Source organism: Miscanthus floridulus, chromosome 11, assembly GCF_019320115.1.
Source record: "Miscanthus floridulus cultivar M001 chromosome 11, ASM1932011v1, whole genome shotgun sequence".
NCBI classification, from domain to species: domain Eukaryota; kingdom Viridiplantae; phylum Streptophyta; class Magnoliopsida; order Poales; family Poaceae; genus Miscanthus; species Miscanthus floridulus.
Window position 1 is genome coordinate 97,438,353 of NC_089590.1, and position 61,314 is coordinate 97,499,666.

At 45.4% G+C, this 61,314-nt stretch overlaps 3 protein-coding genes and 1 pseudogene across 3 annotated transcripts; 2 read left to right on the forward strand and 2 right to left on the reverse strand.

Moving 5' to 3' along the window:
• The first annotated feature begins 12,558 nt into the window (after positions 1-12,558).
• On the forward strand, positions 12,559-17,056 carry LOC136492765 (uncharacterized). Its single transcript, XM_066488774.1, has 7 exons — positions 12,559-14,401; positions 14,983-15,073; positions 15,279-15,436; positions 15,517-15,568; positions 15,724-15,806; positions 16,009-16,102; positions 16,273-17,056. Exons 1-7 carry the CDS (start codon positions 13,055-13,057, stop codon positions 16,857-16,859), a joined length of 2,412 nt encoding a protein of 803 aa, XP_066344871.1. The 5' UTR covers positions 12,559-13,054; the 3' UTR covers positions 16,860-17,056.
• Positions 17,057-17,359: 303 nt separating this feature from the next.
• LOC136492766 (dof zinc finger protein DOF5.8-like) lies at positions 17,360-19,274 on the reverse strand. Its single transcript, XM_066488775.1, has 2 exons — positions 18,863-19,274; positions 17,360-18,738 (listed from the first exon to the last, which is right to left on the reverse strand). The coding sequence occupies exons 1-2, from the start codon at positions 18,974-18,976 to the stop codon at positions 18,178-18,180; spliced, it is 675 nt and encodes a 224-aa protein (XP_066344872.1). The 5' UTR covers positions 18,977-19,274; the 3' UTR covers positions 17,360-18,177.
• An 8,623-nt stretch (positions 19,275-27,897) lies between these two features.
• LOC136492516 (UDP-glycosyltransferase 92A1-like) lies at positions 27,898-29,490 on the reverse strand (annotated as a pseudogene).
• A 12,973-nt stretch (positions 29,491-42,463) lies between these two features.
• Positions 42,464-44,134, forward strand: LOC136494121 (protochlorophyllide reductase). Its single transcript, XM_066490271.1, has 2 exons — positions 42,464-42,695; positions 42,798-44,134. Exons 1-2 carry the CDS (start codon positions 42,588-42,590, stop codon positions 43,851-43,853), a joined length of 1,164 nt encoding a protein of 387 aa, XP_066346368.1. The 5' UTR covers positions 42,464-42,587; the 3' UTR covers positions 43,854-44,134.
• Positions 44,135-61,314: the final 17,180 nt, after the last annotated feature.

Below are 61,314 nucleotides of genomic sequence, written 5' to 3' on the forward strand. Positions count from 1 at the left end.
AAGGTTTTTTTCCTGCTCCTGTGCTTCACGCACCGCTTCCTCCAACCTCTAGAGCCGCTGTGCCTCTTCTTCCTTCTTTCTCTGGCGACTTTTGTAGGAAGGTCTGTCCTGAGGGAATCCATGCTCCCACGAGACACTTCCTTTGCCTCTAGTTCGGCCACCATGTTCAATAGTCCCGATGGCGTATGTCAGCTCATCCTTCTCTCTGTTGGGCCTGAACGCACCACTAGCAGTAGCTCTCTGAGCATAAAACAATCTTTCTGCTGCTTCTTGCAGTCTTGCGCCATAAACGCACTTCCTTGTCTCCTGGTCTAGTGTTCCCCCATGAGCGAAAAACCAATTCTTTGCACGTTCTCCCCACTCGAGTGATTCTGGTCTGATACCCTTGGCAAGAAGGTCTGCTTCCATTTTGTTCCACTTCTTAATGGTAGTCGGGTAGCCACCTGATCCCAAGTTATGGTGGTATGTCTTCTGTTGGGCATTACGTTGGTTCTTTATCACCCGACTTACACCCTCTTCCGAAGTCTTGTACTGTACAAACTCATCTCAATAGGGCCTCTGCTTTGAGATCGGGCCTGGGACAGTAAAATCTGGTGCTATGTTCTTCTTGACATACGTCGTGTATAGGTGTTTCTTCCAAGTCTGAAACTAGGTGGCCATCTTCTTCATTGCCCAATCCCTAACTCGCTCCTTCAATTTATCACCATCTATTATATTATCATAACCATCTGTTTGGAGCGTGAAATGTACCAAGACATCTTTCCAAATTAACGCCTTGTCATGATCGGAGACAAAACTGATATGAGGAGCATTGGTCTTCTTCTTCCATTCACGGGTACTAATCAGGAGCCGGTCCCGTACAAGGTAACCACAGTGGTGCACAAATTTCATTTTATTCGCCCCCCCTGTTCTCCTGTATCCACATTGAACTCTGAGATGATGAAGCGGCCCTCCAATGGCTTTTTGGGACCTCGAATATTTTTACTCTTCGTTGTAGTTGTTGATGTCGATCCAGAGGGCTACAAAACATAAACATTATTTTTAATGTCATGAGCACACATAAGACATATGATAATATATATAGCTAATAATAAAAAAATATACTTGGCCAATATGTTGTTGCTCATTTTGTTCAAGAGCTAAGTACCGACTCCCATCATCTGCATCCTCTTGCACGTTATTTTTAGCACCATCATCGCCGGCAACTTGAGTGCCAGTGTTGATCAAATTCATCATCAACTCCTCCTCATCCATGTTTCTCGGGTCGGCCATCTAGCTTCAAAAAACAAAACCAATATATAGTACGTCAAATCTTTGCTTACATGCGTAAAATCTACGAACAATATGCATTATTAAATCTTGCCCCTCGGTCACGGACGCAATTCGCCACACTAGGGCGAACTGCGTCGGTACTAGGGTGAATTAGGGCTATACATAAATGTCCGAGGGCGAATTGCGTCGGTGACTAGGGCAAACCATGTCGGTGACATCAACAGCGTGGTTCGCCCTGGTGTGATTGTTTAGCATTAACGATAACGATAATACGAATGTTGATCAACTAGGCCACGAGAGAGGGTGGTGTGACAAGAGTGGCGGTGCTCCACTCCGCCGTATATATGTCTGTACACATGGGTGAACGAGGGCGGCGGTGCTTCGCCGTATACATAGAAACGCATGGGCGAACGAGGGCGGCGGTGCTCCGCGATGTATATATACATGCATATGAATACAAATGACGTATATATGCGTGTCGACGCGGTGGCCGGTGTGCTGACGACGATGATGTGAGGCAGGCCGGCGTGCTGACGACGACGACGACGTGAGGCGGGCCGGGGCGGTGTCGGTGCGTGATGTTGTGATCCTATGTACCATGTGAACCATGTAGTCATTCATCATATGAGAAAATTCTATGCTGATAATGTAAGTATAAGTCATTATGAAATGTAAGTATATGTGTCTTATTGCTAATATAACCATTACTATTTCTGAAATGATAAGAATTTATTTTCTTCTTCTACAGGCGATCTCTGATGCTATGATATAAAGTTTGAAGATAGTCTTTCCGGAAAAAATATGTAATGCTCATATTACTTTAGCAACATTAATATATTATATCTGTATATTCAAAGTTCACAAATGAAGAAACGTTGAAGTTTTCCTTCATTGTCTGTAGCCATGCATGCAAGTCCAACCAAAACTGCTTACATCATCACATGTGATATTTTTTATAAACTAAAAAACGCTAGTTTACAAACTGGGTATCCAAATTAAGTTCCTATTTGACCATTATATATCCTACAACAAATCCTTCAAAAAAAAAGACCCTACATGAATATATTTGGATAAAATTTTGTTAACAAACATTGATCTATGAAGATAGAAAAAAATTCTTCTATTGAGCAAAGGCAGTGTTCTAGATTCATCAAACAATGTTCTAGTTTCCGGCCACCGTCTGAGAATGTACAAAGAGATCGACGAACTGATCACCTCGAGCTCGGCAGTGGAGGGCCTCGGGCACGGTGGAGGGCCACGGGCGCAGTGGAGGGCCACAGGCGCGGTGGAGGGCCTCGGGCGCGGAGGAGGGCGCGGTGGAGGGCCACGGGCACGCGCGGAGGAGGGGCACGGGCGCGCGCGGTGGAGGCCGCACGAGGAAGAGGAGGGCGGCGGTGTCACGGAAGGCGAACGGACGGCGGTGCGAGGAAGAAGAGGGCGGCGGTGTTCGACAAGGAAGAAGACGAGCGGATCGATCTGCGCCAGGCGCTGGAGGTTATATATCAGAGAGAATTACTCCCGGTGCCAGTCACCAACCGGGAGTAAAGGTCCTTTACTCCCGGTGCGTGTTACCAACCGGGAGTAAAGGTCTATTTACTCCCGGTGCGTGTTACCAATCGGGAGTAAAGGTATACCTTTACTCCCGGTTGGTAACACGCACCAGGAGTAAAGAGTTTTTTTGGTGGGCCACGAAACTGCAGCCCACCTTTACTCCTGGGTGGGCTTCCCACCCAGGAGTAAAGGTGGCCTGCAGTTTCGTTTCCCGCCTGTTTTGAGCAGACTTTTTTAATAGAAATATGGATTTTCTTGTTAAATACATAGTAAATTAAATAAAAGGCATAAAATTATTTTGTTAAAAATATGGATTTTCTTTTTCTTTATTGCAGATAGGAAAAATCTATAACCTAACTTTTTTTATTTTTTGTTACAATTATAAAACATAATGTAACTAATATTTATTATTTCGTTAATGCAAAAATGTAGTGTTTAATTAAAATTATTAAAACTATTGGTTTTGGACAGGAAATTTGTTTTCACATCATTTTAACGTTAATATTTTAATTTTTCATCACTCAGTATCCTAATTTACCTTTTTGAGAGAGAAATCCCACCAAATCAAACATTGATTTAATTTGAAACATGACATAATAAACATCTGAATTCACAATTATTATATAATATCTCAAACACACACTACATTAAATCACTATATCATCAAGTGGGCACAACAGTGAACTTCTTCTTTACGTATGTCCCTTGGTTATGATCGCTTCGTAACCATGGAGTGTCCTCATCATTTACCAAGATGCTAGGGTCTTTGTTCACTTTGAAGGGCGGAATTCGGTCATCTTTTTCATAATCTTCTGACATGTCCAACTTGTCCTCAATTCCCACGATGACTCTTTTCCCTGAAAGAACTATGTGGCGCTTTGGCTCTTTGGTTGAGTCATTATCGTTTTTCCCTCTTTTTGGTTTGGTAGACATATCATTAACATAGAACACCTGATTCACATCTTTGGCAAGGACGAATGGTTCATCTTTGTATCCAATATTACTAAGGTCTACTGTTGTCATTCCATACTCGTTGTCTACTGTTACCCCGCCTCCGGTCACCTTGACCCATTGGCACTTGAACAATGGGATCTTCAAAGTAGGTGCATATTCTAGTTCCTATATTTCATCTATGCGTCCATAATATGTTTGCTTATTCCCATTCGGGTCTATGGCATCTATGCGGACACCACTGTTTTAGTTGGTACTCCTTTTATCTTGGGCTACTGTGTAGAATATGTTCCCATTTATCTCGTACCCTTTGTATATGACGATATGCCATGATGGTTGCATAGCCAATAAATACAGTTGCTCATGGATGCTCTCATCACCTTGACATTTTTTTCGCAACCAACCGCCGAAAGTTTCCATGTGCTTACGCGTAATCCAAGCTTCAGTCTTCCCTGGAAACTCGGATCGTAAGAGATCCTTGTGTGTCTCAATATATGAATCTACCAAAGAGAAGTTCTATAGAACTGTGTAGTGCGCTTTATTGAAATAATCATCATCTATACCAATATATATTTTCCTCCCTAGTGTCCCCTTTCCGATTAGTCTCCCCTCATGTCTCGATTCAGGAACACCAATCGAGTCAAGGTCGGGAATAAAATCAACACAGAACTCAATGACCTCTTCTGTTCCATAGCCCTTGGCGATGTTTCCTTCTGGGCGAGCACGGTTGTGAACATATTTCTTCAGGACTCCCATGAATCTCTCTAAGGGGAACATGTTGTGTAGGAACACAGGACCAAGAGTGAAAATCTCCTTGACTAGGTGAACTAGGAGGTGTGTCATAATATCAAAGAAGGAAGGAGGGAACACCAACTCAAAGCTGATGAGACATTGAACCACATCATTCTGTAGTTTAGCTAGATCAGTTGGATCAATTGCCTTCTGAGAAATTGCATTGAGGAATGCACATAGCTTCACGGTGGCTAGACGTACATTTGGAGGTAGAATTCCTCTTAATACATCTGGAAGTAATTGCGTCATGAGAACGTGACAGTCATGGGACTTTAAGTTACAGAATTTCTTCTCTGGCACATTTATAATACCCTTTATATTCAAGGAGAATCCAGATGGTACCTTGATGTTGTTTAAGCATTCAAACATGATTTCCTTCTCCTCTTTGCTTAGAGTGTAGCTAGCAGGACGTAAGTAATGGCGTCCATCATCTGTCTTCTCTGGATGCAGGTTGTCTCTTTCTCTCAAACAACGCAGGTCATGTCGTGCTTCAAATATGTCCTTAGGCTTTCCATACACACCCATAAAGCCTAGCAGGTTCACACAAAGATTCTTCGTTAGGTGCATCACGTCGATCGAGCTGCGGACCTCTAGGACTTGCCAATAGGGTAGGTCCCAAAATATGGACTTCTTCTTCCACATGGGTGCGTGACCGTTAGCGTCTTTCGGAACAGGTTGGCTTCCATGTCCTTTTCCAAAGACGACTTTCACATCATTGACCATATCGAGTACATCCTCACCGGTTCGGTTGCGAGGCTTGGTCAGGTGGTCTGTCTTCCCTTTAAAATGCTTGCCTTTCTTTCTTACGGGGTGATTTGCAGGAAGAAATCGACGATGGCCAAGGTACACGACCTTTTGACATTTTTTCAAGAATACACCTCTAATATCACCGAAGCAGTGTGTGCATGCATTATATCCCTTGTTTGACTGTCCTGAAAGATTACTTAGAGCAGGCCAATCATTGATTGTTACGAACAACAATGCTCGCAGATCGAAGTATTCCTATTTGTACTCATCCCATACACGTACACCTTCTTTATTCCACAAAATGAGAAGTTCGTCAATAAGTGGTCTTAGGTACACATCGATGGCATTGCCAGGTTGCTTCGGGCCTTGGATGAGCACAGGCATCATAATAAACTTCCGCTTCATGCATAACCAAGGAGGAATGTTGTAGATACTTAGAGTAACAGGCCAAGTGCTATGACTACTGTTCTGCTCTCCAAAAGGATTGATACCATCTGTACTTAAAGCAAACCTTAAGTTTCTTGCGTCATTTGCAAACTCCGGGAATTCTCTGTCGATTGCTCTCCACTGGGACCCATCAGCAGGGTGTCTCAACATATTGTCTACCTTACGGTCTTCTTTGTGCCATCGCAACAATTTTGCATGTTCTTTGTTTCTGAACAGACGTTTCAAGCGTGGTATTATAGGAGCATACCACATAACCTTGGCAGGGATTTTTTTACGCGGACGTTCGCCCTCAACATCACCAGGGTCATCTCGCCTGATCTTATACCGCAACGCATGGCATACCGGGCATGCATCCAATTTCTTGTACTCTTTGCCACGGTACAGGATGCAGTCATTAGGACATGCATGTATCTTCTCTATTTCTAGCCCCATAGGATAGACAACTTGTTTTGCTTCGTAGGTAGTGGCGGGCAATTCATTGTACTTCGGAAGTATCTTCTTTTGGATTTTTAGTAACTCTCCAAATCCCTTGTTAGATACACCATTCTTTGCCTTCTATTGCAACAATTCTAGTGTGGTTCCCAACTTTTTCTGCCCTGCATCACAAGTTGGGTACAACAATTTCTTGTGATCTTCTAGCATCCGCTCGAACTTGATCTTCTCCTTTTCACTTTCACATTCTCTTTGTGCGTCACGAATGACCTGAGAAAGATCATCAGCCGACTCATCTTCTGCGGCTACCTCTTCTTCAGCTTCTCCCATTGCAATATCATTGAAGCACGCACCATCGGGAATAATATCATTGTCGTCCCATTGTTCTTCTTCATCTTCTTCCATTACAACACCGGTTTCTCCGTGCTTTGTCCAACAAATATAGTTTGGCATAAAACCCGACTTGAACAAGTGTGAATGAAGGGTCCTTAAGCAAGGATATTCCACCGTATTCTTACATATGGCACATGGGCAGCACATGAAACCGTCACGTTTGTTTGCCTCGGCCGCACGTAACAAAGAATGTACGCCGTCAATGAACTCTTGGGAGCGGCGATCAGCATTATACATCCAATGACGGCTCATCTGCATTACATGACATAAATATCATATTAAAACCTAGATCATAATTAATTATTTATACAACATACGTGCCACCACAAAAGATACAAATTTATGAAAGCATCGCTATAATGTAGACAATCCCAACTACCACTAAAAGAACTAAAGCTAAAATACATTTCAGGAGCACAAGGATTTCGCGACCAATCTCAACTAAAACAGACAGATCCCCCGATTGTGCAACATTTTTGGGCTTCTTCGGCTGGATCACTGCCTCATTAGCCGCCGTATCTGCCTGTTGTGCAAGATATTTTTGCACGAGTTCAACATACTCTTCCTCACAGTAGAAGCCTGAACATCGTCCACTGCCATCCCACTGAAATTAAAACAAAAAATTAGAACTTTAATCACAACCATCATGAAAATAGGTATAAACTAACCATAATCATTAAATACGATAAAATAACTCACATTGCGATCCGGACACTTGTAGAAGATACGATCCTTGTTGGGACCCTCCTTCTTCACTCGGTACTCCATCACAATCTTCGTCTCATCACGACACTTGCCGCATGGAATAAGAGGGAGGCCCTGCCTAAGTCGCTTTGGAAACCCATGAGAGGCCGAGGACCCGGAAGCAGTTGCCATCTACTCTCTATACTCATTTTTTAATACACTATAAATTTCTCCTTTTATAAACAAATAAAATTAAGAAACTATAAAATTATCTAGATCTCTAAACAATGATATTTTTAATGGTCATTGTGTTCTCGTCTTTTACTGTGGCAGGTAAGTAATTCACATGATATTTCCGCAAATTAACAGAAGAATATGAGTGTACACACATAACAGACTACTGCGACGATATCGGGACGTGTGAATAAATAATCATCCGTACTAGTTGACCTTGCTTATGTGATCATCTCGGCGAGCATTTCTCCACCGGACGGCACCATACTTGGCCACGGAAGAGCTCCAATTCTACGAGGAAGGGAACACAGTCTTCCACGACCGTTGCCGCTCTCCCTCGTAGAATCAAAGCTCCTCCTTGACGTCCGTTACCGCTCCGCAGAGAACATACTCGCCGAAATGAACACGGTCCGCTAGTTCAACTAGTACGGATTTTCTATAATTTTTTAACTATTTTCTAAGTTTTTCATTTCATAAAAAGTTAAAATAAAAAGTACCGTGATTGACAGACTACTGCGACGATATCGGGACATATGAATAAATAACCATCCGTACTAGTTGAACTTGCTTACGTGATCATCTCGGCGAGCATTTCTCCACCGGACGACACCGTACTTGGTCAAGGAAGAGCTCCGATTCTACGAGGAAGGGAACACGGTCTCCCACGACCGTTGTCGCTCTCCCTCGTAGAATCAAAGCTCCTCCTTGACGTTCGTTACCGCTCGACAGAGAACATGCTCGCCGACATGAACACGGTCCGCTAGTTCAACTAGTACGGATTTTCTATAATTTTCTAACTATTTTCTAAGTTTTTTATTTCATAAAAAGTTAAAATAAAAAGTACGGTGATTGACAGACTACTGCGACGATATCGGGACATGTGAATAAATAACCATCCGTACTAGTTGAACTTGCTTACGTGATCATCTCGGCGAGCATTTCTCCACCAGACGGCACCGTACTTGCCACGGAAGAGCTCCGATTCTACGAGGAAGGGAACACGGTCTTTCACGACCGTTGCCGCTCTCCCTTGTAGAATCAAAGCTCCTCCTTGACGTCCGTTACCGCTCGGCAGAGAACATGGTCGCCGAGATAAACACGGTCCGCAAGTTCAACTAGCTACTTTAACTTTCTTTCATGTAAATATGCAAGCTTGAAGTGATTTTAAGCTCAAATTGCTTACAAATGAAAAAAACCACAATAAAGAACCATATATATATATAGTGAACAAAATGAGATAAGACAATGGTGAAAAATGAGAGTATGAGATTGGTAACCTTTACAATTGAAGAATCGACGGAGAAATCGAAGAAATCGACGGAGGAATCGAAGAATGGATGGAGGAACAATAGAGGGAGGGAGGAAGCAAGAACACTATTGCAGTGAGCTTCAAAATGTGCTGAGCTCGGACTCGGAGAGGAAGGAGACGGCCGGAATATAAAGGGGGGACCTTTAGTCCCGGTTGGTGGCTCTAACCGGGACTAAAGGTAACTTTCCAACCCCGGACGCAGCCACGGCCCGGGAGTAGACCTTTACTCCCGGTTGGAGCCACCAACCGGGAATAAAAGTATATCTTTAGTCCCGGTTGGTGGCTCCAACCGGAAGTAAAGATCCCTGCCACCTCTGTCTGGCGCAGTAGCCGTTGGGCAGGGACCTTTAGTCCCGGTTGAAGCCACCAACCGGGACTAAAGGTATTTCTAGTCCCGGGGGCAAAAAATTCTAGGACTAGAGCCCATTTTAACCAAGGATCAAAGGTCTGTTCTCTACTAGTGCTTGCAGTGCATTCCACGTCTGCTGCTCTTTATTTTTCTCCTTTTGTGGTAACGCGTAAACTAGGAATGAAGCCACTCTTTCTCATCGTCGTGCCGGGAGGCCAAGAAGCCTATAGACAAAGTCGCTGCACCGGCACTGCCAATCATTGGCACGCATTTGCTGCGCTGCCTAGTTTAGCGCGTGTTTAGTTCCCATCTAAATTTTCAAAAAAGTGCTACAGTACCTATCACATCGAATCTTACGATACGTGCATGGAGCATTAAATGTAGACGAAAAAAAACTAATTGCACAATTTGGTTGAAAATTGCGAGACGAACATTTTGAGCCTAATTAGTCCATGATTGAACACTAATTACTAAATAAAAACGAAAGTGCTACAGTAGCCCAAAATCCAAACTTCGCGCAACCAAACACGCGCTTAGGTCTCAGGATGCAAGCGGGCCGCTCTGCAGACGGCCCGCACGCCGCCGCTCTGGCCGCAACCCTGCTTAGCAGGATTAGCAGGCGTCCACTTGTTAAAGCACTTAAGCCCACGCAGGTTTGGCGGTGGAGCCTGCTAAGCCGGAGCCCGCATGCATCAGTAAGCTAAAGCAAGCAAGCCCGTCCACTTGCAGACACCTATGGCAACGTCAAGGCGAGGCATGCAGACAACGTCTCCACTCGCTGCTGCTACTCTCGTACTCGTACGTGCTTCAACGTTCGTCAGTCGTGACAATGGCATCCGGCCGGCCGTGCTTCTTCTCTTAATTTCTTATCCACCTGCAGATCTGTGCGCTGATGAGCGGCGCGGAGCTGTTCGTGCGCGACGACCTGGGGCTCACCGACGAGCACACGAGGTGCTGTCCGGGTCGTCCATGAACATGTTCATGCTTGCCTCCATCCTCGCCGCCGGCTGGACCGCGGACGCCGTCGGCCGCCGGGGCACCGTCGTGCTGGCCAACGCCTTCCTCCTGGTGGGCGCGCTCGCCATGTCGCTCGGCGGCAGCTTAGCATCGCTCATGCATGGCTGCGCGGTTCGTCACCAGCGTCGGCGTCGGAGACTCGGAGTCGCACGAGGAGGAGCCGAGTCGCAGCCTCGCAGGCCTGTGCGGGATTTTGCGGGTTTTGCAGGCTGCCCGCATATGCTAGCAGGTCGGACTGCCTCGACCCGCAACAGAAAAGCAAGGCGCTCGTGGTTGTCCAGCGGCCAGCGGGCCTGATTTGCGGGGCAGGCTAGCGGGCAGGCCCGCGCCGCTTGCATCCTTATTTAGGTCCTGCCGCAAACTAGCTCAGTTGGTTAGTGTTTTTTTTTGGTTAAACATGTCCTCCTGAATTCAATTTCTTAACTTGACACGGATGTTCGTATTTTCTCGGATCTATTCTTTGATTTAGCGGCGCTATTCCTTTACTAGTGACAATGTGTTCGTCGATAGTGAGACGTCTATGGTGACTGGTTAATCTCGAATCTTTTGGGCAATCTCGAGTCTTTCAGTGGTAGGAAACGTGCTCGTCGAAAGCAAAATATTTATGTTTACTTTATCAATCTCGAGATTTATCGGTCTTGTCTAGTTCAATCCTTCAAACGTGTTCATAGGGCTAAGGTATGCGTGTATGTTTTCACAGAGAGCGAGTGTACGCGTATATGTGAACGTCTGCATTTGTGATGTATTTAAAAAAACCCCTTAGAGTCGGCCACCTAGCAGGGCAGTTGTCCTATCCCAACTTTGTTGACCATGGTTGAAGCAACGAAGAACCAACCACAAAGTGCTACTCCCTCGTTCAAGAAATGATACAATTCTAAAATGTTATGTCAAACGACCTAAAGTTGAACTAAATTATGTAATATCTTGTTCGCTTGATCGTATCAGTCATGCTTATCAGCCATGATACAATATTTTTCTCACACAACAAAACAATATCAGTCGGCTTATAAGCCACAGAAACCATCAAGCGATCAGGGTGTAAAATGGTAGAAGTAGTAATATTGATTATACTCAATAGGTACAATTAAATCGAAATAGATTTTCATAATATATATTTGAAGTCATACATGTAAATATTCTTTTCTATAGCCTCAGCAAACCTAAGATGGTTTGTGACTGGATCTCGAATTGCATCTTTTTATGACACAAGTAGTAATAAACAAAGTGATCAGCACTATACACGTCCTAATCACACGTTATCAGAGATTAACTTGATTTCTCCGCGATAATCTAACAGAAAACACCTGCGCTGCGTCGCAATTAGAAGGGAAAAAAAACTGTTGTTCTATACTAGTATGGGAGTCGTCCAAGTCAACGTGATAAGCTTGCATATGAGCTGAAAACAGAGGGGAGAAACTTACTATTCACACCGGGTTTGACTTTCCTCTGACCACCTCGTTTTTTTACTGTACTCACCTTGACGTCAATTCTCTAATTTCCGTCTTTCTCTGACACAATCTGCTGATGCACTCTAACTGCTACATTTCTTTTAATCAGTACCCCGTCCCAAAAGAGTGGAACTAGAGGTTTTGTCAGTGAAATTGACTCAAGTTTGAAGAAATTTATAGAGAATAGTATTGACAGTTACGTCTTTAAATATGTTTATTATGATAATATATATCATAATTAATCTAATAATGCCCATTCTATATCATAAATATTATTGTCTTTTAATATAACTTTGGTCAAAATTTAAATTATTTGACTTCTCGAACAACAACGATAATTGCATTATTTTGGAGACCGAAGAGTAAAACAGAGCCGTTCGATGTGGTCTCAACTTCTCATAGCGGTCTCATTTCTAGGCCAGCTTCATTCGCCATGCCATCTGTTTTTGCCGTTGTATTGTACTACTGGCCACCGAACGTGCGTCTTCCTTGTATTGTGCCATGTAGATGTGGCAGGTCTCATCTCATGACTAACCCAAGTTTCACTTTAATTATAAAAAAAAACCCAAATTTCACTTTTACCTCAACCCACTTGGAAATATATGGACAATTCCTTGGCTAGCTGGGCCTATTCGGCTGGTATTAAAGCCGGCTGATAAGTCGGTCTTGACTGATTTATTGTGAGAGAAAAATACTATAGATTCTAGCTGATAAGCCGGCCGATAAGTTTAAGTGAACAGGCCCATAGATCACTTTGATTTTATCCCAAATCAAACTTCTCTAACAAAAGTTCACATAAAAATATTTTTTGGCCCATGCTGATATCGGAATAACATAACACATGATCTTTGTGTGTGCAGCACATTTTGCTTGCTGGTCCCCAAAGCTAGTTAGCGGTGCTCGTAGGAGAACCACTATTGTAACGAGATATTTGCCCCGGGCCCCACCCGTCATCGTCGGTCCCAGGAGATCCTCGGCCGGACACTAGGGATCAGCACCTGGCACGCCTCGACGTGCCGAGCAGCCCGTCCGCGAGAGGCCAAATGGCGCCGTGCGTGCTCAGCAGTCAGCACCCACCTCCATCTCCATGGCTCCGTTCCACGTTCCACTTCCACCCCGTCGCTGCTGAACCACCGTAGGCGTCGGCTCCCTCCGTCTCTCCCTTCCCTTTCCCTCCCCCAGCTGTAGTGCGAAGGAGAGTGACGACGCCCCGCGCACGCATCGCAGTCGCAGCAGCAGTAAGGCACAAGCCGAGCGGAAGCTGTAACAACGACACGAAACCAAAAACCTCGCGTATAAATCCGCTCGCCGTTTGGGCGCGCCCCCCCGCTCCGGTCCGCTCGCCGCCGACCGACCACAGCCCCGGCCCGCCGCGAGAGTGGGTGGGTGGGTAGGTGGGTGCGGGGTGCCGGTGTCGGTGGGACGGCAATGCTGGAGGCGGCGCGGGGCATGCTGGATCCGGCGGGCGAGGGGGAGGCGGAGCAGGAGGAGGAGTTCTACGAGTCGCTGGATCGGATCCTCTCCTCTTCCTGCTCCTCCACCTCCGCCTCCGCCTCCGACGACGACGCCGACCACCGCCGCCGCAGCAGCAGGCGCCACCACCTCCTCCACCAGCACCACCACAACCCGCCGCCGTCCTCGCGGCCGGACGCGTCCTCCGCGTACGGCGTCTGGATCTCCGAGCCCACATCCGTCGAGGAGCGCCGCCGCCTCCTGCTCCAGCGCCTCGGCCTCGCCTCCGCCCCGCCGCCGCCTTCTCCTCCTCGCCGCTCGCCGTCGCCTCCCGTGTCTCCCCCGGCCTCGCCTCCGGCGCCCGCGGAGGAGCCCAGATCCGGCGGCGTCGGGCTCAGGAGGCCTCCGCTGGCGCGGAATCCCAGCTCCAGCGGCGGGGAGCAGCAATGCCGGATCCGGAACCTGGACGACGGCACGGAGTTCGAGGTCGGGGAGGTGCACGAGGAGGAGGTGGTGCGGGAGGTGGGCACCGGCCGCCACCTCACCTTCGAGGAGTTCGAGCTCTGCGTTGGCCGCTCCCCGATCGTGCACGAGCTCATGAAGCGGACCACCACCGCGGCCTCCGCGTCCGCCTCTGACAACGCCGCCCCCGCGTCCAGCAGGCCCCGGAGGAAGGCCGGGGGCGGCTGGCTGCGCGGAATCAGGCAGCTGGCGGGCACCGTCGCGTACGGGCGCCGCAGCGCAGACGTAGGGGACAAGGAGAAGGAGAGGAAGGAAAGGGAGGCGCGGCGCCTCAGCTCTGCCACCGATGACAGCCTCGATGGCTCCGGCTCGCGCAATGTCGGGAGGGTCCGGGTGCGCCAGTACGGAAAGGCGTGCAAGGAGCTCACTGGGATGTTCATGACGCAGGAATTGGCTGCCCACTCAGGCTCCGTGTGGTGCATCAACTTCAGCCTGGATGGACGATACCTTGCCACTGCTGGAGAGGATCGTGTGATCCATGTGTGGGAGGTGTCGGAGGGAGACAGAAAGGGCGAGTTGCTCGGGGAAGCTTCGGTGGCGAAGGAGAGTGGTGGTGGCTGTAGCCCGTTTCTCGCGGTTGTTGGGAATGATTCACCGGAGATCGCTGCATTGTCATTGTCCTGTGCTGATGGGGGCTACGTGGAGAAGAAGAGAAGGTCGAGGAAACAGAGCAATCGGAAGTCTGTCGGGTCTGATCATCTAGTTGTTCCGGAGTGTGTATTTGGTTTCAGAGACAAGCCAGTTTGCTCGCTTCTGGGACATGCCGCCGACGTCCTTGATCTTTCATGGTCCAAATCTCAGGTACGAATTCGTGATCTTCATCTCAATGTCATTTTTGGGTATTTTTTGTATTATAATTCTGAAACATCTCATTCAATAATTGCACAGACCAATTTTCTTCAGACAGAAAAGAAACACTTAATGTCTGTTGTGATGAATTCTAGTATGGCTGTAAAGAATACTGTTGTCAAATGGCCATAAACCAAATGAATGTACAATGTTGCAAGCAAATCATTTTTGGCATTTTGCTACATGGGAAATTGGGCATATGTCTCAGCATGTAACAGGAGATCTTGTTGCTGAGAACTACACTAATTATGCAACAGTACCTGGTGAATTTTCTTGCCGTATGTAATAGTTTGCGCATTACTTATCTGTGCAAATCTGATATTATTGACATGTCTGTTCGATAAAGAAAAATACAACATATTTATGTTCATCGCGAACCTTCCACTGTTATAAGAAGGTTACTGCCCTGCTCTTTTTAGGCCTGCTTCTTTTTGGCACTTTAGGTCTTATTAATGTTCGATCAGGAAACAGTCAGTACAAGTTATTGGCCACTACTGTCAGAAAATTGTTATGATTTACACCTTCTCTTGCAGTACTTGGTCTCATCCTCCATGGACAAAACTGTTAAGCTCTGGGACATCACTACCAGTACCTGTTTGAAAACATTCGCACATACGGACTATGGTGAGTTTTGTCACATGATATATCTCTATCCATTTGTTACAGTCTCTTCTTTTTTAATCCTTAAAAAGAAAGATGCATTTTAAGGCTTTGTTGTTGTTGTTGTAAAAAGAAAGATGCATTCCCTTTTATTCCTCAGTACAAATTGTTTCAACTTTGGACCATCCTGACAGATAATTTTGCTTCTTTGCAATCAAACTTTTGGCAGTGACTTGCATCCAGTTCAATCCTGTAGATGATAACTTCTTCATTAGTGGATCACTGGATGAGAAAGTTCGCATTTGGAATGTCCGAGATCGTAAGATTGAGGATTGGAATGATCTTCATGAGATGGTTACCGCTGCTTGTTATTCCCCTGATGGACAGGTTGAAGCAGTTCCTTTCTAGTACATATTTCTTTTTACTATAAAAATGTGCTTTGATTTTAATCTCTGTTGCCTTTGAAGGTTGCAATGGTGGGCTCTCACAAGGGAAGCTGTCATATATTTGATACATCTGGTATGACAGCCTTGCTCTCGCACATTCTGACTCATGTGCAGTTGTGCAGTTATTCTTTTTTTTTTCTAGAGATTTATACACTGACGAGTGATAACCTTGAGAGCTCCAGTTCCTCATATGATGAACTCATATTCATATTGGTTTAATCGTTGCAGAGAGGAAGCTTCAGTACAAAAGTCAGATAGATTTAAGAATTAGGAAAAAGAAGTCTGGCCAGAAGAAGATAACTGGCTTCCAGGTAATACAGCACAGAGCATCCATTTCCCCGCCAACTTCTTTTTGTTTGTTAAGAAAGGCACATTCTTATTTCGGACCCCACAAGGAAAACATCAATCTGACACCTCCAGTCTCCGTTTTTTTTTTTTTGAAACGAAACCTCCAGTCTCTGGTGTGATACTGTTGTCTACCACTGAGTTAAATATCTGTGTTCCTTATGACAGTTTGCTCCTGGAAGCTCCTCGGAAGTTCTGATTACTTCTGCGGATTCAAGAATACGTGTTGTTAACGGCGATGAATTTGTTCACAAGTTTAAAGGTAATGCCTCATTCTCCTGCCAATCTGCCATGGTAAATTGGAGATCAGTTACATGTATTATTTTCATCTAATATAAAGGACATTCCCTTGCCTTATGGAGCTGTATGGGCTTGTGTGGTAGTTCTGGGTTTTTAAGTTTACTTGGCGTTTGACTTTAATCCTTTCACCAGGGTTTCGGAACACGAGTAGCCAAATCTCAGCTTCTGTAGCTCCGAATGGGAAATACGTCATCTGTGCCAGTGAGGATTCTCACGTCTATGTGTGGAGACATGACAACAGTTCCCACCCTAGCAGGAGCAGGAGTGCAGTTGATGTAACCAACTCATATGAACATTTCCACTGCCATGGTGTGACCGTGGCTGTCACATGGCCTGGTGTTGAAACCCGAGGTTCGTTTGGATCTCGAAGCAGCAGGCACAGTGATTCAGATGGAGCAGTGAACTCTGGTCGAGACCTCCCAGTTGAGAACACTCAGCACAATTCTGATGCAGCTGATATCAGATACAATGAGAGCCCAGTTTGCGAAGGAATGACAAGCAGAAGCACCAGTAGACATCAAGGTGATGGAGCATCCACATCCTGGCCTGACGAAAAATTATCGTCAGCCAAGAGCAGCCCTGGTCGCTGCTCGTCCGATCTTTGCATGGGAGCTATGGATGTCCAGCGCCGGTCTGCGTGGGGTTTGGTGATTGTCACGGCTGGGCGGGGAGGCGAGATCAGGGTGTTCCAGAATTTTGGCTTCCCAGTTCAAGTGTAAAGCTAGCGTGAGATCATGCAGATAGGGATTTGTTTGGTTCTTTACTGTATAGATATCGGTTGGTTGTCAACAGTTTTACTGAAAAGTTCTCTCTGTTGCCCTGTCTCGTTGGATGCTTCAAGATTGTACTCCCAGAACCACACTATCATATGGTTAACACTGTCTCATATGGCACACATTACCTTAATCTGTTCGTATCTAATTTTCATACAAGTAATATATGAAACGAAAATATTTTCCCAAATTCATGAATTTACATTTTCAATTTTACACTTCCATACTTTCTGCATTTTTCCTATATTTCTGGTGTCTGATTTTTTGTTGTTATTGAGCCAACATTGACTAAAAAAATGAATCTGTCTTCTGTGAGTTGCCCTTTTAATTGTATATTGTTTTTTTTTTTTTTGTCTTTTGTGAATTGTCCTTTTAAGTGCGTTCGTTTGTTGTCTAAGAGTGATACCTGTTGCTAGTGCCTGAGATTTTAGATTTGAGCTCTTCTCAGGCGATGTGCATAGGTTTAGGTTTAGAAATGATCTTGGGAAGGCAAGCCCGCTACGCGGAGGAGGCAAGCCTGGGGGCCGAGCAGCAAGGCAGCGTGGCCACCGCCGGTGTCTGGGCGGAGGTAGACGGTTGTTGAGTCAGGGAGGGGCAGGGGAGGCACGGAGATGGCCCGGCGACGGTGGGTTAGCACGGCTTGGGCTAGTGGGACTGGACGCGGTGGTCAGGAGGTCACCAAGGACAGGGCAGGCCGGCGGGAGACGGGGGCGAGCTCGCGAACTCGTAGTCGTAGCCACGCACACTGAAGATATGATGGGATGTTGAAGATGACCTACCAGCCACACGATTAAGATCCGATGGCTGTGATTCGTCGCCTGACTCATGAGAGAAATAAAAGAAAAATCAGGCACCTGATGTATAGCAACCATTCTCCTCTTCTGTGACCATGGTCTTTTTCTTGAACTAACAATAATGGTGTTTATCATTTGTATTGTCTAGCGACTAGAGTGTGCTAGTACTAAACGCTTTGACACAAACTTAATTTTATTGTCATGATAAATCACTGCACAGATGTTACATCCTCTCCCCAGCTACAGATCAAGATTCACTGATCTAACTAGCAGCCACCATTTCAGTTCGTAGTAAGGACGAGAAGAAACAGTGAAGGCAGGAAGAATTTTGAGCTGCTCACATTCCTAGCTGGATACCTCATCAAAACGGGACACACTGCATGCTAGGAACTTGGAACGAAGCACTACCTGAACCTGATGAGGCCGCACTGCTAAAACCGGAGCCCCTCAAGACGGCGACCGGCTGGCACTCAGTTCCCCGGTGGTGTCCAGCTGAGGTCGAGGCCAGCGATGTCGCCCCACGCGCCCGCGAAGCCCGCCGCGGCGTCGGCGCCAGCCGTTGCTCCGTCGTCCCACGGCGCGAGCCCGTCATAGAAGTCCGGGACCACCGACTGCCAGAAGGAGGAGAAGGCCGCCGGTGCAAGTGCAACGCCGCCGCCGAGGTCGAACTGCGGGAAGAAGCTGCCGTCGCTGAGGAACGGGAAGGCCGACGTGAGGTCCGGCAGGCACGCGTCAGCGAGCGACGCTGCCGGCATCGGTGGCGGCGACGACGACGCCGCGGACGAGGGCTCGGCGGAGACCCTGCGCCGCTTGCCGCCCCCGCCGCTGGCGCGGCGCGAGGCGCCGCCGACGGGGACATCCCGCAGCGTGCCGCCGTGCGTCCAGTAGCGGCGGCACGTGCGGCAGAAGTGCCGCGGCTGCGCCGTGCTGTAGTTGTTGTAGTAGCAGAACTTGGTGTTGGTGGAGCGGCAGCGCGGGCACTCCAGCTGCTGCTGCCTCGGCTGCTGGCCCTTGCGCACGGCCTCGTCGCCCTGCCATGCCACCCACAACCGCACGCATCAGTGATGATCGGCTACTGGGTACGCTGATTCGCAGACGCGGAAATGCCGTGCGTGCCGCCTTCGGTGGATCGAGATCGATCGCGCTGCAACTGACCTGCTGGTGGAGCGCGGAGGAGTCGAGCAGGAGCTCAGCGTCGGAATCGGCCGGACGCTTGGAAGCACCAGTGGCGGCGGCGGTGGCCGAGTGGATCGAAGCCGCAGGCGCCATCTCCCGGGCGAGCAGAACCGCGCATGCCGAGGGCGGACGACGGCGTCGGCGGCTTAATAGACGCCCAGCAGCGCAATCAGCTGCCTGGCTAGCGCTGGTCTGGTCTCACTCACCACCTCGCTAGCTCTGTGGGTGACCTGGGACGAGAAGGACTAAGGGAATACGATCGAGGGCTGCTAGTGCTAGCCGCCTAGCCGCCGGCCAGGCTATTTGTAGACGGTGGAGTGGAATGGAATGGGATGCCAGTGGCAGCGGCGAGAGAGACGTAAGCTAGCCGTCGCCGTCAAGTCCGACCTGGACGGCAATCAGCTCGCGCGGCGTTGGTTGGCTGGTCTGGTGTGTCTCGAGTCGACGGGTCGTTGGTTGCATTGCAGACATGGGGACTGGGGACTGGGGACTGGGGAGGGGGAGGCCGGCGCCGGACCGGACAGGCGGACACCGCGCGCAGTGCCGTGCGGCGTGGAGCCCGCGGCTGACGCAGCAGAGATGCTCTTCTTCGGCGTGAAGCTACCTCGCGTCCGCCCCGTCTAAGGTCTACAGTAGCACGCACGCGCCCGCCGTGGTCTACTGTGGTAGGAGCAGTCGTTGCGCTTGGCGCCGCGGCGTGCACGGGGACGGGAAGGCCGGACCGGGTCGTCGTGCGCACGCGACGGCGCGCCGCGTACACACGGGACATGGATACAGAACGGCTGCGGGTTTGTTTGCCGAGGAGAAACGGCCGCCGGGTCGAGAGAGTTCGCGCGCGTGGGCAGCCTAGTAGATGCGTGCGCCGAGGCACGGCGATTTGGCGCCTTGCGCCGCCATTGGCATTGGCGGCCAGCTCCATGACTGTCTGACATCACTGGAAACTTCTTCTCAAACGTACAGTACGTACGTTGCTGGGTCTACTCTGCAACATTGGCGTGCGACTCCTGTCGTGTTCATGCATCGCATCGCGTAGTATTCTCATCGCGGTGCTTCAGGAGCAAGCGTGCGTGCGTAGTACTCAACACAGGACGCGTATGGTTCCCCGGCAAGGCAACAGGCGCCGTGCTCGTGCCGGTGGCGGCCTTGATTCGTGCAAGCATGGGAGTGCGCCAGTGCGGTGATCGATCGATGCCGATGTGTGTGCCCCCTTCCATTCGATGGGCTGGGCTGTGGGCTGTGGGCTGTGGCGTAGGGCAACTGGACAAGAAGCGAAAACGGCAGCACTTTCGGCTGCCCAAAGCTGGGTAGCTGAGCTGTCAAGCGTCAGCTCGCTTTGACTCGCGAGAGGCGTGGAGCTTTCCAACTCCTAACCCCGAGTCCCAACCCACTCGCGGTCGTCGACTCGTCTGCACGAAGGATCCAGTTGCAACTACCGCACACGCCCCGTTTGTTGTTCGCACTCGCACGCACCAAAACAGTTGGTACAAAACCTGTACGCAACGCGTAGTGTGGCTGTTCCTCCGGATGAAAAATGGAGTCCTAATAAACCCCCGGTGAGGCCCAAAGTCAGGTCCCCCGGCAAGTTACTCATCACATGTCGACGAAACTGACGATTTATTTCCCAAATTGAGCGTGCCTACCAGTACGACTAAAAGGTACTCCCGCGGTTCCAAATTATAACTCGCTTTGATTTTTTTGATATATTTATTTTGCTATGTATCTAAATGTAATATATGTCTAGACACGTAGCAAAATAAATATACCAAAAAAATTTAAGCGACTTTATAATTTGGAACGGATAAAGTATATTTTTTTTCTGCCCTGGCAGGCAAATGACTGCTGGGTACTAAATTCTAGCAACCAGACATTTCAAAATCAATGATCTGGATTGTTACTTGACCGGGCCCAAAGTAAGGCATTGTTTAGTTGACGAAATTTTTTGGGGAATGGTACTGTAGCACTTTCGTTGTTATTTGGCAATTAGTGTCCAATCATAGTTTAATTAGGCTTAAAAGATTCGTCTCGTGAATTTCGTCTAAACTGTGTAATTAGTTTTATTTTTTATTTATATTTAATGCTTCATGCATGCGTCCAAAGATTCGATGTGACGGGGAATCTTGAAAAATTTTGCAAAATTTTGGGAACTAAACAGTCACTAACTGAGATGTACTGTTGATTTAGATACATGGTGTTACATGAATTGTATTGGAACGGTTAATCGTACTCAACCTATAAAGATAGATGTCATTATTTATTAGTTAGGCTCCGTTTAGAGCATAGGATGCTTATCTTATAAATAAATAAATTCATTGATTCTTATTCTTATAAAACTTATGTATGATTCTTGCGTTCAAAATGGAACTTAGTGAGAGGTGACATGGTGATTAATCAATCCACTCTATTTCATCATGTGTAAAAAGGTGAGTAGTCACATACTTCTGCTTCTCTGAATGAAACACATGCTGTGAGAACACGTTCGGAAATTAAAAAAGGCGACTAGTCAAAGAAACGATGGATTACTCTACTGATCAAATCCAAACACCCTCTATACGTTAGTCAATCATCTTTCAAGATAAACCATTATATGCCTTATGCTTCTAGTAATTTGCCCATGCCCTTCTTAAGTGCTAAGCTCTGTGTGCTTTGGCTCCCCAATCACCCGCAATATCCACTATGGTCCTCCACAATCTACATACTACGCGCGCGCTTGACCTCCACATTGCCCCTCCATTGGTCCGAGAGATCCATCTAGCCCTCTTCCTAAACTTGTGGCAGGCTGTCTTTGCTCGTGCACGCACGCCTCCCTACTTCTCGACCCCCTGACCTGTCCTGTGTCCTCCGATCCCTTTTGTGTTACAAATATATATACTATTATTACTAACATTCATCACAGGGCTTGCCAATGATTATGGTGCAGGATCAGGACGGTTGCTGGTCAAAGACGTGCAGGTTAAGCGTCCAGTTAAATAGCTACGAATCGTACGACGAAACGAATGCGATGCGCATGTCATGCCAAAGCCAAAAGATGACGCCCCCCGCCCCCACGCAAATCTTGAATCGGAAGATTAGAATCCCAGGGTCCGCAAAACCATGCAACTTATTCTTTGTTTGCTTTAGATTAAATTAAGATAGCTTTGGTTAGTTAGGTGCTCATTTTTTGCTAATTAGTATTTTTTAGTGACGACCCAACTAGCGTCCGGACGTTCGGCTTTAGGGGCGCGTCGGACGCACCTAGTCCACATAACGTATCGATCCCGACCGCAGCTCGTCCTCTTGCCGCGCCCCACAGGACCATCTATCCGTTGCGAATAGAACGAGCGAGCCCCCACGCCTGAAAACGAGCGCGCCCCTGCGTGCGGCCCGTCCACTGCTGTGCTGCCGTGCCTCGTCGCGTCGCCATCTCCCGCCGTGCCGCCATCCCCTACACGCCCGTTGCCCTCCACGCCCCATCTCCAACGTGCTCCATCACCTTGCAACACGGAGCAATGCGAGATGCAAACATCAGAAGTATTACTTGTCTGCAACATCAGAACAAGTCTACTGCAACATCAGAACAAGACGACTGCAACAACGGAACAGAAGCTACTGCAATGCGGATGCAAAATCAGAAAAAAGACTAATGCAACAAAGAAATATGACTTGTTGTAGCATCAGAACAAGGCTACTGCAACAACAGAACAAAGCGCAATGTGAGAAAGCAACATCAGGAAAAAAAGACAAATGCAACAAAGAAATATTACTTGTTGCAACATCAGAACAAGGCTACTGCAATGCGAGATGCAACATCAGAAACAAAAAAGACTAATGCAATAAAGAAATATTACTTGTTGCAACAGCAAAACAAGGCTACTGTAACGGAGCTCGCCGGAACCCTAGCTACCGTCGTGCCCCTCAGATCCAGAGGAGGAGGAGGAGGAAGAGGAGGAGCGCTCATATCCAGAGGAGGTGGTGGTGGTGGAGGAGGAGGGCTCAGATCCAGAGAAGAACAGGAGGGGGTGGTGGTGGAGGAGGAGGGCTCAGATCCAGAGAAGAACCGACCTACCTCGTCGGAGCCACCGCCGTCGTCCTCGTCTCCGGGGGAGGAGCGGGATCCGTGTTGCCGGGGGGGGGGGGGGGATACCAATGGAGTCGCGGGAAGGGGGGGGGGGGGGGGGGGGGGAGGGAGCGCCGGCGGGCGGACGGGGCGGCAGCGACTGGGTGCGGCATCCGTCCCGGTTGCGGGAGTGAGCGAGGGGAGGAACGGCTGTGGGAGTGAGCGAGGAGAGGATAAGGATGAGTGCGGGAGACAGGGTCTGGGAGACGGCGTGCGGCAGGGGCGGGGCGCGTGCTTTGGGTGCGTGCGGCAGGGGCGAGTCGGTTCGGCGCGACTTTGGGTGTATCTGTTCCCGTCCGGACGACCGTCATATATCATTATCATTTTAGTAACGTTGGCGAAGTAGCCTATAGGTGTCCGCACAGATAACACACCTACGTTCACAAGGTTGTTTAAAAAGAACAATTAGAAGAACGTGATCTTCTAGTCTTCATGTGTATAATTATCTTACCATTTTGTCCACAAAGGAGCCTCCACGTTGCAGAAACTACTCCCTCCATGCATTTTCTGGCTTTTCTAGTACGTCGTTTCTGCTATGCACCTATAAATATACATTATATCTAAATACATAGTAAATGTTATATATCTTGAAAAGCAGGAGTGACTTATAATTTTGAACCGATGAAGTACCATATATATTGTAGAAGACAATCAAAGTGAACTTATCTACCATTGTCATATATTGTATAAAACATTAGCCCAAAATAGTACTCTTATATCTATTTCAGTATTACCCATCCCGGCCATGCCATTATTTAAAAAATGAAGCCAACACTCATGTCATACTTAATGCATCTACCATAAAATTTGAAATTCAAATGATACAAAATATAATAAAAACAGAAACATACTTCAAGATGAGAAGTTAGGGACAATAAAAATATAATAGACAAATCAAAGGAGATAAGATTTAATGTAAGAGAACAACTAACGCATCTATATTGTAGAAAAATGTGTTTGAGTAATGGAAAATAAACAATGAAACTTATTGTCCCTTCTTGTACATATGCATATTGTTTGTCGGTCTAGCTAGCCAAAGGCTATTGTCTCTCACAACAACGAAAGAGGATAAGTCGATGTGAGGTGAGGTGGAAAGGCTTTAACATTTAGGATATCGCTAAGCTTGTATAGTGTTTCAAGTGGTAGTTGAGCTCAGATTGTGTATCATATAGGATGGCAACAAGAACGACGTGTCTAGTTACACATATTACGATCAACACCGATAAAATTACCATCTCTATGAGAGGATACATTCATTTTGTTTCTGCACTACTCATAGCCACAAAATGAACTTATCATCTCATAGAGATGGCGTAAGCTTTCAAGGCCACAACGTTATTAGTTAGGATACAAAGTAAAAATGTAACCCACATAGCTATGGTAGAGCCATAACCATTAGCAACAATAAAAAATGCTAATGAAGGCATCGACCAGTGAACATGGCATAAGATTGTGTGGTACAAGAGGATACATGTTGTTGTACTAGAATTGGTACATCGAGGTTGTAGTATTATCCAAATATAAGAGCAAGGAATGGCATGGAAATTATTGATGGTGGAACACCTATTTCGATTATTTTAGCATAGTAGACATTTAAAACATGAGTGTAAAAGGTCTTAAAACATTTTTATCAATAAAAATTTCCTTAATTTAATATAGCAAGAATAAATAAAATTACATATAAATATTTCAATGTACACAAGTAATTATCAAAATAAATTAAGCAATATCCATATGGATATTTAAGCAGATACATATATAGGATAATTCGCATAGTTGGGTGCCATATTTCAATTTTGCAGTAAAATTTAAATAATATATCATGAAGTATAAGCTGAGGTAGTCCCACAATTAAATGGCATTTCATTTCTATTTTTAAGTGTCAAAATAATAGACTATTTAGTTTTTCTGAGCAAAAATAATAGACTATTTAGTTTTTTAGAAGAATAATAGATTACTTAGTGATAAAAATAATATGAGATAGGTCCACCATTCACTCACCTAAACCCATGGTGTCCGTCATTCCAATAGGCCGAAGTTAACGGTTCAATGCTTGATGATAGATGATGACTCTTGTTGGAGTGTGAGTTTACAACAGAGCGCCAGATTGGAAACAATGGAAACAGGACGGAAAAATCCACGTCGAGTGGAACTTTCATATTGTCTGCAAGCGTCACCAACCTAGGAACCTCCGGTCATTCCCTGCAATTAACTGTATTTACTTCTGTTGTGTAGTAATGTGATACACTGTAGTAGACTAGTAGTGCTATTTTTTTTTGTTGCTGTAGTGGGCTTGCATTTGCGTGCGCAAACTTTTTTTTTTTTGAACTGAAAGGCTTCATCCGCGCCTATGATGTCTATGATCATTTTCCACACTTTTTTGTTTGATTGTGAATGACTGAATGGAATAAGTTCATCCATCATCATTTTATTTCTCATAAGTTAATAGTAATTAGTAGAAGCAATAGTAATTGAGTCCTTCTACCATATCTGTGGTGATGCATCACCTAGATATTTGCGTTGATGTGTTCTTCAGCGATGGCATGACTGCGCATTCCTAGACTCTACTGTACAGCATGCCTCAAAAAAATATTTGACACTCCAACTAGCATCAACCAGACATTTGTTTTCTTTAACAATAACTCCATACTCAATTTCCACCGGTAGTCTCCACTCATTTTCAAAATATTTAAAAGTTTGACTCAACAGAAAGTAAGATGTGTGTTTATTTTGTGATGGAGGGAGTAATTGGTAATTGCAACCATACCTTGCTGAAATTCCTCCCAATAACTGAATGTCACATCTGCTACAGGGAATTTGAGGTGATCATAGGCTCCTAGCGATGACGATGCGATGCAGCACTCGCACCAAAAAAAAATATATGAAGTTGCCAACATGGTTCCTGGATCTTTTTTTCACAGCAGTTGGGTTGGCCATCTGAGTACTCGCCCTGTGCATAGTTCGGTCCCGAGTCTAGCTGCCCGAACTTTTTACGGTTAGTTCGGCTATATGCCTTGGGTCACTGAACTAACCTAATATTTCGATTTTATTGACATAATGTGTACTTTAGACTATTATTAGTCATAATATTTATTCTAGTGGGTTTATATCAACCATCACTCTTATCACTTTGTTTAATCTATATGTTGTATTGTTATTTTTGTCTTGAAATGGAAAAAATATTTCTAAAATTTGCTACAAACTATAGTATTTAGTAGTTTTTTTTGTCTAATAAGTCTGGTTAGTTCGGTCATGTCGGTGTTTCGAGTTACCATCAATAATTAAATTTTTAATATTGCGCGTATGGCTCGGATGGTGTGTTAAGAGGACACGAAGTTTATACTGGTTCGGGCAGAATGTCCCTACATCCAGTTCGTTGCTGCTGCTCGTGTTACTAGCACTGAAAGTTCGTAGTAGGGGTTACAAACGGTCGAGAAAAGGACGGGTCCCAAGTCTCTGATGGGATGAGCGAACGGGTGCCGAGAGCTCGGTCGCTTCTTGGTTGTGTGCTTGTGTGTTCTAATCGGTTCGGGGTTCGAGTCCGAACCGGTGTGAAGTGTTGCGATGCGATTGAATCGATTTGATTGTTGGTCCGATGCCCCTTGAGGGACGCCCTGCTTTCCCTTTTATAGGCCAAGGGAAAGCATGGGTTACGGTCGAGGGAAAAGGGGAGAACGAGAAGGAGAAGAAGTCTTCTAGGATCATTGGGTCCTTTTCCTTCACGCGGGTCCCGCCGACCCTGTAGATGTCAACAAGGATAGCTCCACGTCGTGGCTCTATCCATCACTGGCGCCATGTGCAGGCGTCGTCTACCTGTCATGGCGCTCCACTCCGTCTTGGCAGACGTCGTGGTGAACTGACGCACCCGTCAGTGTTCGTACCGGGGTTAGGCAGAACAGCACCAGTACGCTCGACGCTGTTCCTGACGTGAACCCGCAGGTATGACCCGTCGTGGGCTACATCGAGGCGTGTCAGTCTCTTCCCTAGCGTCAGAGCTTTGACCCAGGTCCATAAGCTTGGACCTGGAGTGGTTGGCGGTGGTATGGGTCTCCGTCGAGCAAGATGGAGTCCCCGGCCTCGGGGTCGGGCGAGGCGGAGTTCCTCCCCAGAGGCCGGACGAGGCGGAGCACAAACCCAAGGCTCGGGCGAGAAGGAGCCCAAACCCGAGGGTCGGGCGAGGCGGAGCCCACGGCCTCGGTGTCGGGCAAGGCAGAGCCAACCCTCAGGGGTTGGGCAAGGCGGAGCCACCCTCAGAGGTCGGGCGAGGCGGAGCCCGTGGCCTCGGTGTTGGGCGAGGCGGAGCCAACCCTTAAGGGTCGGGCGAGGCTAAGTCAACCCTCGGGGGTCGGACGAGGCTGAGCCTGTGGCCTCGGTGTCGGGCGAGGCAGAGCCAACCCTCAAGGATCGGACGAGGCGGAACCAACCCTTAGGGGTCGGGCGAGGCGGAGTTTGCGCACCTCGGGGTCGGTTGGAACTGTAGTCGTGCTTTTGACTGCTCGGACGAGTCAATATTGATGGTTATTAGCTTCTCTTCGGGTACCCTAGTATTGGTCCTCGACAGGTCATGACCGAGACTGAACCAAACTAACCGAGACCGAACTTGCTCGGTCCTGAGTTCTAGAACTAACCGATCGGTCACCATACCATTTTTAGATGACCGAACTTTCGAAAGGACCGAAGAATCGTTCGGTTGGGTTCGGTTCGGTTCGGTCAGACTGAAGGCCCAAGCCTGTGGAGGATTTGTCACCGTGATTTTCATTCGGTCCACTGAAACCTAGTGGCTCGATGAACAAGTAGAAAGAACAAGGATAAAGGAACAGTGGCAATCGATCAATTTGCTTGATGAACGAGGAGAAAGGAGCAGTGGCGATCGATCAATTCTTGTGCTGGCATTGACGTACTGCCATGCTCATGCTTTGTTTCACAGCAGGTGCATGGCTTTAGAGAAGTAGTGCAGCGCCGCCCGCGACGACCCGCCATCCTCCGCCCACGCCCTGCTCAGTGCTTCCGACTCCGCCGTGTCCCCCATCACCTTCTCCACCGCCTCGACCACCCTGGACCTCTCCACGACCGAGCTCTCCATGTTCCCGCGTGCCACCTCCACGCACGCCCCCCACTCCTCCGCCAGTATCTTGACGTTGTAGAACTGCTCGGTGGCGAGCGGCCAGCCCAGGAGCGGCACGCCGTGCGTGAGGCTCTCCAGCACCGAGTTCCAGCAGCAGTGGCTCAGGAACGCGCCCGTGGCGGCGTGCGCCAGGATCCGGAGCTGCGGCGCCCACCCGCGGACCACGAGGCCCCTGCCGCTGGCGCGCACACGAGCCTCGAACCCGCCCGGCAGCCACTCGTCGCGGAAGGCGCCATTGACGTCGAACCCCACCGGCGGCCGGACCGCCCAGACGAACGGACGGCCGGTCGACTCTAGCGCCGCCGCGAGCTCCGCCATCTGGTTCGCTCGTATCGTGTTCTGTGACCCGAAGGTGATGTACACGACGGACGATAGCCGCTGCGTGTCGAGCCAGCGGACAATCCTCCAGTCGTTGCCACCGTCATCCTTATCCGACGCCGGGACGCCACGGACCAGAGGGCCGAGGGGTACTGCCACGTTCGCTTGAAGTACTGTTGACTTAGCTGATTTGTTATGAGAAAAAATAATATTAGTTGATTAAAAAAGTTCGGCTTATAAGCCGAGCGAACACGGCGTATACCGGAACGCCACCGAGAGTGCGCCGCAGCATGGCGAGCCCCGTGGGCTCGAGCTCCTCGACAGTGTTGGAGATCACCACGTTCGTCAGGTAGCCACGCGGTATGTGGCGGCGGTTGTACGCGGTCCACCTCTCGTCGCCGCAGGTGAAAGTGGGCGACAGCTGCGAGCGGTGGATCACGACCGCGGGGTGCTCCGGCAGCCGGAGCGTCCCGTCGGGGCCGAACGGCAGCGCCGGCATGTTGGCCCAGAGAGCGTGCAGGATGACGGAGCCGAACGCGCCGCACGAGAGGAAGAAGGCGTGGGCGAGCCCATGCCGGCGCGCCACGTCCACGGTCCACGCGACGAACACGTCGGTGATGACGCAGACGTTGGCGGCGGTGGGCTCCTCGTTCTCCTCGCCTTTATGGACCCCGCCAGTTAAGCCCGAGAGGAAGTCGTCGAAGGCCTCGAAGAGCTTCATGAAGTCGCCGCGGTTGGAGAGAGAGCTGGTGGACTCTCAGTCGGCGGGGAGGCCGTGGTCGGCCGGCACAAACGGCAGCGCGTGGAAGCTGATGCTGGAGGACGACCCCGCGTCTGCGTCCGCCACAGAGGAGCGCAGCGCGGCCACGGTGAGCGGGGTGCAGACGATCGTGATCGTGACGCCATCCTGGAGCTCGCGGCGGAGGAGACGGGCGAGGGCGAGAAACCCGGCAAGGTGGCCCTGCGCCGGAAAGGGGAACAGCACGACGTGATGATTCCTCTGAGTGGTGGCCGCCATGGAGATCGGCGATGGTGGATGCGTCCCGGCCGGGATGAGTTGTACAACACTGTAGAGCGAATAATAAATTTCATATGAAATGGAAGTCTGGTAGCTATTAACGTAGTATAGTCAGGTAGCTATCACGTTGATTGACTTTGAAATGCACTTGGCCAATGATTCGACTCCACCTTACGATGACTTGATCTCGATGACCTACTCAGGGCCGTGCCGGCGGGCGTGCAAGCCGTGCGTTCGTACAGGCGCCCAAATTCCAAGAGGCCCCAAAAATTACGGCGCATTAAGCTCCGCTGATTTTCAGATTACTTTTGATGTTGCGTCTCTTCCTATATCGTGTTACCTGAATCGATCTACGTCGATCTGTCTCTCTGGCTCTCCCGTAGTCCCATCATGGCTTCCCCGTGTCTTCTGTCTTCATGATCAAGCAAGCCGGCACATGGCATCCATCTGCAGCAATCCGTCTCCCCGACTCTCCCATCTTGGCTTCACTGTCTCTCCATCTCCACGATCAAGCAAGCTGCAAGCCGGATGGAGGTCTGGAGGCCAGTGCCCAGGTGTAGGTCACAAGGGGTAAATTCCTGATTTCTAAAGACCTGAACTCGTGGAAGGTAATTATCTAATGGACTAATTATCTTATATTTATCGATACAAATATTTCTTTATGTTAATGAATAATTACTCGTTGCTATAAGTAGATGCGGAACTGTTGTATTGCGCAAAATGGTCGATGGTGCATACACTCACATTCGACAAAAAAACACAAATTACTACTCTCTTTTTTTTGAGAGGATCACAAATTACTACTCAACAAGTGAAAACAAGTCTTTTTATTTCAATTCTGTTAAATAATTTAAAGAACACTAAGAGAATGATATTGTGTTCAAATAAAAATTATGCAATCACAAAATAAATATGTATGATTTTTTATTTATCGCATTGCTATGTATGCATATATCATTTTATTTTTTAAGGCCAGTAACAAGGCCTCGAATTTTGACGGCTCGGCCCTGGACCTACTGGCAGCTTGATCATCAATTTTTTTTCCTGATTTAGAATTTTTTTTTCCTCCGCTTGGTTGATCCTACAAAATATTGTTTGTTCTTCTGATAGGCTAGGAATCCGTGGATGACTAAACAACCCTTCTTTGCCCACCGTGTCACCAAGCTCCAGAAACAACGCATCACCTGATTGCAAGATGCAGATACACGGAACAGATTCGTAGATTGGCTTGGACAACCATTGTTGAGGCCTTCGGAAAGGGCACCTGGTGATAACGTGCAACACTTGTGGGAGACAATGGTATCCACAACGTCCATTTCCACAGAAAGTGTTGCGAAGCATTTGTGATGTTGAAATCTTGTGAAATCTAGTCTAGAAGGAAAGTAACCGTGGTGTGTTCGAATGCAAGAAATGGAGCACCTTGGTTATGCTCCAACAATCGAGGAGGAAGCGTCCACCTGGTTTTTGCATGGGTTAGCGTCTTTGTTAGCACGAGTGTAGGTTTTGTACTCCCTGTTAGGGCCCCTTTAGAACACAGGAGTTTCACAAGAATTGTACATGAATTTAGTGATTAGTTCATTTTCACGGGAAAACGTGGGAAACAGGAAAAATTCCCGCAATCCAAAGGGGCCTTAGCCAGAATGCAATTCTCTCTTCTCTGCCAATGAAGTCGGCACAATCTCATGTCCCATTCGTTAAACATATTTAGATAAGTTTTACAGTGGTCAAAGAAAAAGGTAGAAAAATAGGAGGTATCAACATGCTCCTACGTGGGCGTCCAACCATCTCTACCTAACAAGTTTCTCTCCCACGCCGCTGCTTGTGGCTGACACGGCCAGTCATCTCCGCTCGCCTTTCTCCTTCGCCGCTGACCGCCTTACTCCCTCACTACCTCTTCCTCCCTCGCGGCCTCGCTTGCCCGTGTCCATCCTCTTTCTCCCCTCGCCGATGCACCTACCCGCCTTATTGCCTCGTCTCCATGGTGGCAAAGTGGATCTAAGTGGACACCTTTGTGGTGAGCCGTCTCTCAGCTATGAACTCCTCCATGGTTGGGTCCATCTCGGCGACGAACTACAAGATGGAGGGGTGGCCTCGCTGGCGGCAAGATCCTCCATGGTGTCTGGGCTCCTTCACACGAAAGGGCAATTGGATCTACACTGTACGGTGGCAGACTAGGTACAAATTAGATTTTGTGATGTTGCAATAGCTTATTGGAGATGTTACAACATGTCTTTTTTGGATGTTACATGAGGTGATTCAATATGTTTCATCGCATAATTTTGATGTCACATACAGGGAAAGGCAACTGGATCTACACTATACGGTGAGTTATGTTGTAGTATGTGATATGTTGCCATAGTCAATCTTGGATGTTGCAAGTTTTATGGTAGACTCCATACAAATTGGATTTTGCGATGTTGCAATAGCTTATTTGAGATGTTGCAACAAGATTTTTTTGGATGTTACGTGAGGTGATTCAATATGTTTCATCGGATAATTTTGATATGTCACATGGTTTGATTTTGAGATGTTGTGATTTGAACGTGAAGCAAAAGGCAATGCTGTGGTGAGATTTTTTTTGTTCGATCAGCTACATGCGTGCGTGTGATGTTCTAGCTTTAATTTGTATTCTTAGTGTTTCATAAGTTTATTTGCACTGTTGCATACATACACTATTTCTTTAGTGTTGCAAACCTTGTTTTTCAATGTTGCAAGGAATGATTAACATCTGATCCATTTGTCTCTCTTTCCCTCTCTCCCTCATATACGCCAAGGTTCAATTCAGTGTGTGCACTGGCGCGTTCGTGTCAGCAAAGGGAAGGAGCGCTGGACGTCCGGATGATTATTGTGTGTCGGACGTCTGGCCGCTAGTAATACTGCAAAAGTAATGGAAACAAACTGGTAAGCACAGCACAGAAAATATTAAGACTGCCTATATATATTTTTTTAACAAATGGTAATTTGGTAAATTCACTTTATTTTTTTATTTATTTTTGCAAAATTAATCGGCTATACTCATGGCCCCAGCTCTGGACGCCCCAGCCCACTATTTAATTTCAAATCATAGGCCCATTGTTTGTTGGATTTCCCGGGTTAAACCAACCTAGCCGTGGAAAGGAGGTGGCCACGGTATAAAAGGAAATAGAAACAAACACGCGATTGTATGGGAAGCTGGTTGATGGGCCGGATGGCTATGACTGCATGTATGTTGACAACATCAGAAGATAAGGCCTGGATGAGTAGGTTATAGAATTAATGTGTATAACCTGGACTGCTGCAGCTGCACCGTGTGTATGCATCCACACATGCATCGACTCCTTTGAATCCATTAAAGTATGTGTTCCCTCCTGAACCGAACAAATATTATTGTAATTTTCCAGACATTCAACAGCTTGCCTTCTCTTTCATTCCTCACTATTTCTCTAATGAACATTGAGCTACGCTGAATGTTCACACAAAAGCACCAATCGTCTATGTATTATGTTTATAAGTTGCTCCAAATTAACTTTTTTTTGCGAGAAACCAAACATAGTTGCCTTGCCTTTGCCTACATTAGCCTACGTTCGGGCTGTGTTTGGTTTCGAAACGTCTCGAGACGGGAACGGGACAGGACCGTCCCCTTATCACCTAGTGTTTGGTGGGGAATATATACAAACGCTCCATGTCCGATGACTGGCATCGTGAGGTCAGTCGATGGATGAACTCGAAGAACTAACGAGTCGCGCGCCCTTGCGCGCGTCGTATATCGGGAAGCAATTGGCACCTTATAAGCACATGCTTTTATGTTAGCAAGAAAATGTTATATCTCTCTTTACAGGCCACACACACCAAGAACATGCCGTGGAAATTTTTTTACTTGAGAACTACAGAAATTGGCTCATGTTTTTTCATGGAACAGATAAACTTAGGGTTAAATTTGCCTCAGATGCAGGCATGAATCAGCGAAGAACTGAATGAATTACAATGGCAACAATATTCACTCATCATCCACTATTGTGCTAAACTATTATACGACCCAGAGAGGTACCTGAATGGGAAAAGAAAATATCTACTTTTGACAATGGTAAAAATATGAGAACATTAATGTTGGATTGGTTCGCCGGGGATGTCCTGTGAAAATATTTTGCGTCTTTAGCCTTCTTTCATCTTCGCCATAACTGCATATGCTATCTGCATTTCAACATAGCACATTTTGCTTCAGGGCTAATGATAGGGTGATATGCGGAATCATGGAGATGGCAATTATATGTTGCATGCGTAGTAACTGGAATTAATTTAGTAAGTCCAAGGTAAGAGTTGAGTACATAGATATGTGTTATATACCTTTTGAGTGTAATCATCGGTGACGACAGGGAAGAAACAATGTTTGGTAAGCTGCCGTGTCTTCTGGGACTGGGATGCAAGCCGCAAAGGGGAAAAGTCGTATTATTTAGTTAACGAAAGCTATCAGAAGAAACAATTAGCGAGGAATGCCGTCATTTTTTCCCTTCTTTTGACCAGACTTGCCTTGCGCATATCCCTGTGTGCACAGTGCCTCTACGTCTTTTTTTTTTTGTACAGATTTAATTTAATGGATATTAGACATGTCACATGCATCGAACTAAATTTACAGGTGCAATACCTATGGTGTGGCAGCTAATGGCATTTCTTCCATAAGCATTGAGGCTAAAGCTGAAGTTAGAGACGTAACGTAGATTTTTTTTTGGCTGAACAAGGGCGTGTTTGGGACCGCGGTCGTCGACTGCGCGGTGCGGTATGGGCACCGCGAGCTCCGAGTCGCGGTGGCGTAAACTCGAGCACCGCGAGCTGCTAGTTTATTTTCGCGACTCCCGTGCCGAGCGCGGTTGAAAGAATCATCGCGGCCGCAAAGCGTTTGGCGCGATTGTTCGATTCTTTCCACCGTCACCGCGGAATACGCGGTCCCAAACACGCCCCAAGGTAGGTTCAACACGTAATAAATAATGATGAAAAATCTTTCATTCTTAGTTGTTTTATTTACCTATACTTGGCTCCGTAATCAAAGATGGCACCACCGGTACGGTCAAAACTTTGAGCGTCACAATATCAAACCTGTATCTGCACGATAGAAGAGAGCACAAAAAAGTTATTATCAGAACAAAGGTCAATTAGCTATAATACTGAAGGAGCACACAAGCAACTCATTTTGTTTTGCATCACACGAGGAATAGAGAATGGTTCCAGGGTGCCTAAACAAACAAAGCAATGCGCTTCCCCAAACAAAGAACTAATATGTGTTGCTATGTCATCTGAACATGACAAGGTATATTCTGTAACAAATGCAACAACATTTCCTATCCTGGCAACCCTAGCTGCTGTTGAAAGCGTTGCAGAGACAATCGTTGTGTAGAGGACAAACAGTCTATATACAGTACAATCTACTACAATCCATATAAGGTTTGGAAATCTGAGTGTTCATAAGCAGATGAACAATTTGTCTGCACATGTTTAAAACGAAATTGGCTATGTATGACTATAACCACCCATACAAGGTACTTCCATCTCTATTCTAAATGATATTGTATTATAAAACCACTTTATGTGTCAGATATATGGCTAAGTGTATCGAACCGCAATGGTCTGCAGTAGTCACACATATAAGGTGTAAGGAAAATGGACCCTAGACCTATTTACTTTGGATTTTGGTGTTTGATGATCAACACAGCCAAATTGGACTAATGTGTTTTCTAGTGTTTATTTTATAGTTCAATAGGATGCAACGCAGACTTGGATCAACTTTAGAACATGAAGAAAATGATCAACACTCAAAAGAATACATTGGAGGAGGTGTTGACAGCCTAGAAGTGAAGCAAGGAGTCCAAGACGTGAAGATGTCGAAGCCCGAACAAAGTCATGTGAAGAAACAGAAGCAAACCGTGGCTGAGTGGGCACCGCCCTAGGGGTGGCGGTGCCACCAGAGAAGGGCTGCAGCAGCTGGAAAAGAGGCGGTCACCAGACGTGACTGTGTGCACCTCCCTAGTCACCGCCCCTGGGGTGGCGGTGCCACCGCCCTAATTTTCCCGAGAGTAGCCGGAATGAGTTGGGGCACCAGACATGCTATGGCGGTGCACCGCCCTACCCATGGTGGTGACCATGTGTCCAAACGGTCGGCCTATCAGTGAGCAACGACTAGTCCACGTGCGGTCACCGCCCTGTCCGGTGACCTCGCAGAGAAGAGGATCTCGGCCACAACAGCTAGTTTCGACTTGGGGGCTATAAATACTTGCCTCAACCGGCCATTTGAAGGGTGAGGGAGCAAGGGAAGGATACTAAGGTGTTGCTACACCACTTTGGTGCTCTCCACAAGCATAGAGCTTAAAGATCACTTGGTGATTAGCGTAGGTGCTTTGCGAAGTGCTTAGGTTAGTTAGACCATGCTCATATGCGCTTGCTCTAGGTTTATGCCTAGTGTTTAGTGAGGTTAACACACCTCTTATCACTTGGTGCTTGCACGCACCATTGTTGTACATCTAAGGGGCTTATAGTCTTGCGAGATCACACCAATCGTGTTTGTGGTGTGGCCGCCACCGTGTACCGAAGGGAACAAGGCCCGCAACATTTTGACCGGAAGCTTGATAGTTAAGACGACGGGGAGCATCCGGGAGAGGCTTTGCCATGAGTGGCTTAACCGGAGACCCGCTTACACGTGGAGAAGGCCTGGAGCTATCCACGGAGTTACCCGACCGAGAGCTTGGCCCTTGCATGGGATTCCTTGCGAGGGGCTTCAACGAGGACTAGGGGGAAGCTTGTACGCTTCTCGATAGCTCAGTAAAAATACCGGAGTCGTCGATGAGAGTTTGCATATCTCTACCTTACTCTTTAGCTTCCGCATTTACATTGTAATCTTGGTGTGTGCTTTACTTTCCTAGCTTAGTGATAGGCTAGTTGATAGGTTTGGAACCTAGGTTGCATAACTCCTTTTGCAGTAGAGATAGCAACACAATTGCAAAACCGTAGTTGCACATTTAGATAGTTTATCTTTTGCATAGATTTTGCTAAGGGTAGAAAAAGAGGCCTTAGTTTAGAGTTAGAGTTTTAAATTGCCTAATTCACCCCCGTCTTAGGCGTCACGGTCCCTTACACCTGCCCTGCGTTGGTCGGTCTCGGCTAGATGCGGCCTGGCTTTCGTTACTACTTCATGAGGGTGCCATGCTCGAGTGGTTGGCCGCCGTGCCACGTGCAGGGTTGAGCCAAGGCTGCGACTGTCGTCGCTCGACCAATGTGGCGCTCGCCCCCCCCCCCCCCCCCCCCCCCCCCCCGATTCAACTACCGCATTGAGCCTCCGGGCATGTTTAAATACTAAAACCTGCCATGTCATCATATGTATTGCACCTCATTTTAGTGTTAGTAAAAATTTTGATATGCGTACATTAAAACAAGTTTACATTTATGTTATATGTGTTGACTTGTATGGTTTGAATCAAGTTCATAATCTCTGTATTGATTTGGAATTTCCGAAAACCCTAATTTTCAGTATTTAAATTCTACCCTGAAAACCTAATTCAAAATCTAAGTATATTTTGGGGTTGAGCCTCAAAGAAAAAGTGTAGAGCTTGTCAAGTTGTTCAAAGTTTGTTTTTGTAGTTTTCAAAGTTGTTATATAAATTTTGAAGTAATTTAAAAAGGCGAAATGTACTTAAAGTGTCTCATTTTGATTTTAAACTTGCATTTCAAAATGTAGACATAATTTGGGTATGGTTATTAAAGCAAAGTTGTAGAACTTTGAGTTTGGAACAGCTTTTATTTTTGGAGATTTTTGAGTTACCATACAAATTTGGGAGTAATTTGGGAAATTAGGCGAGTGGCAATTCTGTAATTTCGGTGATCAGTACCCACAGGCGACACCTCACCGTCGGCGACCTTCTTCTGGCTTCCAGTCGCGCCCGTGGCCTTCTCTGGCTTTGCGCTGGCATGAGCAGGCTGCTGCGTGTTATCTCCTTGCTCCCTGGCCGCTCTATAAAGCTTGTGCCGTCGCCGTTCTTCTCTTTTCCTCTCCGCTGCTTTTCCCGTCGCCATAGCGCATACCAGCCTCGGCAAAGCCTGTCTCAGCTCCGCCTGTGAGTTGTGAACCCAGCCAAACTGCCCTTGTAGCTTGACTTCGCCGGGAAGCGTCGCTCGTTGCTTTTCTTCCTCACGGCCGGTAGCGTCACCGGTGATCCTGCTTCGCCGTGGCTGTAGCTCTACGGTTAGCCTCTGCTCTTGCGAAACGTTGCTCTATCACCTCCATGTTGCCCTGATGCTTTGTGCCTTGTTGCTTGACCGTTTTATCCACCGCAGCCACCGGAGTACCGTCGCCGACGTTGTTCGCACCGCCGTGATTGCTGTGATCGTCGAACCGCTTCACCGCTGCTCCTCCAGTCCATCCTTCGGCTCGAGCGTGTTTGGGGTGAGCTCCTGGTGCTTTCTGGACCTTTTACTTAACTGCTACTGGTCTGGTTTTGCCAGCGTAGCGCAGCCACGCCGTCGTGGCCGCCATGGTCGGCGTCGAGCTTGGTTTGAGCTGTAATTGATGCAATTAGTGCCTCACATAGATGCGCCTCGTAGTGGTGGTCATGTTGGTACCCTCGCCGTCGCCGTTGACCTCACCGGCGGCGAGAAATCGTCGGTTAGAGCACGGTCATCGCTGTTGAGCGTGGGAGGGAGACGCTGACAGGTGGGGTCACCTTGTCAGTGACTCTGTGTTTGAAAATGGGGTTTTCTATTTTGCATAATTGAATGAATAGTGTTGTGATTTGTTATTTTTGTATAGAATAAATTAGAGCTCCAAAAATTATGAAAATTTTTGTGTGACCTCTCTGTGATGTAAAATATTTAGGAAAAATATTAAATGTTGATTTTCAGTACATTTTGAATGTGATAAAAATTGCTCTAATTAATTAATAAATGAGCTTCCATGATTTTTCTAGGCTTTATTATTTATCCAAAAATTATGAAAATTGTTTTTCCACTTAGTTATCATGTGATAAGCCTTCATAAAAATTTTGAGCTCATTTGGAGAAAGTTGATTTATTTCATATCTTTTAATTAAATAATTAATTCATAAAAGCAAATAGTAAACCTTAATAATTTAGGTTTTGTTTGAATTTTGGATTGAGTGATGACCTTGGGTCATTAGTATAAAATAATTCTTGATATTTAAAGTAAGTGTTTGAATTTATGAAATTGTTTGATTAATTGTTGGTTTGCAACTGTACCGCGAAGGAAAGTTGTATTCAAGTTTTTAACTTTTGCATCCATTGTCAAGCATCATGTTTTATCTCACACATCATATTAAACATGGCATTGTTACTACATGTAGTGAATGAAAGCGAGAACGTGGTAGTCAATCAAGTTGGCTAATCCACCTGTTGAGGTCGGGTTTGATACCTGTGGAACGTCTACGGAACCTGATTATTCCGACAACCAAGGCAAGCCCCAGGATGCATTTAAATCTATCTTGTATTTTACAAATTTATATCGCTTTTGCTTTTTAATACTACATTAAGTGATTAGGAGTTGAGTGAAAACCTAATTGGTGCATTACCAACCTTGTTTTCAATATCAACCTTGTTACCCATTTCAATTCAAGAATGCTTATTTATGCTTAGCCATGCTTAGAACAGTACAAGTCAGGTGATCACCGGTCACCTACGAGATATAAATGGTTCCTTGGATATGACTGGTGATTTATGTGATCATGAGATATGAGCATGTGGAGTAATAAATCTAGACCGAGCGGACTCGGTGTATGGGAGCCACAAGACATGGAGGTCTTGTGAGCGGGTTCTTTCCGCCTGAGTCGATTAAGACACGTCTGTTGTTGAATTGCATGAGGTGAGACTTTGTAGTACCGATCACATACTTCGGTAAGCCTTAACTTGGCTATTCTATTACGAGAATGGCTACTCACGCACTAGGAGTGGAGAGATGGCGAGAGTAGCGTGTACCCACGTGGCAATGGGCTGGAATGGTGGAGTATTGTATTCTCGGGTGGCGCGGACCTGTTCTTGTTTTAGAGGATCCGAGGACAGGTTGGTATATGTAGGTCAGGGACCTGCATATGTTGTGTGGTTGGGAATCCCCAGCTGGGTTATAATCGGTTTGAATCGTCGTTGCTCCTCGGTTATGGAGACTCAACTCACTGTTCATTATCGTAGTTAATAACTGAAACTTGAGGAAGTTTTGAGAAAGAGTTTGATACGAAGTTCATGATCTCATTACGGATCATGGTAGATTCATATATGGTCTTTTGAAGAATTAAATGTTGAAAGAATGAATCTTTTAAAGAGCTTTTACGCAAAAGAACTTTGAGTCTTGCTAAAGCCCTACCTTGAATCCCTGAGCTTGCATACCTGAGTTATACTCCGTTTATATTTCGGTTAAGTCTTGTTGAGTACTTTTGTACTCGGGGTTCGTTAACCCTTGTTGCAGGTGAGCCTCATGGGCAGGTCTGTCTTGGACCGTGCTGCATGACTGTTGTTCAAGTCGATGATGATAAGTAAATGTGTGACCCTTAGGCAGGGTATTTCCTTTGTGTGTTATATTTTATGTTACTTATGCCACTCCACTACTATGGTTTGTAATAATCATCGTACTCAGTTTATAAGGTTTGAAATAACTGTTTTGTAAATTAAGTTATTGTAAGACTTCCGCTATTTTACTCTGATGTAGATATTTGAATAAATATTGTAATACTACAATGACTCTGTAATGTGATCCTGCTTGGAAATCGTGGATGATTCAGGGTTCTCTGGGGACACCCGACAGTCTTCTTAAGTTACTGGGAACATATGCATAGTCGTCAGATGTCATTGGACAGTGATAGGTGCATGTGGGCCCTATAATTTAGGAGGTTCTGCCACATCTAGGTCGGTGATGATGCGGCGTGACGGGGCGGAGCATCGGGCCATGATTATCGGTGGGGAGCGGCTCCGTCGCCTCCTTAAGCCCGCCACTATGAGGGACGGGGTTGGGGTCACCGACTCGACGTCCATCGCCACGGGGCTGGCCCAATTAGAAGAACCAGCGGCATTCGGGGCTGGCGGGACTGGAGGCGCTCGAAGCAGGTAGGGGCCGTGGCCGTGTTCGACGCAGTAGCGCGACAACCACGGCGGACACGGTCCCAGTCCGTGCTTGGGGCAGATGGGTGCCAGCGGTGGCACAGGGGCCACTAGAGCATCGGCAGCGTGACGACGACCATCACGACCACCCACGCGCATCCGAAGTCCCCGTCCCCTCCCTCTTCCTCTGCGTTCACCGGCCTGGCGTTCGCCAAGGAGGTAGCGGAACATGTCGAGGAGTTCGGCATGGATGTAGTGGTGATTGAACGGGATGCTCATGTCGATGGCGTGGTGGAGAATCAAGAAGACGAGATAGACGACGAGGATCACTAGAGGTACGTAGCGCATTGGAGGCATGGTACCTTTGGATCTTCACGAACTCGATCTCGCCGGTCTTTGTTTCCTTCTTCTGAACTCCCTCTCGAGAGCGCAGATCACAAGCGTAGTATGCTGATAGCGTATTAAACTGGAATGTAAATGGAACACTAGGGGTTACAAATGAACCGGAGAGTTCTTTCATTGATCTGTGGTGTATATTTATACACCCGTACGGACGCCATGGGGAGATGCATGCAGGCAACCGCCTATGGCGCCGAGAGTGGAGATGGGGAGCGGGAGCGGTTCTCGTCATGGGAGCGTTCTCAGATGAGAGCAACTCCTTTGTAGTCGTAATACAATAGTAATAGAAAGAGGAGGCAAAAAAAGTGAACTTGTCTATGACTATATTCTTTTTTTATAAAAAGAGGCAAAAAAAATTAAACATTTTTTGTGACTGCACTTGTTTCCATAGTTGCACATTGATCAGTTGCTTCGCTAGCAATATAGGGAACTCCAAGTTTGTATCATACAAACTTTTTACTTGAACATCGCTGCTGCATTGGCTCGACGCCAGAGTTGTCCTGTTCGGCTTACCCCATATTCGGCTTGTTCGGCTTCTTTTTTCAGCCGAAACAGTGTTTTTCTCTCACAACAATTCGGCCAAAACAGTGTTTTCAGCCAGTTTCAGCCAAGTTTCAGACGAGCGAACAGGACCTAGGCAGTGCGCTAGACACGCTCGGCGGACCACTGTGTAGTCTATGTTGCTTCGTGGAGGCTTGTTGCTGTTGCCATTTGGTAACCTTATTACTAGTTTCTTTTACAGTGCTAATAACGCTGTTACTGAAACAGGTGAAAAAGTGTAGAGAACATTAGCCACGTAAGACGCCATGTCATCCAGAAGCCCAATGGGCCTCTCCTACGTGTCACGCCTCACATCCACTCGTTTGCCGCACGCTCACGTGGGCTCATCTCCCGTGCAAAACAACAGATCCGGCCAGCTGGTCCCATGCACCAGCGGCCGCTCCTCCCCAGCTGCATAATTGCACGCTCCGATCCACTGCTCCGATCCCAAACACCGTGTACCATGCGTAGAGCAACCAGCGCAATTTCCGGCCCCACCTCACCCACCAGCCAGCAGTGTCCACGTCCCTAGAGCTGCGACGAGCCACAGACCGCGCCGGCACATAAGATCCCGGTATCCCGCGACGTCGCCATCGCCTGTGGTGGCTGAACTGAAGGCAACAACAACAAAAATTCCGGCTAGTTGGACCCCAAAATCTAAAAAGTTACTACAATACCTGTCATATCGAATGTTTACGACCTGTGTATGAAGCATTAAATGTAGACGAAAAGAAAAACTAATTGCACAGTTTGGTGGGAAATTGCGAGACGAACGTTTTAAGCCTAATTAGTTAATGTTTGGACACTATTTGCCAAATAAAAACGAAGATGCTACAGTAGCCCAAAATCCAAATTTCGGGAACTAAACCGGGGCTCCGGCAAATATCCCGCGGGAAAATATCGTCCAAGAAAATCCGGGCCACGCGCTGCGATTGGCTGCGGAGGCTCCACGCTGGCGTCCGGGCCCACCCCCTTATCCTATCTCCATGGCGCTCCGCGCTCCTCGGCCCGGGTATAAGTACCGCCGGCGAGCTCGCCGCCATTCATCGCCTCCGAACAGAGTCACGTCGCCACGAACAGCAGCGCATCTTGCTGTCGTCGCCCAGCTGAACTCGGCTAGCTAGCTACGGTCCAAGCTCCCCACACCACCGACCATGGCCCTGCAGGCGGCGCTCCTCCCTTCCACTCTCTCGTCCGTCCCCAAGAAGGGCAGCCTCGGCGCCGCGGTGAAGGACACGGCATTCCTTAGCGTCCCCCAGAAGGTCAGTCACAGTCAGTTGCTGCATTGCTCATTTGCACTTGCACAATGTGCTTGAACATATCGTTGACAATTGACATGATTTTTGTCGTGAGCATGAATGCAGAAGCTGCAGGTGGCGTCGCTGTCGGTGAGAACGCAGGTGGCGACGACGGCGCCTGTGGCCACGCCGGGGTCGAGCACAGCGGCCAAGGACGGGAAGAAGACGGTGCGGGAGGGCGTGGTGGTGATCACGGGCGCGTCGTCGGGGCTGGGCCTGGCGGCGGCCAAGGCGCTAGCGGAGACCGGCAAGTGGCACGTGGTGATGGCCTGCCGCGACTTCCTCAAGGCGGCGAAGGCGGCCAAGGGCGCCGGCATGGCTGACGGCAGCTACACCATCATGCACCTGGACCTGGCCTCCCTCGACAGCGTGCGTCAGTTCGTCGACAACTTCCGCCGGGCCGGGATGCCGCTCGACTCGCTCGTCTGCAACGCCGCCATCTACCGGCCCACGGCGCGGACGCCGACGTTCACGGCGGACGGGTACGAGATGAGCGTCGGCGTCAACCACCTGGGCCACTTTCTCCTGGCGCGCCTGCTCCTCGACGACCTGCAGAGGTCGGACTACCCGTCCCGCCGCCTCATCATCCTCGGCTCCATCACCGGCAACACCAACACGCTGGCCGGGAACATCCCGCCCAAGGCCGGGCTGGGCGACCTCCGCGGCCTCGCTGGCGGGCTGCGCGGTCAGAACGGCTCCGCCATGATCGACGGCTCCGAGAGCTTCGACGGCGCCAAGGCGTACAAGGACAGCAAGATCTGCAACATGCTCACCATGCAGGAGCTGCACCGGAGGTACTACGAGGACACGGGCATCACGTTCGCGTCGCTCTACCCGGGCTGCATCGCCACCACGGGGCTGTTCCGCGAGCACATCCCGCTCTTCCGGCTGCTCTTCCCGCCGTTCCAGAAGTTCATCACAAAGGGGTTCGTGTCGGAGGCGGAGTCCGGTAAGAGGCTGGCGCAGGTCGTCAGCGACCCCAGCCTCACCAAGTCGGGAGTGTACTGGAGCTGGAACAAGGACTCGGCGTCGTTCGAGAACCAGCTGTCGCAGGAGGCCAGCGACTCGGAGAAGGCCAGGAAGCTCTGGGAGATCAGCGAGAAGCTTGTCGGGCTTGCCTGAGCTTGCCGGCATGGCGACGGCGACACGACGCTTGGTGGAGGTGGAGGTCCGTGCGTGCGCTGTGAACGCTCGCGCGTGACGTCGTACGGGGTGGGTGATGACTCTGTCGAGCAGAGGAGCTTTAAGTCGCTTCGTTGTTTGATCGATGTGTACCATTAGCAACCATTTTGTTTGTTGTTAGGAGGTGGTAATGACCGTCAGAGAAGAGCCTGTAATTGTTCGATCATGCATTGTGTACAATTTTTTTTATAAACCATGAAATAAAATAACAGGCTTTAATATATGTGTTTTTCTTGAAATAAGCAATATCAGCAGACTGGTTTGATATCTAAGAGGCAAACTACTTTAAAGAAAGGAAAGAAAAAAATACGCAATCTTATTCCCTCTATCTATGAATAAATAGATTTCTAGAGTTGTCTTAAGTCAAACTTTTTAAACTTTGACCTAATTTCTACAAAAAAACCGCCAAGATTTATGATATCAAATTAGTATCATTAAATATATCATAGAATATATTTTTATAATGTGCTTATTTTATATCATAGATGTTATTACTCTTTTCTATAAAGTTAGCTAAACTTAAAAAAATTGACTGGCACGAATTCTAGAAATTGATTTATTGGGGAACAGAGCGAGTACTTGCCTAGGAATGACTCCTTTTTAGAAATAAAATTATTGATTCTACATAAGAAATAATGAACTCAAGGCAGTAGGAATACATTGGTTCTCTAATCAGGCTGCAAATCCAATCAAAAGTCCCTTTAGCAAATTCGCAAAAAGAGTCCCTTTATTTTCTTTTTAAGGAACAGCCAGAGCTTCATTCATTGATCATGAACATGGTTACAATCAGCGTCAGAGATACCCGGTAATCCAGGTGGAGGTACAAGCCACTCCTCCACCAGATGATTGCGGGATACCAATTTTGCACATTCATGAACTAGTCTATTACAATCTCTACTAGAAAAAACAAACTTGAAATCAATAAAACTCCGGCTGAGGTCATATACTTAGAAATCAATAAAAGTCCCTTTATTAATAATGAACTTATTGGCTAGAGAGAGATAACAGACAACAGTACCTCGTGCGCCAACACACCCTTCTTTTTATTTAGAAAAAATGACCCAATCTAACTTCAAGATTTAGACAAGGGGTTTAGATATTTTATCTAGGATTCTCGTCTTCCAATCTGACTCTATCATGGCTTTAGAAGGTTGGAGATATTTTTGTGGCTTAAAAAACATTATTAGATGCTTACTAGATATATGCCCATGCGTTACATGGGACCATGATCTTTTGTCCACATCTATTATGGCTAAGAGGTATTTTTCATGAGCACCCATTAACCTATGTTGTTGTAGAATTAGAGTTGCAAGCAGTGCTCCTTACTAGAAACAAGACACAGCTTGCCATGCTCCCGAGCATTGATGATAGACCGTTCCATTGTGTCCGTGTCCAGCACCAGGACGCGAATCCTTTACAAAAAATTGGATATTTGGCACCGCTATTATTTCTGCAAAATAGCCACTTCGTACATGTGTCTCTCGTATTCTTGCCATTGCAAAAATTTTTTCTTTTTTTCTATTTTCTTTATTTTTTTCTTTTTTTCTTTTTTTTTGCATATGGGGCTGGAGCTGGAAAGGTCCTCTTCGTCTCTATGCGATGGGTGATGCTTCCTCTTCCGTATGCGATGACGGTGCCCGATGCGCCGCCGCCGCCGCCAGATATGCTGCTACCACTCGGCACGGCACTGTAGGTCGACGCTGAAAGATCCTAATGGCTAGAGGGGGGTGAATAGTCTATTTAAAATTTCTACAACAACACTAAGCAAAGATGTTAGACAATTAAACAGCGAAGCGAGTGTTGCGATAGGCTATTAAAAATGCAAGCCACATAATCTCTAAGCACACAATTGGCTAAGTCACTATACTAAGTTAGTGAGCTCTCAAAGACTAACTAAATAGCCTCACTAACCACTAGATCCGACACAAGCTAGCTCTCAAAACTAATTACACTAAAGAGCGTAGCAACACTAAGAATGTAATACAAGAGAAGATGGTGAAGATTATACCGACGTGTCGAGGAGTGAGCCAATCACAAGATGATCACAATCAATCACAAGATAACCAATGAAATCCTCGGACAATGATGATATAAGATTTTTTACCGAGGTTCATTTGCTTGCCAGCAAGCTAGTCCTTGTTGTGGCGATTCACTCACTTGTAGGTTCACGCGCTAATTGGCATCACACGCCAAACCTGCAATCGGGTGCCGCACAACCAACACAAGATGAGGATCACACAAGTAACGAGCAATCCACTAGAGTACCTTTTGGCTCTCCATCAGGAAAAGATCAAGAACCCCTCACAATCACCATGATCAGAGCCGAAGACAATCACCAACCTCTGCTCGACGATCCTCGCTGCACCAAGCCATCTATGCAACCACCAAGAGTAACAAGCGAATCCCGCAACAAAACACGAACACCAAGTGCCTCTAGATGCAATCACTCAAGCAATACACTTGGATTCCCTCCCAATCTCACAAAGATGATGAATCAATGATGGAGATGAGTGGAAGGACTTTGGCTAAGCTCACAAGGTTGTTATGTCAATGCAAATGGCCAAGAGAGTGAGCTTGAGCTGGTCAAGGGGCTTAAATAGAGGCCTCCTCAAAATAGAGCCGTTAGGCTCCTCACTACACACTTTCTGGGGTGACCGGACACACCGGTCAGATCGACTGGACGCACGCGACCAGCGTCCGGTCATCCGATTGCTGCCATGTATCGCCAAACGTTTAACCCCAGCCGCTGATCTCCAACGGCTATGTTCCAATGCCTACACGATTAAGTGAAGACCGGACACGTCCGTCACACGACCGGACGCATTGATCAGCAACTGAGCTCGCACGTGCACGCCACAGCCAAGACATGATCGGACGCGTTGCTCCCTACGAGAACCCAGCATCAGTTCATTTCTAGAGATGATCTAGAGCTGCCCAAACGTGATCGGACGCGTCAGATGCACCTCGACCGGACCTAGCCTAGCGTCCAGTTAGTTCTCCTCTACGCGCCAAACTGAGCGACTGACGTCAACGTATGCCACATTCACTATGCTACGTCCGATCATAGTCCAGACAAACACGAGCACGCCACCTTCTTTTATAATTGACCGAACGCTGGAACACCGAGTCCGGTCACAACGAAACCAGCGTCCGCTCACTGTTACTCAGTGATAATCAACTCTTTCACTTCACCAACTTCTCCAACCTTGCTCAAATGTGTCAACCATCAAGTGTATCACCTTGTGCACATGTGTTAGCATATTTTCACAAATATTTTCAAGGGTGTTAGCTCTCCACTAGATCTGAATGCATATGCAATGAGTTAGAGCATCTAGTGGTACTTTGATAACCGTATTTCGATATGAGTTTCACCCCTGTTAATAGTATGGCTATCGATCCTAAATGTGATCATACTCGCTAAGTGTCTCGATAACTAAACTAAAAAGCTCCTATCAAATTTCACCTTTGCCTTGAGCTTTTTCTCTCTCTTTCTTCTTTTCTAAGTCCAAGCACTTGATCATCACCATGGTCACACCATCATCATGATCTTCAATATTGCTCTACCACTTGGAATAGTGCTACCTATCTCATGATCACTTTGATAAACTAGGTTAGCACTTAGGGTTTCATCAATTCACCAAAACCAAACTAGAGCTTTCAATCTCTCTTTTTGGTAATTGATGACAACCCTTTCATAAAGATATGAATTGAAATTCATTTGAATCCATGTTGCTTGTCCAAGCATATTTACCATGTGTAAAAGGATATGGACAAGTTTCATGAACCCTAATGGTAGCATTAGCTCCCCCTACATATGTGGTAAGAGTTTGGATAGAAGCTTACACATATGCATGGATTTGAGTTGTGGGAGAGTAATATCTACCAAATGATGCTAAGGTACAAGAGATGGACCTTTGAAGCGTGATACCAATCGGAGTGCACCAAATATACCATCCTTAGTACCATTAGTAACTAGAAATACATAAAAACTAGAATACCCCGTGAGATCAACATTAGAAGTAAGGGTCTAGTTTTCACCAAATAAACACAAGTCTAGTTACACAACCTATGCATGCTAGCTTTTCATTTCATCATTCAAGCCTAAAACTAGCATACACCACACAAGCATGGATATTGAAATTTAAAACTTGTGCCATGCAAGCAAACATATGAAATGCACATTCAAATGCATCAATCAAGTTTATGAGCATGCTCCCCCTACTTGTATGCTCAAAATTTTAATTGATCCCCTTACTTTCATATTTCTCCCCCTATGTCAAACTTCTCCCCCTTAGTGATTACTTCTCCCCCTATCACTTTATATCTTTGTTTCTCTCCCCCTTTGTCATCAATGCCCATAAAAGTTTAATTTTAAATAGGTTAAGATTATCAATGTCAATCAATAGGTGAGGATCATTTTTCCAAATTTGGTTCAATCTAGAACACTTGCTAAAGATGTTTAACTCGGTTTGATCGGAGGACAAGCTTCTTCACACCTCATTTCAAGGGTTATCTTGTGCCATGTTGAGTTAAACACTTGTAGCTCATTTTCTAGATCAAACACTAGGTTCACAAGCCTACAAACATGTCATATGCTACCACTTAGATCAAGTCAAGCATAGAAGCAGTAGTGGTACCATACAAGCGTCAAATTTATTTGATTTTCATGAATGAGCCTAAGACATGTGAGGAATGACTAGATGCACTAAACAAGTTCTTAGCAAAGAATGTATGCATGCTAATCAAATTTTACCTTGGTTGCTCGAAGGAGAGGCATGTCATATAGGTGGGGGTGCATCAACATATATTTGAGAAATCCAATATGTTCAATAGCTTGCAAAACATTTTCTCATCTAATGGCTTGGTGAATATATCGGTAAGTTGATCTTCGGTGCCTACACTCGCAATGCAAATATTCCCTTTTATTGATGATCTCTTATGAAATGGTAGCGGACATCAATGTGCTTTGTTCTTGCATGTTGAACCGAATTGTTGGTTAGTTTGATTGTACTCTCATTGTCACATAGCAATGACACTTTCTTGAACTTGATTCCAAAGTCATTCAAGGTGGCCTTCATCTAAAGTATTTGTGCACAACAACTACCGACGGATATGTATTCGACTTCGGTGATTGATAATGCAACACTATTTTGCTTCTTTGATGACCATGAAACAAGTGATCTTCCCAACAATTGACATGTGCCCAAGGTATTTTTCCTTTCAACCTTACATCCCACATAGTCGGAGTCCGAATATCCAAAAAGTTCAAACTTTGCTCCTTTGGGATACCACAAGCTAATATTTTGTGTATGCTTCAAGTACCTCAATATTCTCTTTGTAGCCTTCGAATGACTTTCTCTTGGTGAGGCTTGAAATCTTGCACATATGCACACACTAAATATGACATCCGGTCTTGATGCGATCACATAGAGTAGGCTTCCAATCATAAATCGATACAACTTTTGATCCACCATGTTACCACTAGCATCACTATCCAAATTGCCATTTGTTCCCATTGGTGTACTTATGGCCTTAGCTTCATTCATGCCAAATTTCTTAAGTATATCTTTGATGTACTTGCCTTGACTTACAAATGTACCATTCTTTAATTACTTGATTTAAAGACCAAGGAAGTAACTCAACTTTCCAATCATGGACATCTCAAACTCATTAGCCATAATCTTTCCAAACTCTTTACAAAAGTCTTAATTGGTTGATCTAAATATGATGTCATCAACATAGATTTGCAACACAAACAAGTCTTTACCAATCTTCTTGGTGAAAAGAGTGGTGTCAACCTTGCCCATTATGAACCCTTTAGAGAGTAGGAAATCCCTCAACCTCTCATACCATGCTCTACATGCTTGCTTCAAGCCATATAATGCTTTTTTTAACTTGTACATATGGTTGGGCTTCTTGTCATCTTCAAAATCAGGAGGTTGCTCAATATATACTTCTTCATTGATGTAGCCATTGAGAAATGCACTCTTGATATCTATTTGATAGAGCTTGATATTATGGGCATAAGCATAGTCTAGCAAGATTTTAATTGCTTCCAATCTTGCAATCGGGGCATATGTTTCTTTAAAGTCAAGACCTTCAACTTGAGTGTATCCTTGTGCTACCAATTGGGCTTTGTTCCTTACTACTATCCCATCTTGATCTTGCTTATTTTTATAGACCCATTTGGTTCCAATCATATTGTGTCCCTTTGGTCTTTTCACTAATTCTCATACTTGATTTCTAGTGAAGTTGTTCAATTTTTTATGCATATCATTTACCCAATCAACATCTTTCAATGCTTCATCTATCTTCTTTGGTTCAATGGATGACACAAATAAGAAATGCTCATAAAATAAAACCAATCTTGATCTTGTTTGTACACCTCTAGAAATATCTCCAATGATAGTGTCCAATGGATGATCCCTTACAATTTTAGTTGGTTGGAGTATTGGAACATTGCTTGCACTTGCTTGATCATTGGGTTGAGATGATGTACTAGCCACTTAATCTTGCACATTGTCATGAGAGCCACTTGTACTAGCTTGATTAGTGTCATCTTGCACATTTAAGTTAGAGAGCACTTGCATTTGATTATCTTCATCATCAATCACTTGCCTAGGCCTCAATTCACCAACATCCATGTTCTTCATGGCATTTAAAAGTTGAATGCCTCTAACATCTTTAAGATTCTCATTCTCATCTTGGGAGCCCTTGGTTTCATCAAATTCAACATCATGCACCTCTTCAAGAGTACCACTTGCCAAATTCCAAACTCTATATGCTTTGCTTGTAGTGGAGTATCCAAGTAAGAATCCATCACATTTTTTATCAAACTTGCTCAATCTAGTGCATTTCTTCAAGATATAGCATTTGCAACCAAAGAACTGAAAATATTTAATGTTGGGCTTTCTACCATTCAAGAGCTCATATGGCGTCTTCTCTTTCAATGGGTGGCAATACAAGCGGTTGCTACAATAGCAAGCCGTGTTGATAGCTTTGGCCCAAAAAAATTGACTCACATTGTACTCACTAAGTATAGACCTTGCCATATCAATGAGTGTTCTATTCTTCCTCTCAACAAGGCCATTTGATTGTGGAGTGTACTTAGCTGAGAATTGATGTCTAATTCCAAAATCATCACACAACTCATCAATTTTAGTGTTCTTGAACTCACTATCATTGTCAATTCTCACTCTCTTGATGGTTGTTTCAAACTCATTGTGAATGCCCTTAACAAATGATTTAAATGTTGCAAACACATCACTCTTATCCACTAGAAAGAATACCCAAGTGCATCTTCTATAGTCATCCACTATCACAAAGCTATATTTATTTCTATCGATGCTAGTGTATTGTGTTGGCCCAAACAAATCCATGTGCAACAACTCAAATGCTTTGCTTGTGCTCATTATGTTCTTCTTAGGATGGGTGTTTCCAACTTGTTTGCTGGCTTGACAAGAGCTATAAAGTTTATCCTTCTCAAACACAACATCTTTCAAGCCTCTAACCAGGTCATGCTTAACCAATCTATTCAATTATTTCATTCCAACATGACCAAGCCTTCTATGCCATAACCAACCCATACTAGACTTAGTGAACAAGCATGTTAATAATTGAGCTTCACTAGCATTGAAATCAACCAAGTATAGATTCTCATATCTAAAGCCTTTGAAGATCAAGTTAGAGCCATCTATACTTATGATCTCTACATCATCTATCCCAAATATACATTTGAATCCAAGATCATACAATTGAGCCACGGATAGCAAATTAAAGTTCAAGCTCTCAACTAGCAACATATTGGAAATGCTCATGTCATTGGATATTGTAATCTTACCAAGTCCTTTGACCTTGCCTTTGCCATTATCACCAAATGTGATACTATCATAACCATCATCGCCATTGGTATTGATTGAGTTGAACATTCTTGCATCACCGGTCATGTGTTGAATGCATCCACTATCAAGAATTCAATGCCTTCCTCTGGCTTTGTAATTGACCTACAAAAGAGGATCAATTCTTTTTAGGTACCCAAACTTGCTTAGGTCCTTGAAGGTTAGTCACTAAGCTCTTTGGTACCCAAATGGCTTTCTTCTTTTTGCCCATCTATGGTGCACCAATGAACTTAACCTTCACACCATTAGTACCCTTAGTAAGCATATAGAAAGAATCAAGCTTAATTGAGGATATATTGGCTTGAGACTTCTTTTTCATGCACTTTTGCTCTACATGACCAACTTGCTTGCAACTAGTGCAAAACTGATCATTGTTCTTCACAAAACTAGTCTTGTGAGGAGCAAAGGCCGCCTTGCCTTTCTTAGGGGTATAGCTCAGTCCCTCTTTATAGAGAGAAGCTCTTTGGTTACCCAAGCACATAAGCAAGCGGTCCTCATCACCATAGGCCTTAGCTAAGGTGTGATTGAGCTCTTTTATCTCCTTGAGTGTCTCATTCCCAACCATTAGTGAGGCATCATAAGTGAAACCATCACTACTAGATGAGGTAGAAGTGGATGTGATACAAGAAGGGTTAGTGGGATCAATAATGATAGGCTTATAGAATGATTCATCAATTATATCATAAGTTGAGCCTACATCACATGTTTCGACATGCTCCTTCACATTTTGCTCATCAAGTAGAGAGGAATAAGCTTTCTCAAGATTCTTGTGAGCCTTGTCAATCTTCTCATGGGCTTCCTCTAGCCTCTCATGAGATGCATTGAGCTCATCAAAGGCTTACTTAAGGGCTTTTAGTTCTTTTCGTAAGTCTTTGCATTTCCTTCTCTTAATGTCAAAATGTTCCTTAGCATCATCTAACATGTCAAGTAGTTTATCCTTAGTTGGTTCATCATCATCATCACTTTCACTTTCATTTTTATTATCATATTCCTCATCACATCCATTATCACAAGTTTATACCTTAGTGGCCTTAGCCATGAAGCATGATAGAGTGTCGAAGAGAGAAGGCTTCTCTTATATAGCAATACTTGCAAGAGCCTTCTTCTTGGTGGTCTTGTCATCATCACTATCATCATCATCACTTGAGGAAGCATCATTATCCCAAGTGACCATATATGAACCACCCTTCTTATTTTTCTTGAAGGTCATCTTGTGCTTCTTCTCATTCTTCTCCTTCTTACTTTTCTTGTCATCATCATCATTGTCGCTATTGTATGGGTATTGAGCAACACGATGATCCTTCCTTCCACACTTGAAGCACCTTCTTGACTCTTTCTTGTTCTTGGATGCAGATTTCTTCCTTATAGCATAATAGTGCTTCTTCACCATGAACTTGCCAAATCTCTTGACAAAGAGAGCCATCTTCTCATCATCCATTTCATCAAAGCTCAGGTCTTCATCTTCACTTGATGATTCTTGCTTTGCCTTGTCCTTGGATGATGTGACCTTGAATTCCACACTCTTCTTCTTATCATCCTTCTTCTCATCTTTCTTCTCCTTCTTTTCTTATTTCTTATCATCATCCCTATATGTGTCATCGGTCATCACATCTCTCAATACTTGATTTGGTGTTATGGTGTCCAAACCACTCCTCACTAGAATAGTGACCAATATGTAAAATCTTGATGGTAAGCATCATAAGAACTTGTGGGAGAAGTCCTTATCCTTCACCTCTTCTCCAAGTGCTTTGAGATCATTGAAAGCACTTGAAGCCTATGGAACATCTCCGGCACACTCTCATCTTCTTTTATCTTGAAGCTTGCAAACTTCTCCTTGAGAATGTATGCCTTTGCACCCTTCACGGCTTGAGTGCCCTCAAAGGATTCCTCCAACTTCTTCCATGCCTCATGAGCCATCTTAATTTGCTCAAATGTTCTCTCATCCAATGCACCATGAATAGCACTAAGAGCAATGTCATTATTTTGGAGCAATACTTCTTCGGCGGCGGTGGGAGCCTCCTCATTGTGAATCTCAATCTTGGTCTCCATCACTTTCTAAACCTTCCTATTGATTGACTTGATATATGTTATTATCTTCAAGTTGGAGCCGTCAAATTGAGGTGGCTTCTTTGTGTTGTTGATTTGAGCTATTTTGACACCAAAGGTTGTTAAGCTTCAAATTAAGGTAACCACGACTCTGATACCACTTGAAAGGTCCTAATGGCTAGAGGAGAGGTGAATAGCCTATTTAAAATTTCTACAACAACACTTAGCAAAGATGTTAGACAATTAAACGGCGAAGCGAGTGTTGCGCTAGCTTACTAAAAATGTAAGCCACCGACCACAATTCTAGTGACTATAATCTCTAAGCACACAATTGGCTAAGTCACAATACTAAGTTAGTGAGCTTTCAAAGACTAACTAAAGAGCCTCACTAACCACTAGACCCGATATAAGCTAGCTCTCAAAACTAATTACACTAAAGAGTGTAGCAACACTAAGAATGTAATACAAGAGAAGGCGGTGAAGATTATACCTATGTATCGAGGAGTGAGCCAATCACAAGATGATCACAATCAATCACAAGATAACCAATGAAATCCTCAAACAATGATGACACAAGATTTTTTTACCGAGGTTCACTTGCTTGCCGGCAAACTAGTCCTCGTTGTGGCGATTTACTCACTTGGAGGTTCACACGCTAATTGGCAACACACGCCAAACCCGTAATCAGGTGCTGCACAACCAACACAAGATGAGGATCACACAAGCCATGAGCAATCCACTAGAGTACCTTTTGGCTCTTCACTGGGGAAAGGTCAAGAACCCCTTACAATCACCACGATCGGAACCAAAGACAATCACCAACCTTCGCTCGATGATTCTCGATGCACCAAGCCATCTAGGTGACGGCAATCACCAAGAGTAACAAGCGAACTCCACAACGAAACATGAACATGTGGTAGAACCTCCTAAATTATAGGGCCCATATGCAACAGTCACTGTCCAATAACCTCTGATGACTATGCATATGTTCCCGATAACTTAAGAAGACTGTCGGATGTCCTCGGGGAACCCCAAATCATCCACGATTTCTAAGCAGGATCCCATTACAGAGTCATTGCAGTATTATAACATTTATTCAAATATCTATATCAGAGTAAAATAGCGGAAGTCTTACAATAACTTAGATTACAAACCAGCCGTTTCAAACCTTACAAACTAAGTTCAATAATTATTACAAACCATAGTAGTAGTGGAGTGGCATTAGTAACATAATACAAACACACAATATAAGTATCCTGCGCAAGGACCACACATTTACTTATCATCATCGACCTGAACAACAGTCATGCAGCACGGTCCAAAATAGACCTGCTCATGAGGCTCACCTGCAACAAGGGTCAACGAACCCTGAGTACAAAAGTACTCAACAAGACTTAACCGAAATAAAACTAAGAAGACTCATGAATGCAGGCTCAGGGATTCAAGGTATGGCTTTAGCAATAATCAAAGTTCTTTTGCGTAAAAGCTCTCTAACAAGATTCTTTATATCAACATTTTTATCATAAAAAATATCATATACAAAGCTGACATGATCCGTAATGAGATCATGAAACTTCGTATCCAACACTTTCTCAAACCTTACTCAAGTTCCAGTTATTAAACTACGATGATGAACAGTGAGTTGAGTCTCCATAACTGAGGAGCAATGACGATTCGAACCGATTAAAACCCAGCTGGGAATTCTAGACCACACGACATATGCAGGTCCCTGACCTACATATACCAACCTACCCTTAGGTCCTCTAAAACAAGAATGGGTCTGCGCCACCCGAGAATACAGTACTCCACCAATCCAGCCCATTGCCACGTGGGTACATGCTATTCCCGCCATCTCTCCACTCCTAGTACGCGAGTAGCCATTCTCGTAATAGAATCACCAAGTTAAGGCTTACCGGAGTATGTGGTTAGTACTACAAAGTCTCACCTCATGCAGTTCAACAACAGATGGACCTCAATCAACACAGGCGAAAAGAACCCGCTCACAAGACATCCATGTCTTGTGGCTCTCATACACCGACTCCGCCCGGTCTAGATTTATTATTCCACATGCTCATATCTCATGTAACATAAGTAACCAAATGTAACCAAAGATCCATTTAGAACTCGCAGGTGACAGGTAATCACCTGGCTTTTATCTGTCTAAGCATGGCTAAGCATAACTAGGCATTTACGAAGTAAAACTAGTAACAAGGTAGATATGGAAAAACAAGGTTGGTAATGCACCAATTAGGTTTTCACTCACTCCTAATCACTTAATGTAGTATTGAAAAGCAAAAGCGATATAAATTTGTAAAACACAAGGTAGGTTTAAATGCATCCGTGGCTTGCCTTGATTGGCGAAAAAGTCAGGTTCCGGAGTAGTTCCATAGATATCTAATCTGACCTCAACAGATGGATTAACCTCCTCCTCAACTTGATTAACTACCACGTGCTCACTTTCGTTCACTACATGTAGTAATAATGCCATGTTTAACATGATGCGAGATACAAAACGTGATGCTTGATAATGGATGCGAAAGTTAAAAACTTGAATACAACTTTCCTTCGCGGTACAGTTACAAGTCAAAACTAACTAAACCTTTTTCATAACACTTATTTCAATTGCCAAGGATCATTACCAACTAATGGCCCAAGGTCATCACTCAATCCAAAAATTCAAACAAAACCTAAATCATTAAAGGTTACTATTTGCTTTTATGAATTAATTATTTAATTCAAAATTATGAAATAAATCAACTTGTTCCAATTTAGCTCAAAATTTTTGTAAAGGTTCATCACATGATAACTAAGTGGTAAAACAATTTTCATAATTTTTGGATAAATATTTAAGCCTAGAAAAATCATAGAAACTCATTTATTAATTAATTGAGCAATTTTTATCACATTCAAAAGTTATTGAAAAGCAACATTTCATATTTTTCCTAAATATTATACATCACAGAAAGGTCACCCAAAAATTTTCATAATTTTTAGAGCTCTAAATAATTCTACACCAAAATAACAAAAACTCATACTATTCATCCATTTCTGAAAAAGAAAAATTTCCATTTTTAAACCAAATAGCCACTGACAGATCGACCCCACCTATCAGCACCGATCCCCGTATTGACCACGGCGACGACGTGCACTGACCGGCGATTCCTTGCCGCCGGTGAGATCAACGGCGATGGCGAAGGCACCAACATGTTCATCACGACTAGGCGCACCTACTGATGTCACTACTTGTATCGATTACAGCTCAATACGAGCTCGACGCCGGCCATGGCAGACACGGCGGAGCGGCTGCGCTACGCTGGCGAAACAAAGCCGATAGAACCTAAACAAATGGCCTAGGAAGACTCAGGAGCTCACCACGAACACGCTAGAGTCAATGGCCGAACCGGAGGAGCAATAGAGAATTGGGTCGATGATCACAGCAGTCGCGGTGGCACGAGCAACGTCGACGGTGATGTTTCGGTGGCTGTGGTGGAAGAAATGACCAAGCAACAAGGCATAAAGCACCACGGCATCAAGGTGAAGCTGGATAAACACTTAGCAAGAGCAGCGGCTCACCATAGAGCGACGACCACGGTGAAGCGCACGCGACGGCGATGCTGCCAGCCGCGAGGAAGAAAGGCAGCGAGCAGCGTTCCTCGGCGAAATCAGGCACCAAGGCTCGGTGAACTAGGTTCGCAAGGAGTAGGCAGAGCTGGGATAGGCTTTGTCGAGACGGTAAAGGCACTACGGCGACGGCGAAAGCACGACGGAGCAACGACGGTGGCGACTGGAAAAATAGAGGAGGAGAAAGAAGAGAACGGTGACTGCTTCGGGGCTTAAAACGCGACCAGGAAGCAAAGAGAAGACACGCAGGAGCCTTCTCCACACCAGCGCGGAGCCGAAGGTGGCCACGGCGACGACCAGAACGCAATAGAAGCTCACCGTCGGTGAGATGACTTCCGCGGTTACTGTTCACCGAAATTACAAAATTGCCACTCGATTTGAAACCCAAAATACTCCCAAATTTATATGGCAACTCAAAAATCTCCAAAAATAAAAGTTGTTCCAAATTCAAAGTTCTACAACTTTGCTTTTATAACCATACCCAAATTCAGTCTACATTTTGAAATGCAAGTTTGAATTCAAAAAGGGGACATTTCAAGAATTTACGCCTTTTTAAATTACTTCAAATTTTATAAAACAACTTTGAAAACTCCAAAAACCAACTTTGTACACCTCGACAAGCTCTACACTTTTGCTTTTAGTCTCAACCCAAAAATGTGCTTAGATTTTGAAATGGGTTTTCCAGGGTAAAATTAAATGTTGAAATCAGGGTTTTCAAAAATCCAATCCAACACAATTGTTTTGAAATTGATTCAACCATCCAAGTCAACACATATAACATAAAAGTAAACTTGTTTTAGTGAATGCATATCCAAGTTTTCACTAAGACCAGATGCTTTGCAATGCATATGATGACATGGCATGTTTTAGTACTTAAAACACCCGAGGTGTTATAATCCTTCCCCCTAAAAGAAATCTCGTCCCGAGATTTAAAGTCCAAGGGTAAGTAATGGAAAAGGAAATATGTTAAACAATAACATTCCAAATCTGACCATAAAACAGTTAAGGTCCCTTTACAAACATGGTTCATAACAACCAAGCAAAACTAACATTATTCTATATCGACGTAAGAAACTCTGGAAATTGTTCTAGCCAGTAATCTTCGGATTCCCAAGTAGCTTCTTCTTCGGAATGTTGATTCCATTGTATCTTGTAGAGTTTGATTGTCCTCCTTTGAGTGACACAATCTTTCTGATCCAGAACTCGAATAGGATATTCAGAATAGGTCAAATTAGGTTCAAGTTCCACTCCTTCAACCTCAACATTCTGCTCAGGCACTCGGAGACACTTCTTTAATTGAGAAACATGGAACACATCGTGCACAGCTAAAAGATGTTCTGGTAACTTCAAGCGATATGCCACCTTTCCAAAATTTGAAATGGTCCAATATAACGAGGTGCCAACTTGCCTGTAACACCGAAATGGGTAACTCCCTTCATTGGTGATACCTTTAGATATACAAAATCTCCCTTGTTAAACACCAATGGTCTACATCGTTTATCTGCATAACTCTTTTATCGAGACTAAGCTATCTTTAAATTACTTTGTATCTGTCTAACCTTCTCTTCTGTTTCTTTCACAAGGTAACCTCCAAAGAACCATCTTTCCCCAGGTTCAGACCAATTTGGTGATGTTCTGCATCTACGACCATAGAGTGCTTCAAATGGAGCCATTCTAATACTCTCCTGATAACTATTGTTGTATGAGAACTCAGCCAAAGGCAAACATTTATCCCACTTATTGAAATAGTTAAGAACATAACATCTTAATATATCTTCAAGTACTTGATTGACCCTTTCAGTCTGACCATCAGTCTATGGGTGATAAGTTGTACTATGCAAGAGTTTGGTACCCAATGAAGCATGCAATTGTTTCCAAAAATTAGAGACAAACTGTGTACCCCTATCTGACACTATGGTCTTTGGTACTCCATGTAGGCTCACTATTCGTGCTAAATACATCTTGGCATATTGGATAGTGGGGTATGTACTCGTGACTGGAAGAAAATGTGCTGACTTAATTAGCCGATCTACAATAACCCATATTGAATCAAAACCTTTTGATGTCTTGGGTAGACCAACGATAAAGTCCATACTAATGTCCTCCCATTTCCAAGCTAGAATAGGCAATGGCTGTAACTCTCCAGCGGACCTTAAATGTATAGCTTTTACCTTTTGACAAGTATCACACTTTGCTATATATCGAGCAATCTCTATCTTCATTTTGGTCCACCAAAATCTCTGTTTCAAGTCATGGTACATCTTATTACTTCCTGGATGAATAGATAACCTAGTAGCATGTGCCTTTTCAAGAATTGACTGTCGCAACTCAGGAACCTTTGGTACCACAAGACGATTCTTGAACCATAGCACATCTTCATCATCTATTTTGAAGCATTCCGCTTTTCCATTCCAGACTCTTTCTTTGATATGGGCTATACCCTTGTTTTCTTTCTGAGCGGCAATAATCTGGTCTCGAATAGTTGATCCAACAGTTATATTGGTCAAACTACCTTGTTGAATTACCTCTATACTCAACTTTTCCATCTCTTGGCATAAAGTCAGATCCATTGTTTTTACTGCCAGGCAATTGTAATGACTCTTATGACTGAGGGCATATGCAACCACATTTGCTTTACTAGGATGGTAATGCACCTCTAAGTCATAATCTTTAATCAATTCCAACAATCTTCTTTGTCGCATGTTCAATTCTGATTGAGTAAAGATATACTTTAAACTCTTGTGATCTGTATACATATGGCAAGTATTACCAAGCAGGTAATGCTGCCAAATCTTCAAAGCATAGACAACTGCTGTTAACTCCAAATCATGAGTTGAATAATGTTCTTCATGTTGCTTAAGTTGTCTGAAAGCATAGGCAATGACACGGTCTTCTTGCATCAATACACATCCAATACCAATACCAGAAGCATCACAATAAATGTTAAACGACTTCTCGATATCTGGTTGTGCTAATACTGGTGCAGTGGTTAACAATCTCTTCAAAGTCTGGAAGGCTTCTTCACAATCAGATGACTAGACAAACTTGGCTTGGTTCTTCAACAACCCAGTGATGGACTTGGATACTCTAGAGAAATCTAGAATAAAACAACGGTAATAACCCGCCATTCCAAGAAAACTCCGAACCTGATGAACAATAGTTGGTGGTTTTCAATCTAGTACATCCTTAACTTTGCTTGGATCTACTGCAACTCCTTCAGCTAACAACACATATCCTAAAAACTGTACTTCCTTAAGCCAGAAGTCACACTTATTGAACTTGGCATAAAGCTGATGTTCTCTCAAGCGGGTCAGAACAATTCTGAGGTGTTCCGCATGTTCTTTCTTGTTCTTAGAATATACTAAAATGTCATTAATGAAGACCACTACAAACTTGTCTAGCTTAGGCATGAATACTGAATTCATTAGATACATAAAATGAGCTGGGGCATTCATCAAACCAAAAGACATTACCAGGTATTCATATAATCCATATCTTGTGGTAAATGCCGTTTTGGGAATATCTTCAGGCTTAATCTTGATTTGGTGATAACCTGACCTCAAATCAATCTTGGAGAAAACTTTGGCTCTAGCCAGTTGATCAAAAAGCAAGTCTATCCAAGGTAAGGGATACTTATTCTTAATGGTTACTTCATTCAATGGACGATAGTCAACACACAACCTCAGGGTCTCATCTTTCTTTTTCACAAAAATTGTAGGACATCCCCAAGGTGATGAACTAGGTTGGATAAACCCCTTATCAATCAACTATTGCAACTGAGTCTTCAACTCGGCTAATTCCTTGGGAGGCATCCTATAAGCTCTCCGAGAGATCGG

What these genes read in the sequence shown, in the direction of transcription:
- LOC136492766 (XM_066488775.1), bottom strand. Translation starts at nt 18,976, where the DNA reads ATGGCGCCTGCGGCTTCGATCCACTCGGCCACCGCCGCCGCCACTGGT. An exon ending in CCTCCGCGCTCCACCAGCAG is followed by an intron (nt 18,739 to 18,862) that starts GTCAGTTGCAGC and finishes GTGGCATGGCAG; the next exon opens with GGCGACGAGGCCGTGCGCAA.
- LOC136494121 (XM_066490271.1), top strand. Translation starts at nt 42,588, where the DNA reads ATGGCCCTGCAGGCGGCGCTCCTCCCTTCCACTCTCTCGTCCGTCCCC. An exon ending in TCCTTAGCGTCCCCCAGAAG is followed by an intron (nt 42,696 to 42,797) that starts GTCAGTCACAGT and finishes GCATGAATGCAG; the next exon opens with AAGCTGCAGGTGGCGTCGCT.
- LOC136492765 (XM_066488774.1), top strand. Translation starts at nt 13,055, where the DNA reads ATGCTGGAGGCGGCGCGGGGCATGCTGGATCCGGCGGGCGAGGGGGAG. An exon ending in TTTCATGGTCCAAATCTCAG is followed by an intron (nt 14,402 to 14,982) that starts GTACGAATTCGT and finishes CTTCTCTTGCAG; the next exon opens with TACTTGGTCTCATCCTCCAT. An exon ending in GTTATTCCCCTGATGGACAG is followed by an intron (nt 15,437 to 15,516) that starts GTTGAAGCAGTT and finishes TTGCCTTTGAAG; the next exon opens with GTTGCAATGGTGGGCTCTCA.